We start from the raw sequence: 72,089 nt of genomic DNA on the forward strand, positions 1-72,089 counted from the left end.
GTCTTTCAGAAACATTGGAATATACTAGCAAGTGATAATGAAATTGCAAGAGCAGTAGGAACAAACCTCAAATAATATACTGAAAAGTCCGCTCCCTCAAAGATCGATTAGTAAGAAGCCACTTTACAAACCAACAAACAGAAAATTGGTTACAACAACAAAGTAAGGGTTTCACCAAATGCAATAACTGCAAGGCATGTAGGGAAAAACATGAGAAACTTCAAAGATCTAAAGGGAAAAGAATTCTTAATTGAACATAAAATAACATGTAACACACAATTTGTGGTATGCGTCATCCAGTGTTTGTGTGGCTTAAAATATGTGGGAAGCACAATTTTCCCATTGAAAAAGAGAATATAAGAACAAATACGGGCTGTTCAACATAAAGACATAAGCTATGCAATTGCAAAACATCATGTCCAACATTATGACTGCAATTAGAAAACCTTAAGATACTATACAGTTGCATGTGGTCCCAAAAATGAGAGAGGTGGGGACAGAACATTACAACTGCACAGATTTGAAAGTAAATACATTATAAGACTATGAACTAAAATACCATTCAGTCTCAATGCGAATGAAGAACTTTATGTACATTTATAGTGTATATAACATTTATCATAATCATGCAAGAATGGACAATGATAACAATGTTGTTGCCCCAGTATGGATCAGAAATATAAGGAGTGGTGTGTATACTAGCAAGAAAGTAGGGTCATAGGAATAGAATATAGTATGATCAAACCTACAATAGAATGAAGAGCACTTGCATTCTATTTAAACAGACAAATTAGGATTGTAAACAACATTAGCATTTAAAATATAGGACCACCTAGGCTGTAATATAGGTCAAACATGAGAATCAACAACCACTAGATTCCAACAACTCATAATATACAACTTTATTGGTAGCAAATGTATATATAACATAGGCACAGATCATCAGGCACCCTATGAGAACCCAATAATATGTGGAACCTAGACATACCATTTTTAGGTTTAACTATCGGTTAGATGGACTTGTGAGGAAAAGGGGTAAATACACACATCTTCAAAAGATTATAATATCGTTAAATAGGACAGACTAGAATGAAGCGGAGTACTATGAGACTAATGGGGAAGAGTATACTGAAAATCAAGGCACTCAGCCATCTATTTTGCATTTGGTTTTGAGAAATCAATTATTTACCTGAGCTTCATAAGAGAAATCGCTAAATCTCTAAATCCCTACATAATTGAATCTGTCCACTAGGGGCACTAAGCCCACTAGCTGTAACTGGAACTATGAACTTGTATAACATCATACAATAATATAATAAGTTACAAATGGTGTATGTATTTGTCAAATCACCATAACATAGCAATGATACCAATGAAATGGGAATTGTGTATTCTTATGCTTGTTTGTGATGTAACAAAGTCTAATAGTGAACTTTTGTTAAGCAACCAAATGCACATGAAAACTACATTTCCCAGAATACCCCATAATAGGCAGTATAGATTATATGTATACAAACTGACATAGATAGAGGACTCACTCACCGTGAGCAAGAATTGGAGGAGTTGAAATGCGTAGGTGTTTGCTACTTGTAATAAAAGTGGAAATTCCTACTGGAAACTGGAATGCAGCTTTCTTTCCCTTTTCATGAAAGCTGATGTGCAATAAATAAATATATATATATATATATATATATATATATATATATATATATATATATTTATATATATATATATATATTACCTACTGGCGGTCGCCAGTAGGTAGTTATAGTTAGGACCACGTTTCCATAGGAAAACCTCAACATTCTATTTTGAATAACTTTGGCGCCGGTCGACGAATCCTCGCGAATTTCTCAAAATAGGTGGGGCGCTACGCTCCGCTCCTACCCTGAAAGTCTCGGGGGGATCCGTCAAGCGGGGGCTGAGATAAAAGGGGGGTCCCAAAACGCGTTTTTCCCATGCATTTTTCCATAGGACCTTTAGACAGGGCTACAGCCCGAACGGCTGAACAGAATTACTAGAAATTTGGCAGAGAGGTAGTCCGTAGGTCAAGGAAGTGCCTTTTGTAGGTTTGGTGTAAATCAGTTCAGTTGATTTTGAGAAAATAGCCTTTAAATCAATATATATATCTGAGCCAGCTTACGGTACGCTTACCGTACGCTTACGGTAAGCGTACGGTGGCGTGCGCGAGCGCGATTCTGATTGGCTCTTAGATCTTAGTAAACATTCGAATCGGCCGAAACCAGGAAGCGGCGGCCGCCATTTTGTGTATTTCACTCTGAAAAAAAAGAGTGAAAACAAGGAAAGGGGGCAATGAGGAGAGTTACAGACCCCCTAACAATTGTAAGGGGGTCAAAGAAGGACAGAAAAGTACAAAAAAAACATTTATTGATTTTAAAAAAAATCACGGGGTACGCGTACGGTAAGCTCACGGTAAGCGTACGGTAAAAAAAATAAAAATAAATAAATGAAAATCAGATTTAAGAGTTTAGAAATTAGGGAGCTCTAAAAAGAGCTGTTGTGTTTATGGAGTCATTTTTTTAGTGGTACCTACAAGTAAGTACCGATGCAGAGTCTAAGGTTCAAGAGGAAGACTCTGTTCCCTTCATCATTGAAGTGCACACCATCTCCTCTATAAATGTCTTGCATGTCGTAACGCAAGTTGTTGTGGTAAATGGCACCCATACCATAGTCACGGAGGAAAGCAGAAACAGATTTGTTGACGTGCTTTCTTGCTTTGTCAATCTGTGGACAGAAATGATTGGACCAGTTCCATTTTTGCCTTTGGCATATGTTGGAAAACACAAAGGCAGTTTTAGGGAAAAGTGTAAACAGTTGTGCAAAGGTGTCCTTCATAAGCATTTCCAGACCTACCCCAGTCAAAGTGCCTAGGTCATTGCCACCACAGTGCACTATTATGAGGTCAGGGTGTTGGATTTGCATGAAGGATTTCACCAATGGCATCAATTGGTGCCACTTTAACCCTCTCTGACCAATCCATTTAATGTCTACATTTGGCAAAGCAAGGTCTCTCACCATATCTGTTTTCTCTGCAAACTTTTCACTCCAGAAGACATAGCTGTGCCCTACAATCCACACTGTGAACATCTTCAAAGGAGAACTGGATGCACTCAGGAGGTGTCTTTCAGTAGAATGGCAATATGAAAAGAAACACAGTTTGGAAATGGAGGCATACATATTTTTTACAAAACAAAAAGAACTGATTGGCTGTTTCATACCATTCTAGAAAAAAAACTAGGCTGTATGTGAAAATTAATAGAAGCATGTTTTGTATTGGTACAAAAAAATGTGTAACCAAAGAACAGTACTATGGATTTGCAGTTAGGTTTGAAAAGTCAAGCACTCTTGCTCTGTGGAATTGAAACATTGTGTGTCGAACTTCTGACCTAACTGCACACAGCAGTGTTCCATGAGCTGTTGCTATGGTAGCAGGCAGAAGTCAAGTTGGGGGAAGGGTACTAGGCAGAAGTCAAGTTGGGGGCAGGGTACTTTTGGAAAAGGGTTGGTTTTCAACCAATAGAAATGTGTCATTACATTTGAAAAAAAGGGGGAAGCACTGAGATTTGAAACTTACATGTATATGTGTGGAAAAATAGAGGGAAAGTTTGCCATTATCTGGTTCTGCTGAGAGGAGAGAGGTGTACAGAACAGAGATCCTGGCTCTGATAATCTGCTGTTTGAGTGACACATTTCTTTCACAACTAACTAATTTTAAAGGTGAGTTTACAGTTTGAGAGGGGATGTATGTGGTAACTTAAGAAATGAATAATAGAAATGGGAATTGTTTTTGTTGTAGTTACACATGGTGGATTCATAATGTGTCAGTCTGTAAAAGAGATTTTCACTTGGCCCGAAAAAAAAAGAGCAGTAAGTGTGCTTTCAAATTGGCAAAGAAATTTCGTTTTGGCACTAATGTGAAAACATGACTGTGTGTGCATAGAAGAATTATAGGCAGAAATGTATTGCGTCTTGCTCTGGTGATTTCACAGTTGCAGTAGATGGAAAAGAGGAGCGAATTTTTGGGGGAAGAAGCAGAGGTTTAGCACACACCCATGTGCTTGCCATGTATAGTCATGCACAGTAATTAGAAGCGAGTGGGGTTTTCAGGTTTAAGTCTGTAATGCAAATACATTCAGCATCACTAAGGCTGGTTGCCCCTGCTGGAGTGTAGGCAGTCACAGAGAATGCACACGGTGGTGGTCTGAAAAAAAAACAGCTTGGACATGTGCATTTAAATAAATTTAAAAAAAAAGGTTTCAGAATGTGTCAGTCTGTAAAAGTGATTTCAAAGTGTAAAAAGAGATTTTCACTTGGCCCGAAAAAAAAAGAGCAGTAAGTGTGCTTTCAAATTGGCAAAGAAATTTCGTTTTGGCACTAATGTGAAAACATGACTCTGTGTGCATAGAAGAATTATAGGCAGAAATGTATTGCGTCTTGCTCTGGTGATTTCACAGTTGCAGTAGATGGAAAAGAGGAGCGAATTTTTGGGGGAAGAAGCAGAGGTTTAGCACACACCCATGTGCTTGCCATGTATAGTCATGCACAGTAATTAGAAGCGAGTGGGGTTTTCAGGTTTAAGTCTGTAATGCAAATACATTCAGCATCACTAAGGCTGGTTGCCCCTGCTGGAGTGTAGGCAGTCACAGAGAATACACACGGTGGTGGTCTGAAAAAAAAACAGCTTGGACATGTGCATTTAAATAAATTTAAAAAAAAAGGTTTCAGAATGTGTCAGTCTGTAAAAGTGATTTCAAAGTGTAAAAAGAGATTTTCACTTGGCCCGAAAAAAAAAGAGCAGTAAGTGTGCTTTCAAATTGGCAAAGAAATTTCGTTTTGGCACTAATGTGAAAACATGACTCTGTGTGCATAGAAGAATTATAGGCAGAAATGTATTGCGTCTTGCTCTGGTGATTTCACAGTTGCAGTAGATGGAAAAGTGGAGCGAATTTTTGGGGGAAGAAGCAGAGGTTTAGCACACACCCATGTGCTTGCCATGTATAGTCATGCACAGTAATTAGAAGCGAGTGGGGTTTTCAGGTTTAAGTCTGTAATGCAAATACATTCAGCATCACTAAGGCTGGTTGCCCCTGCTGGAGTGTAGGCAGTCACAGAGAATACACACGGTGGTGGTCTGAAAAAAAAACAGCTTGGACATGTGCATTTAAATAAATTTAAAAAAAAGGTTTCAGAATGTGTCAGTCTGTAAAAGTGATTTCAAAGTGTAAAAAGAGATTTTCACTTGGCCCGAAAAAAAAAGAGCAGTAAGTGTGCTTTCAAATTGGCAAAGAAATTTCGTTTTGGCACTAATGTGAAAACATGACTCTGTGTGCATAGAAGAATTATAGGCAGAAATGTATTGCGTCTTGCTCTGGTGATTTCACAGTTGCAGTAGATGGAAAAGAGGAGCGAATTTTTGGGGGAAGAAGCAGAGGTTTAGCACACACCCATGTGCTTGCCATGTATAGTCATGCACAGTAATTAGAAGCGAGTGGGGTTTTCAGGTTTAAGTCTGTAATGCAAATACATTCAGCATCACTAAGGCTGGTTGCCCCTGCTGGAGTGTAGGCAGTCACAGAGAATACACACGGTGGTGGTCTGAAAAAAAAACAGCTTGGACATGTGCATTTAAATAAATTTAAAAAAAAGGTTTCAGAATGTGTCAGTCTGTAAAAGTGATTTCAAAGTGTAAAAAGAGATTTTCACTTGGCCCGAAAAAAAAAGAGCAGTAAGTGTGCTTTCAAATTGGCAAAGAAATTTCGTTTTGGCACTAATGTGAAAACATGACTCTGTGTGCATAGAAGAATTATAGGCAGAAATGTATTGCGTCTTGCTCTGGTGATTTCACAGTTGCAGTAGATGGAAAAGAGGAGCGAATTTTTGGGGGAAGAAGCAGAGGTTTAGCACACACCCATGTGCTTGCCATGTATAGTCATGCACAGTAATTAGAAGCGAGTGGGGTTTTCAGGTTTAAGTCTGTAATGCAAATACATTCAGCATCACTAAGGCTGGTTGCCCCTGCTGGAGTGTAGGCAGTCACAGAGAATACACACGGTGGTGGTCTGAAAAAAAAACAGCTTGGACATGTGCATTTAAATAAATTTAAAAAAAAAGGTTTCAGAATGTGTCAGTCTGTAAAAGTGATTTCAAATTGAAAAAAGAGATATACACTTGCCCCCGAAAAAAAAAGAGCAGTAAGTGTGCTTTCAAATTGGCAAAGAAATTTCGTTTTGGGACTAATGTGAAAACATGACTCTGTGTGCATAGAAGAATTATAGGCAGAAATGTATTGCGTCTTGCTCTGGTGATTTCACAGTTGCAGTAGATGGAAAAGAGGAGCGAATTTTTGGGGGAAGAAGCAGAGGTTTAGCACACACCCATGTGCTTGCCATGTATAGTCATGCACAGTAATTAGAAGCGAGTGGGGTTTTCAGGTTTAAGTCTGTAATGCAAATACATTCAGCATCACTAAGGCTGTTTGCCCCTGCTGGAGTGTAGGCAGTCACAGAGAATGCACACGGTGGTGGTCTGAAAAAAAAACTGCTTGGACATGTGCATTTAAATAAATTAAAAAAAAAGGTTTCAGAATGTGTCAGTCTGTAAAAGTGATTTCAAAGTGTAAAAAGAGATTTTCACTTGGCCCCGAAAAAAAAAGAGCAGTAAGTGTGCTTTCAAATTGGCAAAGAAATTTCGTTTTGGCACTAATGTGAAAACATGACTCTGTGTGCATAGAAGAATTATAGGCAGAAATGTATTGCGTCTTGCTCTGGTGATTTCACAGTTGCAGTAGATGGAAAAGAGGAGCGAATTTTTGGGGGAAGAAGCAGAGGTTTAGCACACACCCATGTGCTTGCCATGTATAGTCATGCACAGTAATTAGAAGCGAGTGGGGTTTTCAGGTTTAAGTCTGTAATGCAAATACATTCAGCATCACTAAGGCTGGTTGCCCCTGCTGGAGTGTAGGCAGTCACAGAGAATGCACACGGTGGTGGTCTGAAAAAAAAACTGCTTGGACATGTGCATTTAAATAAATTAAAAAAAAAGGTTTCAGAATGTGTCAGTCTGTAAAAGTGATTTCAAATTGAAAAAAGAGATATACACTTGCCCCCGAAAAAAAAAGAGCAGTAAGTGTGCTTTCAAATTGGCAAAGAAATTTCGTTTTGGCACTAATGTGAAAACATGACTCTGTGTGCATAGAAGAATTATAGGCAGAAATGTATTGCGTCTTGCTCTGGTGATTTCACAGTTGCAGTAGATGGAAAAGAGGAGCGAATTTTTGGGGGAAGAAGCAGAGGTTTAGCACACACCCATGTGCTTGCCATGTATAGTCATGCACAGTAATTAGAAGCGAGTGGGGTTTTCAGGTTTAAGTCTGTAATGCAAATACATTCAGCATCACTAAGGCTGGTTGCCCCTGCTGGAGTGTAGGCAGTCACAGAGAATACACACGGTGGTGGTCTGAAAAAAAAACAGCTTGGACATGTGCATTTAAATAAATTTTAAAAAAAAGGTTTCAGAATGTGTCAGTCTGTAAAAGTGATTTCAAAGTGTAAAAAGAGATTTTCACTTGGCCCGAAAAAAAAAGAGCAGTAAGTGTGCTTTCAAATTGGCAAAGAAATTTCGTTTTGGCACTAATGTGAAAACATGACTCTGTGTGCATAGAAGAATTATAGGCAGAAATGTATTGCGTCTTGCTCTGGTGATTTCACAGTTGCAGTAGATGGAAAAGAGGAGCGAATTTTTGGGGGAAGAAGCAGAGGTTTAGCACACACCCATGTGCTTGCCATGTATAGTCATGCACAGTAATTAGAAGCGAGTGGGGTTTTCAGGTTTAAGTCTGTAATGCAAATACATTCAGCATCACTAAGGCTGGTTGCCCCTGCTGGAGTGTAGGCAGTCACAGAGAATACACACGGTGGTGGTCTGAAAAAAAAACAGCTTGGTTTCATAATGTGACAGTTTGTTATACAGATTTTCACTTGCCCAAAAAAAAAGAGGAGTTTGTGTGCATTCAAATTGGCAAAGAAATTTCGTTTTGTGACTATTGTGAAAAGAAATGTAGTAATATATTTAAATTCAATAAAGAATTTTTTTTTTAGTTTTTTTGCAGGTATTGCTGAAGAACAGTGAACAAAATTTAAGATGCCTACAAAATCTCGAGTTCAAAAAACGCTAAAAAAAAAACTATATTTGAGGACAACTGGAGGACCAAAGTTAGTAGAAGATGCTGATGTTGGGAAAAAGAAAAAATCTTCTGGTAAGCAAAAAAGACAATTCCTAAACAAAATATTGAAAACAAACAAAAATGTACAAAATGTCTGTTCTCGGAAAAATGTAACAAAACCTACAGAACAGCAAAAAATTGAGGATTTAGTTAATGCAAATATACCTTCTGCAATTGAAAAGTTTAACATAAACAGAAAAACAGCATTTAAAGAGATACGTAGAAAAATGTTTCAGAGAAGAGTTATGTCCAATTTGATAAAGGATATAAAGAAATATAAGCAAAAGGCTAAATATTATAAGAGAAAAAAAGAAATTGAAGCCATTGCAGCAAAGGCATTAGAATTAAAAAGGAAACTATTCATATTAATTTTGAATAGGATGCGTACATTAGATAAAATGGTTAATGTACTGAAATCACAAAGCAAAAGCAAAAGAGTAGTGAACAGAACAAATTTTTGTAAAGTGTTTTTAGGAAAGTGGATGCATAGCTCAAGTAGTGAACCTTTTTTTAATGAAGAGAGCTATTTTCAAAGTAATAGTTTGCTGCATGCAGTTGACACCAGAGGTCGTTCATACGAAGTAAAAAATGGTTGCATAATGGAGAAGGAGATAATGGTTCCAAGAGATGAGGTACAAGTGATGGCAGATGAGGCAATGGGGAGACGTCCTAAAGCCCCAGTGTACACTTGGAATTGTAGTAGTATTTGCACTGTGCGTCAGGAATCTATTGACAGATTTCGAGAGTTTCTAAGAGAATATAGTAAAAAAAGTGTAAAACAAAAGATTAAGGTGCTTCAAAGTCTGGATCCATGCAGAGTGAGAGAGAATACTGGTTTGCAGGGTCATTCTCTTGCTTGTCTATCTAGAAAAGTGTGCAATAGTGTTTTCCATCATTTTAGGATGCTGGCTGTTCATCATACTGAAATGAGAAAGTTTGTGAGACGGTTGTATTTTGCCAAAAGTCCAGCAATAAAGTTAAATGAATTGAATAGGGCTCTGTTCCGAGGAACGGTATCAGATGTAGAGAAGGTTGTTGATGAAATTCAGTTTTGTTACTTTGGTCCTGAACAAAACAGTGCAGAGAAGGACACAGTAAATGAGGCAGAAGTGGAAGAGAATGTAGAACCTTGTGTAAGTAAGACATTTAATGATCACATAACAAAATTTGCAATAGTCTCTAATGAAAGACCAAATGTTACTTGTATTTGTTGCCGCAGAACTCATTATAGAAAACAAACTAGGAATGTTGATCTCTACAGAAAGAGTGAAAATGAAGATAATTATAAGTGGATGGATTTTGCAACATATATATTTCTTGAAAATTGTTTTGAATTGGGTGAAGATCAGCGTATTTGTAAATACTGCTACAACAAGTTAGAGGAAAATAGAATGCCGACCAGAGCTGTACATAATAATTTAGAATTGGATGCTATTCCTGCTGAACTTTCTGAATTAAATACATATGAGTCTATACTCATTCAATGTGTTCATCCGTTCCAGACCATAGTACGTATGGAGCCCAAAACTGGTAAATTACCTCCTTCAGATTTAGTGAGAGGTTTAAAAGGTAGAGTGGTGTATTTGCCCTTGGATTTGAAAAAAAATATGGAAACTATTGATGCGGATACTTTGGAAACTGAACCATTAATTATTCTGGTTAATGGTGTACCTACAAAGAATAAGAAGATTTGGCAGGAGCTGGTAGATGTGCGGAAAGTACAAAGAGCAAATTTGTATTTGAAAAAAAATAACAAATGGTATGAATCAATTTATATAGTAGAAGAAGAAGAAGAAGAAGATTTACAAGGAGATACAGAAACACCAAGTGGACAAATTGAAAAAGTGGACAAGTCAAAGGAAGAAGAAATTTATGAACATTTTAGCATACATCCTCTCCATTCGAAAGAAGTTATGGGAGACAATATTGATCTCTTTCAGATGAAGAAAGCAAAAGGAAATCCCGTGAGTGTATGGGAGGAGAGCTTGGAAGCTCGATGTTTTCCCCAGCTGTTTCCTAAAGGAAAAGGAGGACGATACGATGAACGTCCGGAACAGATTCCAGCTTCTGAGTATCGGACTACAAGACTATATGCTGAAGATCCCAGATTTCGACAAAGTATCCCTTATTTGTTCCATCTTTTATTTGAAAGCGACTTGTCTGCACTGTCTTATGCAGTAAATCACATTTTAAAAAGTGGAGTACATTTACAAAATGTGTCTGCTAAGGATTTTATGGAGAAAGTGCAGCACCGAGATGATCATTTGGAAACACAACTGATCAATCTGATGGCTTGTCAGCGTGGGACAAATGAATATTGGTACCGACGCCATGGTGAACTAAAATGCATGTTACGCAATTTAGGAACACCAACATGGTTCCTTACCCTAAGCTGCGCCGAGTACGCTTGGGATGATTTACTGGATTTTCTACGAGAGGCCAATTCAAACATTGAAAACATCGAATACAAGACAGCAGGAGAACTGTGCTCATTGGATCCGGTTAATGTTTGCAGATATTTCAATCATAGATTTGAGGCTATGATGTCCTTCATCTGCAATAAAAAAAATCCACCCCTTGGAGAAGTAGTGGATTTCTTTTGGAGAAAAGAGTACCAGGCAAGAGGTGCTCCTCATATTCATATGCTGCTGTGGATCAAGGATGCCCCAAAGTTTGGAACAGATACTGATGAAGCAGTGTTATCTTACATTGAAGAATATGCAACATGTGCTATACCTAAAAGCACAGAAGAGTACAAGTTAAAGGAGCAAGTTCTACGTTTCCAAAGTCATCGGTGTGGAAAATACTGTCGACGGAAATACAAGAGCAAAGAAAAATACTACACTAAATGTCGATTTGGATTTCCTAGACCTGTTCTTACAAATGGAAGAGTCAACAGTTTTATGTCAGCTGTGAGACATACTATCACAAGAAAATCACCTAAGAATACCTACAACCTTAAAAGAAAAGAAGAATCAAAAAATATAAATGACTACAACCCAGTCATTTTATCCATGTGGAACGCTAACATGGATATACAGTATGTTGCTGACAATTCCATTGCTGTTGCTCGATATGTAACGTCTTACATTACGAAATCAGAAAAAACAGAATTGAAGGAAATGTGGGAAGAGATTTCTCACGAGAAGACTGTCAGTAAGAAGCTGTACAGTTTCAGTTTGAAGATGTTATCGCATCGAGAAATTGGATCCTACGAATGTTCAGATAGATTATCTTCTGCAAGTCTCTACTCGAAGTCAAGAAGAATAATTTGGGCAAGTTTAGGCCTTGCAGCAATGAGAAATCGGGTACTGAAATCTGTTGGAGAAATTGAATATTTGGCACAGTTCGAACCTGAAAGTACAGATATATTGAAAACAAACATGTTGGACACATATTATCCCAAGAGAAGTCATCATCTGGAGAACATGTGTCTCTATGAAGTGCTGCAGAACTACATTTATTCACGGAAAGCTGCAGAAGACATCAATAATGGAAAATATAAAGTCGTTGGTGAAGAAGGATGTTTGGTGAAGCAAACCAAAGGAAGTTTGATAAATCACCGGAAGCTGAGTTGCGACACTACTGACAAGAAGGAATTTTACTACTTGGCTCTTTTACAGTTGTTTAAACCATGGCGTACAGAGGATGAACTACTGGGAGAATTTCAAAGCTATGAAGATTCTTTTAATGCTTGCAAAGACAGCATACAATGCAGTACATTCTCAACTTATCTGCAAATGTTAAATGAAGAAATTGAACAGGAAACTACAATTGCAGCAGAAATTGCTAGAGACAGTTCTCAGGACAGCCAAAGTTCAGGAACATACAGTCAAGATCCCCTAGGACAACCAATCGTTGAAAATGAAGCATCAATAGCCATGAATGAAGTGGAAACGGCTATGAATCAAGCTCAAGAAGAATTTATAGACTTAGAAAATTTGGAAAGACAACTGAATCAAGAGCAGCAACAAATTTATGAAGAGATCAAAAACAAAATTGAACACGGATTTCTACATGAAAAAAAAGAGTGCTCATGCACATCATTTCATCCAATCAGGATGTATGTAAGCGGACAAGCTGGCACTGGAAAAAGTTTCCTAATTAAAGTCATCAGAAGCTACCTAAAGCAAAAAACAGATTCTACTTTGTCTTGTGTGGTTACTGCTCCAACTGGGTTAGCAGCATATAACATAAAAGGAATCACCTTACATCGTTTGCTAATGTTACCAGTGGAGCATGAGAACAAAATACAATTCAACAAGCTAACTGGAGAAGCATGCTTGGAAGTTTCAAGAGTATTGAAGAAGATGCAAGTTCTCATTATTGATGAGGTGAGCATGGTATCAAACTTAATGCTTGCCTTTGTGCATTTAAGAATGCAGCAAATTTTGAAGACAGACTATGACGTGTTATTTGGTGGAAAACACGTCATCGTTTTTGGGGATCTTTTGCAACTTACTCCGGTTAAAGGACAACCAGTGTTTAATACTGTGACACATGAAGACACGAAGAAGTCATTGGGAAGCATCGGTAATACAAATATTTGGTCCTTCTTTGAGTACAAGGAACTTACAACTAATATGAGGCAAGCAAACGATGAAGAATATGGAAGTATTCTGAAAGATATCAGGATTGGACTACTCACAGAAGCTGGCAAAAAAGCATTACAGACTCGGCTGCTACATAATTTATTTCCAAAGGAAGAAATAGTTGCAGAGAAGATATACAAGAACATTGCAGAAAACAAAAGTGTCATCTGCTTAATGCCAACTCTACGTGAATGCTCAATATTCAATGAGGAGCTTTTGAAATTGGAAAAGGAAGAGATCATGAAATTGGAAGCAGTGGACAAAATTGAGGATGGAAGAATTACTGTCACAGTAACAGGCAAACTGAAAAATAAATTGGACTCACTAGAGAAGAACATCTCCAAAACAGCAGGATTAGAAAAAAATCTATATGTTTGCATGAACTGTAGAGTGTTTTTAAGGAGAAATTTGGATGTTGAAAAAGGCTTAGTAAATGGAGCGATGGGAAGAGTTGTGGGTTTTATTAATTATCAGAAAAAAGATGGAATTGAATGGTTAAAAATAAAATTTGATCAGATAGAGGAAGTTAAAGACATTTGTCGTTGTTCAGTTCGTTTCATGCTTGTGAAAGACTTATATGTACGTAGGAAGCAGTTTCCGTTTTCTCTAGCATATGCTGTAACTATTCACAAGTCTCAAGGATTGACTGTAGATTGTGCATTTGTGAACATTGGATCTAGTGTGTTCAAAGAAGGTATGGCATATGTTGCTTTGTCACGAGTCAAAACATTATCAGGTTTATTCATGATAGACTTCGATGACTCAAAAGTTAGTGCTGATACAAACTGTGTAAAGGAGTATAATAGATTAAGAAGAAGCTATGCTCCTCATTTAGGTCAGTATCCTGTGTTGGAGAAACGTGTAGTTTCTCGTAAAAGGAGAAATGAGAATATCTGTAATGAAGATGTAGAGAAGAGGAAAAAAAAGAGGAGTGATGTAATTGCAAGCAAAAAGAATAAGGAAAATGAAGAACAGGTTGTAGGATGTCATTTTGAAAATAGCTCTGGTGTCAACTGCTACGCAAATGTAGTGCTGAATGTTGCTTTTTATCTGGAAAGTTTGCAAGAGCAGATAATAATAAATCAGGGAAAAAGATTCTGTTCAGAGCTCAGTCTCCTTTTTCAAAAGCTGAGTAAAGATAAAACTCAAATAGAAAGTGCTACTGATATTAGAAAACTTTTAGATGTATGTTCAGGACGAACACAGTTTTCTCAAAATGAACAGCAAGATGCTCACGAATTTTTGATGTATTTTCTTCAGGTAGTGGAAGAAGAAGGAGTTCCCATTGACATTTTTTTTGGTCTCTCTTATAAATGGGAACATAGTTGTGATAATTGTTATAATATAAGTGGTTCTATTGTTGATAATGAAAGGTTTATTTATTTGACATTGCCAGAGAGTAAAACAGTCACTTTTGCAAACTTAGTTAAAGATGCTAATCATAGCATGAAATGTGGTGAGTGTAATTCTGACATGTTATCAACATTAATTTTAAGGGAATACGGACAGTATGTAATTTTAATGATGCAACGATGTAGAGCTGATGGATCAAAATTGGATACTTTAATAAAGAAGTTTACAGGACAGCAATTATCAATTTCAGGAAAAACTTTTGTAACTGTTGCAATAATTTTCCATGATGGACCTACTGTTACTTCTGGACATTACACAGTTTATCTAAAATGTGAAAAAGGATGGACACTGTGTAATGATTCCCAATTGATTTTCAAACAACGTTTGCCTTTTGATTTAGCAAATTCCTATCTAATCTTCCTGAAACCTAAATTTTAGAGAGACTTGGCAAGATCTGGACAAAATAATTTTACCATTTTACAGGATTACCATTGCAATTTTGTAGAAAAAAGATTTTTAAAATTATCATTTGGCCTAAAGGAAAGATAACCAATTGTAATGTGGACTTTTTAAATTTTTAATGCAATTTTGAAAAACCAATAATTTAGAGATTATCGGTAACTTCTGCACATTTTAAATTTTGGAATGTTATTGGACTGCCACTGGAAATTTTTTCAAAAATAATTTCAAAAATTACTATTTGGCCATGTGGAAAAGTAAGCAATTCTATTGTGGACTAAATAAATTATTCGAAAAATTTTCGTGAACCAAAATGTTACAGAGAATCGGTGAGATCTGGACAGATTAAACTTTAGAATTTTAATGGTTTTCCCTTGGAAATTTATTCCAGGGAAAGAATAAAAAATACTATTTGGCCTAAAGGAAATAAAATCAGATGTATTTTGGAGTTATTTGAGATATATTATTGTGAATGTACTTCTGAAACAAAAATATCAGACGGTATTTTAAAGAAAAAAGTATTGTTTTTAGATGACATTTTTTAAGAATAATATGCATTTCTGTAATGATAAGTTTAAGTGAGAAGAGATTCTGGGCTTTTTTAATACAATCTTTGAGATTGTTATTTTTTTTTGCCCGCTGTAAAATGATGAATGCAATTGCTTTCACAATTTATAGTGAAATGCAATATATTCTGAAAACAGCAAAAATAAGGCAAAAATATTTTTGGGGAAAAAATGTAAATATGTGTACTGTATTATAAAATGTTTTAAAAATATTAATACTTTTTTCTTTTTTTTCAGATCGATATAGAAAATTTTCGTAAACTACAACCATTTTAAAAACTATTTTTTAAAAAAACAAATGAATAAATATTTTTTTCAGTGAGTATGGTAAGTCAATAGTAATAATTGTAGTCTTTCAAGGACCTTGTAATGTGAAAAATGATTTTTAGTGTTTTTTTTAAAAAATAAAAAAAAAGGTACGCTTACCGTACGCGTACGGTAAAAAAAAAAAGTTTTTTAAAAAAAATGTAAAAAAAAGATGAAAGATAAGGTTGGCTCTTAAAAGAACCGTTGTGTTCATGCAGGGACAGAGGAAAGGAACCATGGGAAAATCATTCAAAGCTACAAATGTGCTGATCTATTTTGTTATTCACTAGGGAAACACTGGTCTCCCTATAACAAATTAGAGCTTTACAAAATGTGCAATGAATATCAACCTTCCGAAATCGAGGGTTCATTTCCAGAGGGCCAGCAAAAGGAGATTCTCCCCCCACAGATGAAGGGCTCACCTGAGCTGCAGAAGAAGGAGTAAGCTCTGCAGGTGATGGTCCAGGCTGAGCTGCTGTGGATGTACTGGCTCGTCTTTCTGAAGAGTTACCTCCAAAAAGTTGAGCATGTGTCCTTTTGTGTACATCCTTGAGGTGCCTCATCATGGTGTGATTCCCAAAGGAATACTTCCTGTCAGGATTACCTCTAGAAAGTACACGCTGACACAGCTTGCAAGTAACTAAGGGTGCATTCACCTTTTGCTGGCCTTCTGGAAAAGTAAAATAATCCCAAACATAAGAAGGTTTTACTTTCCTCGCTCTCTGCCTCAAGACAGTGCTGCTGGTGCTAGCCTCACTCTCAGAAGAGCTCTGCTGTTCTGCCATCGTATCCCAAAGACAAACCAGCTCCTTCTCCCAAGGGATCACAAGCAGAAATGAGGGGAATGGGTGTGGTGTAGGAGAGTTCTAGAACTGAAAGTAGTTTCAACCAATCAAAAGTTGTGTTTCAAGATCACATGACCTACCGTACGCTTACGGTACGCTTACGGTGCGCTTACGGCAAAAAGTACGCGTGCGCGTAAAAAAGACACGCGCTTGCGCACATGCGCATAACAGTCATTTCCCGGCACTTCCGCGTAACGTGCGCGTGTTGCGTAAGCGCGCACGCGTCCCACGCGCAGTACGCGCGGCTACGCAAAGTGCGTAACTATACGCAAGCAGCGTAGATAGATTACGGACGTTGCGTAAACCGTACGCTTACCGTGAGCTTACGGTACGCGTACTATAAAAAAAAAAAAAAAAAAATCTGGAAATAAATTTTACATGTTTATTTTAAAAAATATATATAAAAAAAATATTTAAGGATTTTAAAAATTAAAGCATAGTCTTTATAAAAGATAAGAAAATTAAAATAAAAATATGTTTGAAAAAAATGAAGAATATAAAAAAAAAATAGCATTTAAAAAACCTTGCAAATTCACTGAAAAAACCATGGGTTTCACACACGTTATAGTTAGGAATTAGCATTTAAAAAACCTTGCAAATTCAATGAAAAAACCATGGGTTTCACACACGTTATAGTTAGGAATTAGCATTTAAAAAACCTTAGAAATTCACTGAAAAAACCATAGGTTTCACACACGTTATAGTTAGGAATTAGCATTTAAAAAACCTTAGAAATTCAGTGAAAAAACCATAGGTTTCACACATGTTATAGTTAGCTGGACATTTTACTCGTAAAAAACCAATGAAATTGCCCCGTTATAGTTAGTTCAGCTAACTATAACTCGCGCGCCCGCAATGCACTGCTGATGACGTCACATATTACATCACTCATGACATGGTCAGTGACATCACTCATGACATCACTGATGACATCTCAAATGACATCACTGATGACATCACTGATGACATCATCTAGTGAATGTGTGTTATTCTGAAAATTAAATATGTTTTATATATGTATATCTCATGGTCGATGGAAGAATAAATGGGTATATAAGTGTCTAAATGGATGATTTGTTTTTGAAAAATTGATTGTGTAACTGACTGATTAAGTGTATCATAGTGAATACATGGCTTAGTGAATAATGTTTAAATATGTAAATATCTGTATCAGTCTCTCACTTTGTGTATAAGTGGCTGCATGGGTTGGTGAGTAGCTACATGGGTGCCTATTTAGGTTATTAGTTGTTTTTTTGAGTATCAGTCTGAGTGTCTGCATGGTTCGGTGGGGGGTATTACGTAGTGCATCGGTGCATGAATGAGTGACTCACTGTTTGTATGTGTTGAACACAGCATGTGTGCAGGACTGTATGGGTGGATGAGTGTGTGTATGGGTGTGTTAGTGAGTGAATGACTGTCTCAATAGTGTCTTCAGGAGTAACTACATACGTTTTAAACTAGTATATGTGACTATTGGTGTATATATGTGAGTATATGTGAAAGTGAGAGATTGAAAGAGTTCCTGTATGAATAAGTATGTGTTTCTATAAGTGATTGTTTAAAAGACTAAGTATGTGTAAGTTTCCGTAGAAGTAAGTGTGGTGGTGTGTGTATAACTGTATATGCAAGTAAATGTATGTTTGATTCTTTATTAGCATGAGTGACTATGTGTGTGAGTAACTCTATGGATGAGTGGCATTGTGTAACAGGATGTATAGATGTATGAGTACATATGATGAGTGAGTACATGTATGAGTGACTGTATAGGACTGTTGGTGAATGAGTGGATGTGTATGTGGATCTTAGAATTACTGAAGAGGTTGTTGTAACTGGTATTGGTATGTCCATTGTTTTGAAATTTTTAGTCTCTATTTTTGAATGTGTGTATCAAAGCTTATATTAAGGTGAGAGGAGGTCTGCCACTCTATCACAAGGATGATGTCATCAGTGATGTCATCAGTGATGTCATTTGAGATGTCATCAGTGATGTCATGAGTGATGTCACTGACCATGTCATGAGTGATGTAATATGTGACGTCATCAGCAGTGCATTGCGGGCGCGCGAGTTATAGTTAGCTGAACTAACTATAACGGGGCAATTTCATTGGTTTTTTACGAGTAAAATGTCCAGCTAACTATAACATGTGTGAAACCTATGGTTTTTTCACTGAATTTCTAAGGTTTTTTAAATGCTAATTCCTAACTATAACGTGTGTGAAACCTATGGTTTTTTCAGTGAATTTCTAAGGTTTTTTAAATGCTAATTCCTAACTATAACGTGTGTGAAACCCATGGTTTTTTCATTGAATATATATATATATATATATATATATATATATATATATATATATATATATATATATATATTATATATATGCATCACAAAAAAGAGGTCCCAACATGGAGAGCCACATACAGGTGTGTGAATCTTTAATCGGATGGGCAGCTAAGTACAGTCATCGTGCCATCAAGTCCTGACGCGTTTCGGGCATCGCGCCCTTGGTCACAGGTGCTGGCTGTATGAACGAAGGCATGGCTTTGTGGGCTTCAGTGATTGCTGTACTGAGCTGCCCATCCGATTAAAGATGCACACACCTGTATGTGGCTCTCCATGTTGGGGCCTCTTTTTTGTGATGCAAATGAAATGCGGCCCTCCCAGGTCGCGGAGAAGCCCTCCCACGGATGAGCGGGACCTCTGAAGTCATTCATACTTTGGATAGGAACGATGTGTGTTCGGCTGGGATATACCAGTCTTGCGGCATTCATACAAGCCACACAGCCCCACTTGGGAGATTATTTGTATTTGAGACTTTGGCAGCCGTACTTACCAGTGATTATCATTTGAAGGAACTCCATTCACCAGCATGCACTTGCGGACACGCCCAGTGGGCGGAACTTCACTGCTGATGAAAAAGAGCGGCGGGATTCTGCCTTCGTTCATACAGCCAGCACCTGTGACCAAGGGCGCGATGCCCGAAATGCGTCAGGACTTGATGGCACGATGACTTTGTGGGCTTCAGTGATTGCTGTACTGAGCTGCCCATCCGATTAAAGATTCACACACCTGTATGTGGCTCTCCATGTTGGGACCTCTTTTTTGTGATGCAAATGAAATGCGGCCCTCCCAGGTCGCGGAGAAGCCCTCCCGCGGATGAGCGGGTCCTCTGAAGTCATTCATACTTTGGATAGGAACGATGTGTGTTCGGCTGGGATATACCAGTCCTGCGGCATTCATACAAGCCACACAGCCCCACTTGGGAGATTATTTGTATTTGAGACTTAGGCAGCCGTACTTACCAGTGATTATCATTTGAAGGAACTCCATTCACCAGCATGCACTTGCGGACACGCCCAGTGGGCGGAACTTCACTGCTGATGAAAAAGAGCGGCGGGATTCTGCCTTCGTTCATACAGCCAGCACCTGTGACCAAGGGCGCGATGCCCGAAACGCGTCAGGACTTGATGGCACGATGACTTTGTGGGCTTCAGTGATTGCTGTACTGAGCTGCCCATCCGATTAAAGATTCACACACCTGTATGTGGCTCTCCATGTTGGGACCTCTTTTTTGTGATATATATATATATATATATATATATATATATATATATATATATATATATATATATATATATATATATATATATATATATATATATATATATATATATATATATATATATATTACCTACTGGCGGTCGCCAGTAGGTAGTTATAGTTAGGACCACGTTTCCATAGGAAAACCTCAACATTCTATTTTGAATAACTTTGGCGCCGGTCGACGAATCCTCGCGAATTTCTCAAAATAGGTGGGGCGCTACGCTCCGCTCCTACCCTGAAAGTCTCGGGGGGATTCGTCAAGCGGGGGCTGAGATAAAAGGGGGGTCCCAAAACGCGTTTTTCCCATGCATTTTTCCATAGGACCTTTAGAACGAGCTACAGCCCGAACGGCTGAACAGAATTACTAGAAATTTGGCAGAGAGGTAGTCCCTAGGTCAAGGAAGTGCCTTTTGTAGGTTTGGTGTAAATCTGTTCAGTAGATTCTGAGAAAATAGCCTTTAAATCAATATATATATCTGAGCCCGCTTACGGTACGCTTACCGTACGCTTACGGTAAGCGTACGGTGGCGTGCGCGAGCGCGATTCTGATTGGCTCTTAGATCTTAGTAAACATTCGAATCGGCAGAAACCAGGAAGCGGCGTCCGCCATTTTGTCTACCGCACTGAGTGTTATGTATCAAACATGATGGCCAAAAACATGTTACGGGGATGTTTTGACAACTCCCTCTCACATAGTCATGTTGAGGGAGTCCCCAAACATCCCCCAAGAGCAAAAACGGCATTATTTTTTTTTCGGCAATTTCGCGGGGTACGCTTACCGTACGCTTACCGTAAGCGTACGGTAAAAAAATAAAAATAAAAAAAACACTATCCACACTTTCTCCACCCCTTGTGCAAATGGTGGCCGAAGACCACCATTTGTGCATGGCTTATCAAAGCACAGAAATTTCCCAAAAAATTTCAACAGATTACCTATCACAAGGAAGCGCATAATATGTCCTCCATGTGCGCACGGTGCGCGAAGCGCATCGTGCGTACATGGCCCATCTAGCGTAACGTGGGCACGGCACTAACTGCGTAAAGTGGGTGCGCGGTGCGCGAAGCGCACCGCGTGCTCACTGTGCGCGCACGGTGCGCGAAGCGCACCGTGCGCGCACGGAACGAACTGCGTTAAGTGGGCGCGCACGCCACGAATGGCGTAAAGTCACTTAGCATTTAAAAAACCGTACAAATTCACTGAAAAAACCATAGGTTTCACACACGTTATAGTTAGGAATTAGCATTTAAAAAACCTTGCAAATTCACTGAAAAAACCATAGGTTTCACACATGTTATAGTTAGCGGAAATTTTACTGATAAAAAACCAATGAAATTGCCCCGTTATAGTTAGTGCTGGCAACTATAACTCACGCGACCGCAATCTTCTGCTGATGACATATGTGTCTTTATGAAAAAAAAATATTTGTAATATATGTATAGCTAAAAATGTATGGAAGAAGACATGGGCAAATAAGTGTCTAAATACAGTATTAGCATCAGCAGAGGATTGCGGTCGCGTGAGTTATAGTTGCCAGCACTAACTATAACGGGGCAATTTCATTGGTTTTTTATCAGTAAAATTTCCGCTAACTATAACATGTGTGAAACCTATGGTTTTTTCAGTGAATTTGCAAGGTTTTTTAAATGCTAATTCCTAACTATAACGTGTGTGAAACCTATGGTTTTTTCAGTGAATTATATATATATATATGAAAGATCACCACTTGGCTCCCTTCGTCGGCCGGCAATGGCGCTGCACACCAGTGCGGGATCCTGACGGTCGAGCCAGACCGTTACAATATATCCACAACTCCCAAAAAGGAAAATCAGGATCGCACTCCGTAGTTCTGATGCAATGCTTTCATTTTAAATTCGCCCAAAAGCAGAAAAATTCACAAAAATCAAGATCCCCCACTTTGTTCCAATTAAAGTGAAATAAACCAATTATATTATCTAAATTCATTTGCACAAATTTAATATGGCACCTTCATGCGGATAATTTGCCCGCTAGCTCATTTTGGAGACTGTGTTATCAATTTTGAATTTTAACACGATCCCTATGCAATTATATTCAAAGTTGGTGCAGAAGTTAACCAATCACCTTCGCAGATTACTAACCTCTTCACAATATACATGTTTTTATGTGTTTTCATGTGAAATGAGACCCCTCCAGTGGGGTGTGAGCGCATAGTACTCGGACCAGGCTTAAAATTGATTATATTGTGTGATGCCACTTTGGCTAACCTGTTGTATTGCGCAAGAAAGAATTTAAGAATACGTAAACATACCAATTTTCACAAATTGGAATTAGAGCAAACATAAGAATACGAATCAGACCACCAATCCTCATGATCAGACCAATCCATTCATCAAGGATATGTCCCTCCAAACTTATGTCACGGCAACAGCAAAACAGCAACATCATTCAAAAAACAAAAATCAATCATGGTTCCAATCACAGGTGGCTGTACAGTTCCTCACTTTGATTCAGGCCATAAGGTGTTAATGTCCTCATTTTGATGATATAGCGGGATTCCTTCTGCCGTAAGATTCTCTCTCTATTGCCACCTCTGATGGACAATGGAATTGATTCAATGCCGTAGAATTTTAAAAGCTTCCAATTGTTTGTGTGAAACTGTCCCATATGTTTAGCAACAGCGTTCGTAGTGTCATTGTTCGTTACAGCCCGTGTGTGTTCCAAAATTCGTTTTTTTAATTCACAAGTAGTGCTGCCCACATATTTCAATTTACACGGGCACTCAATAACATAAATTGTGAATTGGCTTCTGCATGAAATGAGCTGTTTAATACGCCAGGTTTTCCCATTTGCTAGACTGAACTCCGTAGTGGGTTTAGCAATTTCACAAACTTTGCACTTCCGGCATTTGATAAACCCATTGATTTTCAACCAACTTGCATTCTTTTTGCCTTGGAAATGGCTGTTGATCAACCTGTCTTTGAGGTTCCGAGCTCTGCGATATGTAATTAAGGGATGATTGCCTATGATTTTGCTGACAGTTTCATCCATTTGTAGCAATTTCCAATTTTTTCTGATGATTTTACTTATTTTTTTAGCATCATTCGAAAAATCCATAATCATTCTTATGGGCTCAGCCTCAGGTTTGATCTCTTGTTTGGGCTTCAAGCATTCCTCTCTTGATTTCTCATTCGCCCGTTGCCAACACCTTTTGACCAATGCCTTATTGTATTTGCGCAGCTCAAATCTCCTTGCTGTCTGTAAACTCTGGTTAATCCACTCCTCTTGTTCCGTGCAGATCCGCCGGATCCTCAAGAATTCACCGTATGGTATACTCGCAATGAGTGATGGTTGGTGGAAGCTAGTTGCCAACAGTGTCGCATTTGTGGCTGTAGCTTTACGATGCAAAGTTGTCTTAATTTGACCATTCTTAATGTATATTTCCATGTCCAGAAATATCACTTTCTCTTTGCTTATATCACTAGTGAATTTCAATTTTGCCATACTTGAGTTCAAAATAAGGAAATATTTATCAAATTCCGCTTTGGTCCCGTCCCAGATTAAAAACAGGTCATCAATAAAGCGGTTCCACAGGACAATTTTGTTGACATATTGATCATGCTGAGGGTGCCAGGCTACTTCTTTCTCCCACCAACCCATCACTAGGCAAGCATAGTTAGGGCTGAAGGAAAAACCCATAGCCGTACCCATGTTCTGGCGGTAGATCTCCTCCCCAAATACAAATATATTTTTCGTGAGACACAATGATATCATTTGCAGCAGCATTTTGTTATGATCACTATAGTGAATGTTTCTTTCTTTTAGAAAAGATTCTACTGCTTTCATTCCTATCTCATTCTCAATGTTAGTGTACAGGGAGATGACATCCATGGTAATGAGGAGATAACTATCCTGCCAAGGGGTATCCTGTAAGTTTCTCAAAAAATTGGTGGTATCCTTTATATATGAACTCAAATTGCAAACAAAAGGTGCCAGAAAAAAGTTAATATAATTAGATATTGGTTCCAAAAGAGTTCCTTTGGTGGATAAAATAGGTCTCCCTGGTGGCCTCTTTGAATCCTTATGAAGTTTGGGAAGGAAATAAATAGTCGCAATTATAGGAAATTGTACTGTCAAATATTTCACCTCATTCTCATCCAACAATTTCTTCTGAGCCCATGTTGATAATTTTTGATCTACATGTCTTTTTATTTCATCTGTTGGGTTTGATTTCAATTTTTCATAGTACACTTCGTTCCTCAACTGGCGATGCGCTTCTGTGGCATAAGCACTGCGGTCCCAAATGACAATGTTGCCACCTTTATCCGCAATTTTTATTTCAATTTGATTATCCTCAGTTAAACTAGAAAGCGCTTTCCTTTCAGATTCAGATAAGTTGTCCTTATATTTAGAAAATTTCATTTTATGAATATCCTGCACCACTGCTTCCTGAAATAGATCCACTTTGTTTCCCAGTGTTAGTTGGGGATAGTATTTAGATTTAGGGTTTTTCATGCTCAAACCAGCACCCATCTGGGTGCAAGCCGCCTGTAGCGTAATGTTCTCATCTTCATTTTCCACATCCAGATTTAGCAGGGTTACATAACTTTCTGAATCCTTTGCCAATAAGTCCGAAACTGTAACGGCCTCAACGTGTTCCTTTTTATTCCATGTATCTTGATTCTCATGGAAAAGTTTTGCCAGTTTAATTTTTCTGACGTATTTATAAAAGTCAATTCTCAGTTGAGCAATGTCTGTTGGTTGGATGGGACAAAAATGTATACCTCTTTTTAGTAAAGACAACTCTGCTTCACTCATTTGTCTTTGCGATAGGTTGACAATTTGTAGTTCATCCATGGGGGTTATTGAGTTTAAAAGTTCTTCCTCTGTCGCATGCTTCTCGTCTGGGTTCCTGTTTTTTCTGGAAATTCGCTTGCTTCATTTGGTTCTTCTCTTTGGTTTCTGGGTTTCCAGTAGAGTCCTCTGCCTCTGCCCCTGTAACTCTGTTGACTTGTCCGGTTTTGCTCCCATTGCCTCTGTTGAAGAACGAGGCGCATGTCCCCTAAAAAAGACAATCTAGAGGGATCCGTTGCTTCCAACGATTCTACATCACTTGCCTCTGTTGATGTAAGAGAGGATAAACTGCTTGTTGCACCCATCGTTTCTGAAAAATGTTTTTGTTGTTTAAAAAAATCATATTTTCGGCCAAATGTAAAAATATGCCCATCTGTATAATCGTTTTTATCTCTAATGAATTTGGTTTGTTTCCTTTTCCTAATAATTTCTTCATGCTTCTCAATTTGGCTCTCCAGTTCCTCCTTGAATTTCATCATGTCGGGCGTGAGCTTTAATGTCTGTATTTCCTTTTCCATGTCTTGTAGTTCCTCCTTAATTTTAGTCAGACTAATTTCAAGGTGTTTGATTAGAATCTTCATTAGACCTAATGATGAATCCAGGATGAATTCGCCCCATTCATGCAATAATTCATTTGTTGCATCCTGATTACTTGGCATTAATAATATTCTTAGGCCACGAGGCACCCGCCGAACTTCCATATATTTTCTTCGCGAAATTAGTTCCCAAGATTTATTTATTTCCTTCCGACTTGTCTTTTCCCACATTCGTAGTTTACTTTTGGTATCCGTTTTGCCCGTTAGTTTTGTTTGGGCTTCAGGTATCAGTTCAATGTCTGTTTCAAACATCGTATTCATAAATTCATTCAGTTTAGCTTCTCGTTTTTCCATGGTTCCAGGAATGTCCCAGCCAATGAAATAATGAACTGCTGTGTTGTAGGGCTGAAAAATATTTAGTTTCAAGAAACGTGCCGAACTGTTTGCTTACACGTCTCAAACTAATGTTTCAAGCGGAGACCTTCTCCATTCATGCATGTACAGATTTACGGACAAGTATGCTGAATAAACAAAGTATCCAATTAGCCGCTCGTTTACATTGAAACCTGTAGTGCGGTTATTTGAAGATTGATACGTCTCAAACAGGACTTGTGGTAAAGCCAGCTTTTTCGCTTCATGCGTGCGTATTACTTCAACTCATTGCACATTGACTCGCGCTGTTGCAGGTATATTCACGCTTACCTCGACCCTCCGGTTGTAGGTAGATGCGTTTCACTGCTTCAGCTTCCAAAAATGTAACGTTGCAATCCGCCAGCGAGCACCGACTTGATTAGAAAGATCACCACTTGGCTCCCTTCGTCGGCCGGCAATGGCGCTGCACACCAGTGCGGGATCCTGACGGTCGAGCCAGACCGTTACAATATATCCACAACTCCCAAAAAGGAAAATCAGGATCGCACTCCGTAGTTCTGATGCAATGCTTTCATTTTAAATTCGCCCAAAAGCAGAAAAATTCACAAAAATCAAGATCCCCCACTTTGTTCCAATTAAAGTGAAATAAACCAATTATATTATCTAAATTCATTTGCACAAATTTAATATGGCACCTTCATGCGGATAATTTGCCCGCTAGCTCATTTTGGAGACTGTGTTATCAATTTTGAATTTTAACACGATCCCTATGCAATTATATTCAAAGTTGGTGCAGAAGTTAACCAATCACCTTCGCAGATTACTAACCTCTTCACAATATACATGTTTTTATGTGTTTTCATGTGAAATGAGACCCCTCCAGTGGGGTGTGAGCGCATAGTACTCGGACCAGGCTTAAAATTGATTATATTGTGTGATGCCACTTTGGCTAACCTGTTGTATTGCGCAAGAAAGAATTTAAGAATACGTAAACATACCAATTTTCACAAATTGGAATTAGAGCAAACATAAGAATACGAATCAGACCACCAATCCTCATGATCAGACCAATCCATTCATCAAGGATATGTCCCTCCAAACTTATGTCACGGCAACAGCAAAACAGCAACATCATTCAAAAAACAAAAATCAATCATGGTTCCAATCACAGGTGGCTGTACAGTTCCTCACTTTGATTCAGGCCATAAGGTGTTAATGTCCTCATTTTGATGATATAGCGGGATTCCTTCTGCCGTAAGATTCTCTCTCTATTGCCACCTCTGATGGACAATGGAATTGATTCAATGCCGTAGAATTTTAAAAGCTTCCAATTGTTTGTGTGAAACTGTCCCATATGTTTAGCAACGGCGTTCGTAGTGTCATTGTTCGTTACAGCCCGTGTGTGTTCCAAAATTCGTTTTTTTAATTCACAAGTAGTGCTGCCCACATATTTCAATTTACACGGGCACTCAATAACATAAATTGTGAATTGGCTTCTGCACGAAATGAGCTGTTTAACCCCTTGCATGCCCGCCCCTTTCCCCGCCCAGTGCCGCGCTTTGTATTAGCGGGCGGAGTTCATGACGAGCTGGACTCGTCATGGGCACAGCGCCACCGCAGCCCATGACGAGTCCAGCTCGTCATGGGCACTGAAGGGGTTAATACGCCAGGTTTTCCCATTTGCTAGACTGAACTCCGTAGTGGGTTTAGCAATTTCACAAACTTTGCACTTCCGGCATTTGATAAACCCATTGATTTTCAACCAACTTGCATTCTTTTTGCCTTGGAAATGGCTGTTGATCAACCTGTCTTTGAGGTTCCGAGCTCTGCGATATGTAATTAAGGGATGATTGCCTATGATTTTGCTGACAGTTTCATCCATTTGTAGCAATTTCCAATTTTTTCTGATGATTTTACTTATTTTTTTAGCATCATTCGAAAAATCCATAATCATTCTTGTTTGGGCTTCAAGCATTCCTCTCTTGATTTCTCATTCGCCCGTTGCCCGTTATATATATATAACCTACTGGAGGTCGTCAGTAGACAGTTATAGTTAGACCTAGTTTCCATTGGAAAATCATTTTTTGACTTGCCTATAACTTTGGCGTCGTTTGACCAATCTTCATGAAATTTCCTCCCAAAAAGTGTCAAAGTAGGTTCTGTGTGTCATGAAAAGTTTGGGTGTGATCCGTGCAGTAGGGACCGAGAAATTGGGGCATATAAAAAGGGTGCGTTTGTTATGTTAATTCTCATAGGAATGCATTGTCAAAACTACAGCCCAAACTGCTGGATGGAATTGCACCAAATTTGGCAGAAAGGTAAATGTTGTTACGCAGATTGTGCTTTTTGTTATTTGGTGCAAATCCATCCAGTAGTTTTTGAGAATATAAAGCTGAAAATCATAAATATATCCATGGCCGCTATTTTGTGATGGTTTCGAGTGTAAACGCGAAGGCATGTGCCCACGAGAATGCTCTGATTGGCTGGATGCAACCTGAACAGAAAGTAGCGGCTGACATTTTTTATTCCAGAATGGTTCTGGGGGCTGAAAATGAGTGTGAAAGCTAACATAAGGGGTCAGGGTGGAGATATGCTGATCCCATGTTTGAGAAATGGGTATGTTAGTGACACAAGGTATGTGTCCAAAATGGTTTTTTTTTAATCACGTGCAATATTTGCAATGATGCCACAATCGCCAGCACGGCCTCCGTGTACCGTCGTGGGAACGTCGCGACTATCATGAAGGCATCATGAACATTAGTGAAAATATATTTAAAAAACTTATACATTTATACACACTCACCTGTCACACACTCATGTACGCAATCCAAACTCAACCAGACACTCAGAGACTCATGCACCTACTTAGAAACTCAGTCATAAACTCATGCTTACAGTCTCATACCTACATAGACTCTTACAACCACTCACAGATCCACCTAGGCACTCATGCACCCACTCATAGACTCACTAAGATTCTCATGCACCCAGTTACAGACTCACTCGGAGAGTCATGCACCCATGTACAGACCCACTCAGACACTCATGCACCTACTTAGAGATACAGTCATAGACTCATGCGTACCATCTCATACCAACTTAAAGACTCTTACACCTACTCACGGACCCATGTGGGCACTCATGCACCCACTCACAGACCCATTCAGATACTCATGCACCCACTTACAGACTTACTTGGAGAGTCACACACTCATGTACAGACCCACTCAGAGAAGCATGCACCCACTTACAGACCCACTCACACACTCATGTATGTTCTCACAGACCCACTGAGATTCTCATATAACCACTTACAGATCCACTCAGACACTCATACACCCACTCACACACACCCATACAGTCACTCCCACACTCAGTCACAGACTCTCTCAGAGACTTATGGATTCGGTCAGTCACTCATACACTCAGAAACTCACACACCCACTCACAAACTCAGTCAGATATGCACACACCCATTCACTCACCCACTCTGAGACAAATGCTTTCACTCACAGACCCATTGAGACCCTCATACACCTACTCACAGAGCCACTCAAACACTCATACATCTATTCACAGACCCACTCAGACACTCACACACCAATACAGTCACTCACACAACCACTCATAGACCCACTCAGAGACTTATGCACCTAGTCAGTCATGCACTCAGATACTCATTTAGCCACTCGCAGTCACACTCAAAGACCCACGCACCCACTGACAGAACCACTCAGACACTGATGCTGCCAGTCGTTTGACCCACTAAGAGACTCATGCACTCACTCACAGATCCACTCAGACACTCATGCACCACTCACTCACCCACTCAATCACTTTGATTTGCAATTTTGTGACGTGATTGCGATCATCACAATTTTGTTGCAAAAGAATTTTTTTTTTAACAAGAAAATTAACAACATTTTGGGTTCTTGGGTGGCTCTAAGTGAATTTTTCAGTATGTGAAATACATTTGCTGATCACAGATTCTCCATAGAAAATGCGACAATTCAAACAAAGCCCTGTGCACACGTTCAACGAAGTGTTTGCAATTGTCGAGTAGCAAGATATATATTACAGATGAAATAATAACAACGGTCAACACCAGTAGGTTCTTTTGTGTGTGGTTTTTATGTATTTTTGTTCAGACAGTATCATGAGTTGAAAAACCAGCTGACATGTGTTTCGTCACTGGGGCTTTCACCCGTAACTCTTCAGGGCTGAAGGGATAATTGAAACGTATTATCGCTGAGCCGGTGATAATTCCAACCCTTTTCGAATGGGTAAGCTGCAAGAGTAAGCAGCTGGTGGTTTGCTGGTGAAGTTGTTGGGGGGGAAGAACGGGTAAGTCTCTTCCCCGTGATTTCTTATCAACAGTAAAGAACAGGCGGGTACATCCGTCCTACATGCGTCCTGCGAGTAGCTTGGTGATGTGTTGCGGGAATCTGCATCTGTATCGCTCTCTTTCCGCATTTCATACACCCACTCCAAGTTCCACACTACCATTCCCAAAACCATTGACACACCCATACTAGTACTTACACACCCACTCACCGATTCATAGGTCTACACACACATCCACTCAGATACTCATACATCCACTCATACACCAATTCACTCACTAATGGAGCCAATGATATATCCACTCATACACCCATACAGCCACTTACACACTGACAGCCACTCATAGAGCTACTCACACATCTACTCACTGAACTATAGAATCAATCACACAGATATTTACTCGCCTATACAGTTATACACACACCCACTCACTTATTCATACAGAAACCAACACATACTCACTCACCTCTACAGTCACTCAAATAAGCACACACTCACCCATACAGCCACTATCATGATCACTCACTCACAGATAGTCTCTCATGTACTCCAACACTCACCTGTACTGCCTTTCACATATCCAATTAATCACCCATATATCATTGACACATCCATTCACTCACTGACACAATCATACACACACTCAGTCACCTCTACAGCCCCTCACTTAGGCGCTCACTAACTCATACTGCCACTGACTTACCCACTCACTCATTCATGTAGGCAGTCACACACCCTCTCACCCACCCACCCAGATACTCATTACACCCATACAGGTACTGAGAAAACCAATCAATCACCCATACAGCCACCCCCCTACCCACTCACCAACCCATACAGCCACTTAGAGACCATCTGAGAGACTGATACAGACATTCAGACAACACAGTCAGTCACCCATACATTCACTGAGACACCTAATCACTCACTTATACAGTCAGTCACATACCCACTATATCATCCATACAGGCACTCATACACCCACTAATTCATCAATACACCTTGGTATATATATTTGACACTCGTAAACATTTTAAAACACTCACAGTCACTCGATGATATCATAAGTAATGTCACTGACCATGTCATGAGTGATGTAATATGTGACGTCATAAGTAGTGCATTGCGTGGGCATCAATTATAGTTAGATTCACGTTTTACCCACGTAAAAGCATAGAAATTCAGCTTTTATAGTAGTGATTGTAGTGATACTTATCTGAAGAAACTATAACTCATGCTATTAAATAACTTTAGGCCACGAGTTTTACTTTCTTAACATAACTATAAGTATAACTATAACTGCTGAGTTTCTATTCTTCTGTTTGGATATATATATATATATATTCACTGAAAAAACCATAGGTTTCACACATGTTATAGTTAGCTGGACATTTTACTGATAAAAAACTAATGAAATTCCCCCGTTATAGTTACTGTAGGCAACTATAACTCACGCGACCGTAATCCTCTGCTGATGCTAATACTGTATTTAGACACTTATTTGCCCATGTCTTCTTCCATTAAATTTTAGCTATACATATATTACAAATATTTTTTTTTCATAAAGACACATATGTCATCAGCAGAGGATTACGGTCGCGTGAGTTATAGTTGCCTACAGTAACTATAACGGGGGAATTTCATTGGTTTTTTATCAGTAAAATGTCCAGCTAACTATAACATGTGTGAAACTTATGGTTTTTTCAGTGAATTTGCAAGGTTTTTTAAATGCTAATTCCTAACTATAACGTGTGTGAAACCTATGGTTTTTTCAGTGAATTTGTACGTTTTTTTAAATGCTAAGTTACTTTACGCCATTTGTGGCGTGCGCGCCCACTTAACGCAGTTCGTTCCGTGCGTGCATGGTGCGCTTCGCGCACCGTGCGCGCACAGTGAGCACGCGGTGCGCGAAGCGCACCGCGTGCCCACGTTACGCTAGATGGGCCATGAACGCACGATGCGCTTCGCGCACCGTGCGCACATGGAGGACATATGATGAGCATCGTTGTGACAGGTAAAATATATGTTTTGTTTATGCTGTAATAAGCCATGCGCAAATGGTGCCCTTCGGGCACCATTTGCACACGGGGTGGGGAGAATGTGGATATTTTTTTTTTTTTATTATTTATTACCGTACGCGTACGGTAAGCGTAATCGGCGAAATTTTCGAAAAAAATAAAATTGCCTTTTTTCACTTGGGGGATCGTTGGGGACTCCCTCGACATGGCTAGGTGCTTGGGAGCTGTCTAAACAGCCCCTTTACATGTTTTTGCACTTTGTTTTTCAACCCCCTGTCAGAGTGCGAGAGAGAAAATGGCGGCCGCCGCTTCCTGGTTTCGACCGATTCGAATGTTTACTAAGATCTAACGGCCAATCAGAATCGCGCTCGCACACGTCACCGTACGCGTACGGTAAGCGCACCGTAAGCGCACCGTAAGCTGGCTCAGATATATATATTGATTTAAAGGCTATTTTCTCACAATCTACTGAACAGATTTACACCAAAACTACAAAAGGCACTTCCTTGACCTGAGGACTACCTCTCTGCCAAATTTCATTAAATTCTGTTCAGCCGTTCGGGCTGTAGCTCTGTCTAAAGGTCCTATGGAAAAATGCATGGGAAAAACGCGTTTTGGGACCCCCCTTTTATCTCAGCCCCCGCTTGACGAATCCCCCCGAGACTTTCAGGGTAGGAGCGGAGCTCAACGCCCCACCTATTTTGAAAATTGTGTGAGGATTCGTCGACCGGCGCCAAAGTTATTCAAAATAGAATGTTGCGGATTTCCTATGGTAAGAGGGTCCTAACTATAACTATCTACTGGCGACCGCCAGTAGATAATATATATATATATATATATGGGAAAGGATTTTCCTGTGTTGAACCCCCAAGGAGTGTCCACCAAATTTCAGAGGGTCACAGAAAGGCAGCATACCAACAAGCGAATCCAAGTCATTGCTGAGGTTTGCTCAATTCATTTTTATTTTCTTCTTTTCTTTAGTTGTAAAAAGCAAAGTGCATAGTGCATCAGGTGCAAATAGAACGACCTACGCGTTTCGGCCAAAGGCCTTCGTCCGGGTCACGTGATAAGCAGTGAAGGGTGTTTAAGAAGGGGTTGGTTGGACCCACCCCCAATTATCCACACACCCAAATTGGTTTAAAAGAAAAAGGTGCAAAAAAGGTGCAAAAAACCGGGATAGTAACAAACGTAATTGTACATTCAAAGCATTCTTGAATCTTGAAATTTATAAACATGTAAAGTACTTAGTTACCATTGCATTACGTGTCAAATATATAAATGCTTTTCATTACTATGTAAAATGCGACATAAATGCAAAAAGAGTATAAACATGTAAAGTAATTCATTACCATTGCATTGTGTGTCAAGTGTATAGATGCTTTTCATTGCAACGTAAAACAGGAAGATGGGGATGGAAAGAGGAGAAGGCAGCACAAGATGTTAAAAACTGCAGACATTGTATGTGTGTAGGTATTCGGACTAAGGATGTTTGTTGATTGTAATCTAGTATATGTTTGAAAGGCACTTAATTGTAACTTTAAGACTGATGTATTCATTTGATGATTCAGCCAGATATAGAAATATGATTTAGCAAAATTTGAGGTATCACGCAGGTCTTATGATGAATATTATATTTCATATTTTATGTTTAATATTATAAACTTAATCAGGGTCAGATTTTGATAAAGTACCAATACCTAACAATAAATCATTTGGTGATATCTCCATACATATATATATATATATATATATATATATATCGGTTTAACTCTAACCCTGGGCGTAGTTTGCGTAGTAGCGCTACGCGTAGCTACGCGTAGTGCACTTTGCACTACACGAGATACGCGTAGCGCTACGCGAACTGCACTGTTCGGGATTATTGCACAGTGCCGGATGCTTGTCCGCACTGTGCAATCATTGAAAACGGCATTTCGCACAGTGCGAGCTGTCGTTTTCTATCGCTCGAGTAGATTTTTACTCGAGCAGCTGCTTTCTCAACGCGGACTGGTAGTTTCTCATCGCGAGCGGTCGCGCGCATACGCGACCACTCGCAATTAGAAACATGACCTTCTCGCGTTGAGAATCTCGCCGGGAGGTTTATTTTGCACGCTTGTGATCGCCAACTTGATGTTGCTGATCGCGAATGAGGAAAAAGTCTTGCCGGGATATCATTTTGCTCGCTCGCGGTTGCCAACTTGACGTTGAGGACCGCGAGCGAGCAAAAAATGCCAACTACGCTATGCGTTTTTGCACTGTGCTACGTGCAATTCGCGTAGCGCGATGTAACACAAACTACGTAAACTACGCGAGCGTAGCGTAGTTGGCCGCCCAGGGTTATTTAACTCACCCTATATATTCTTACCTTTTGTTATAGAGGCATGCGGGTAAAGGCATATTCGTGATAAAGGTATGCGTAAAGGCTTTGCATGGTAAAGGATGCGTGGTAAAGGCAGATGTAAAGTTATGAGTCAAAAGCTCCTCCTTAGTTAGTTTGAAGTAAGAATAGTCAGAGTACTTTGATAAGTACAGGTTTTTGTTTTATTTGTTCAAACATGAGAAGTTCTTTTTCAAGTATTCCAACATTCAGGTTATATCCTTTATTTTTTTTTATTACATTGTTTCTTTCATCACACTAAAACAAAGCGAACAGCCGACACGTGTTTCACCCAGTGGCTAAAATTGGGCCAGGGCTTTTTCAAGGTTTAAAATTCGAAGTAGTGGCACATCATGTTAGCATTGACGTTTTGTATTAAAAAATACTTCACAATAGAGCAGGGCGAATATTTTAATCTGTTCAAAAAAGTCGTAGTCTCGGGATAATCCCAACACGATTCTTCCCACTGAGGTAAAGGCATATTTTGTAAATGAAAGGTAGAAGCATGTATCATAGAGCTAATAACATAACAGAAGTGTGTAAGACTTGTGACAGAAGTGGGGTGCCAGTGCTAATGGTGCCATGATGCTTCAGGACCAAGAGGAGTGAAAGAATGTGTGCGAGAGGGGCACTGAAGATGGAGCATTTCAGGGAATATAGCATAGGATACAAGCACCAGCGAGCATCTATACCCCTACTGCCAAGAGGATCGTATGTTCTGTACAGGTATGGAGCAGTTGACTGTTTATTAAAGCTAGCATTATCTCAAAATAATACAGAATGGTATTGCTATGAGCCATGTGGAGTAAAAGATGTGCAAATCATTCTGTGTTATGTAGTGGAGCAAAATCTGTTTTCCCAACTGTACCAGTGATGAAAAATTATTTGCTATATAATTGCAACAGTTCAGAATTTATGCAATACTGCTAATTCATTCTCTTTGAATGTTCTAATTTTTAATCAATGCCATTTGTATCGTTTGACAGTTGGATAAAGTACGATACTGAATATTCCTTTTTGCAGTCAATTACCAAAAATAGTTAAAATCTGTCAGGGAGCTGTGTTAAACAGCATGAAGGGATGCACTAGCTTTGAGTTGCAGCAATTCTGCTCTGTTTCTTTAGATTACAATGTTAAACTAGTGTAGCCCACGCTATTTGCAATCACATTAAGACTTTCACCTTAGGTATGGGTCAGGATACACTGAGGGAAAACTTTGTGACCTCTCGTCGCAATGTTTGCTTAGTTTCCAAACATAAATGGTAGGTTACAAGGACTTAATGTACTCTCTGGGTTTCAGGAGAAGCAGCAGTCAGAGGGTCAGATCCACCTTATCAAATCAAACATTCTTTTGATCAGGAAAACAGTGAGTGAACTCAAAGTCTTCGAGGTCAAACTGATATGTCTTGAATGCTAGAGTGCATTACTATTTAATCATTAGTGACTGTGGGGGTTTGTGCATTGCACCAAAGAGCATGTGTGTGTGAATCTGGACACTTGCACAGAACTACATTGTATAAGAGCAAATGTCTAAGATGAAATCCAGATGTTAGGAAACTGACTTTACTCTAGATATAAAGGCAAGGGGAACCTTGCCTGTGTGATATTTTAAAGGTATCCTAAAGGTTGTTAAAACATTTGAAAATAATTGCAACTACAAGTGAACAGCAAATGTTAATACTCTAACAATTAAAAAACCTGATTATTAAATGTAATCAGCATGGTATAGGTGAGCCTTTGTACTCTGAAATATTTATATAATTTTGTGTGTTAATATCAGGAAGTTCTCGTAGTGGTTTTGAAGAAAATTGCTGAAGTACATTGCTTGATACTGGTACAATTGCTATAGGTTGAAAGCAACCTAGGTCCTCGTGGGTCTAATAGAGACTTTTTAAGCAGCGAGCTTGTAACAGAAGTCTTGAACTTCAGGAGGGGAAAAGTGAAAGCCCCCCCTGTGGAAAAAGCAGTAAAAACACACTGGACACCAGCTGCAAATTTGGGAAGGTAGAAAGGACTAACAGCCTGATACACTTCTATTTCATTTTTTAAAAAGTGGTCACAAATTCACCCCACCTTTTACAAATGGAATTGTATTTTGTGACTGACATAAGTATTAATAGGTCGGAACCGCGGGGCATGGGGTACATAATTACCTGTCTAATTAATGTTCATAAGGCAGTTAGCAATTTGTAATCCCCGTGATTGTCTGCAACCACAACCATGATGGCCTCCAAGAGACAGCAGATTGCCATTCCTATGATTGCATTCGATTTTTTTTTAAAATAAAGAAACCACAGTTGCTTTAAAAAACAAAAGTTTTTCCATTTTGGAAATCTTCAGTGAGAGCCGGGAGTCGTTCATGGCTTGCTCCCCCTGAGGCCAGGCCTTACTTAATACTCGCCCTCCGACATCGGAACGTATAATACGGTGTTGTAGCCACTGATAACAGCGCATTAATCCCCACGCTGCCACTAAAAGCGGCATGAACTGAGTCTACAGACGCACACGAGTGTGTAAATAAATCAACACGCGTTTACCGAAATCTTCAATGCCCACGGCTGCACTCTCTATATTAAGCGCTCAACGATAAGGGACCAGACTGGTTGTATTACTCTCTGTTTAAGCAACCAACACGCCACTATAAACAATTTAGAAAACGTCTAGCTTTGTCTACGACCAATGAATATGCAAGTCAGCTGGTCAGCAACGTGTGTAAACTGGACTATTCACAATCACGAAGTGATTTGCAAACTCAACAAGAGAATCCAGTCACAGCTCTGAAGAGAATCCCTTTAAATAAATTGTGATGTGAAGCGCATCGGTACGCTTGATCATCAGGGGAAGAGCTTCTCATAAAAACATGAATAGCAACAGGAAATAATGTGTCCAAAATGTACAATTCCTTTGTTGTGTCAAATGTTTTACCCCCGTTGGTTCGTAACCGTAGCCTGTTTCAATGAAATTGTCATTGTTTGAAATGTGGGTTACCTTGTTTTTCTCTTGACTGGTTACATTGATTGTTATTTGAAATTTGTTTTGATGTTTCTTTTCCCTCAGTTTGTTTTGATGTTATGTAATTGTGAAATGTAGTCCATATCTGTCTTGTGAACTCAAACAAAAGAAAAATAATTGAAAACATTGAATAATTATGTGATGTGGACCATCATACTCAAAGATTTTGGTCTGAGTATGTCTAAATAGTTGGCAGCCTAACATACGGTCAGCTAGATACTTATTTTTTTATTGAACTTTCTAAAAGAGGCATTTTCATAATTGTGATTAAAATCGGACTTGACCAATAATGAGGGCTTTTAGTTACAATTCTATAGACACCAAATCCAATCTGTAGACCTGCTCCCAATTTTAAAGTTAGCACTTAATAAATGTAATAAGGTAACCCAATGTTATCCCATGGGAGAGGGAAGCCTAGCAGCAGTGAAAATCAAATTTAAGAGTTTTTTTACTACCAGGACATGTAAAACGTAAAAGTACATGTCCCACTTTTTTTAAACACACTGCACCCTGCCCTCTGGGCTGTGCATGGCCTACCCTAGGGTAACTTATAAGTATTAAAAAGGAAGGTTTGGGCCTAGCAAAAGGTTTATTTTGCCACTGCAAAAAGGTCATTTGAAAACTGCACACATATGCTGCATTTAATTTACAGGCCCTGGGCAAATGTACCATTTTACTAGGGACTTACACCTAAATTAAATGCATAAATTGGGTATAAGTAAATTTTACCTAGTTAGAAGAGGGAGCACAGCATTTAGGTGTTACCCTGCAGAGAGGGTCAGGTCCAAAAGCAGAACTTTTATACTAAAACATATCCGAGATGGGAATTTCTGACATAACCTGTGTGCATCAACATGCTAGTCTTAGATGCAGTCTTATAAACAAATAAGTTAAAAACACATTAACTGCACTGTTTATGTTATTGTTATTATCTGACCTTGAGATAAAGATAACAAGGCACTTGTCATGGACTGATGTCTTATCAAGGTCATTGTCTGAATGACTTGTCGCTTTGGCAGGTTCTTGAAAGATAAGGACAGACAACATCCTTATCAAAGGCAGCCATGCCAATAATTAGGCACAAATGGAGAAAATGGGGTCTCAACCTGGACAAGATGGAGGCTGGTCTTTGGGAATTTACATCAATATTTTCCTTAAAAGAGGGGTATGCCCCCTTCATACCTCCTCCCATTTGCTCTTTGGAAAGAATCACAACATTTCTTTTACCAGTTAGAATGTATTTTTTGCAAAAGTGCATAAACGAAAGCCCTTTTGTAGTCACAAGTCTTTGATTTTGTGAAGCTCTGGGTTTGTGATCACAAAAGGGATTTGTACTTGAGGACCTAAATCCCGAGGGTTGCACCGATAGTGCACTAGGTGGATTTCACATCTTGGAGGAAGAGTGACCCTTCAATTGATATTGCTGTAAAATTATATAAGAGTAGCCTTTGGTTTTTCAGACCCAACACTGTTACACCATATAGGAAAGTCTGACTGAGTGGTGACAAATCTGTGATTTGAGTGCATAAACAACCTCTGATCATATACTTGTGCTTACACTGTTTGAGGAGTTTGAAATGTTTGATCAGATGAGTTAAAAAAATGACTCTCTTGGACTTGGATCCCATACTTAGGTCCACAGTCATTAAAGTTTGTATGGGAACTTTTGTGATGAGCTAAACACATGCCTCTTTAAAATGTAAAGCAAAATGATAGTATTATAGTATTATTTTCGTTGCCTTACAATGTAAAACTTCAGTAGATGTGGCCCTTAGTGATTTTAGGGTTTTGGACCCCACAGACAAGTAAGTCTCAGTAGACATCATAACACTTGTCCAGTGCCAACAGAGATGTACCAATTTTCTGCTCCTCTTGTATCAGCTAGAAACAGGTGTGTGAGGACACAAACGTAATCTTGAAATTGACACATCTTGCCATTTATTTATTTATTTATTTATAAAGTTTTATATAGCGCGAACAAGATCCTGAGGGATAACAGAGCGCTTTACAATATGATGGGAGGAAGGACAAAAGCAATATCTATAACAATATCCATAAGAGGAAGGTAGAGAAAAAAAATACAGTGCAAAATACAACTAGGAGGGTAATACAATAAAACAGGTGTAGGCGGGCAGCAAGGGTGAAACAAAGTGTACAAGGGGGAGCTGTATCAAAAATAAGAACAAAGTCAGCAGGAGCAATGTCAACAGGCCCGTGAGTCTAACCCTATTTGGGTATGAATTTGTTCATTAGGAATCTTGTGGCTTCCACTTTGAACGCCGTCAATGAGGAGATTCTACAAACTTCCGGTGGGAGAGACTTCCAAATCTTAGGGCCAGCTCCGGAGAAAGCTTGGTGACAACTTCTCTTTTTCTTAAGGATGAGTGGTTTCAGGAGGAGGGTAGAGGCGCTTCTTGAAGCTCTTATGCCACAGGATAGTATAAGTATTTGCGCAAGGTACGTAGCAGTATTAGGGTGAAGGGCAGCAATCTTTAATTGAATTTGTGCTTCGAAGGGCAACCAATTAAGGGATTTTAGGACTGGGGATATATGATCTCTTTGCTTGGTATCTGTAACCAGTCTAGCAGCCGAGTTAAGTGCAGCCCTTAGTGGAGCCAGAGCGTATTTGGGAAGGCTACAGAGGGTAGCACTGCCGTAATCTAACCTCCGCAAGACAAGCGCTTGGACCACCTGCTTGAAATCATTTAGAGGAAGGAAAGGTTTGAGAGATCTCCTCAAGTGGCTAGCTCCTTTGCATACATTGCTGATATGACCTTTCATGTTCAGGCGCTTGTCCATGGTGATACCGAGAGACTTGGCTGCATCTACGATGAGAGGCGTACAGTTGAAAGCAGTGAGGTGACTCAGCCAGAGGTCTAGCTTGGGGATGAGATTCGGAGGGGAGATGATTCTCTGTTAACCAGTTTTGAGTACACATTAGGGTAGTATTGAGTGAGATGATGTTTTCCGAGGATGAGATTTTCAGATATAGTTGTGTGTCGTCCGCATACATGTGGAAGAGAATGTCCATGGAATTTAGAGAATGTGCAAGAGGTTCCAAGAAAAGATTGAAGAGGATAGGAGATAGAGCGGATCCTTGGGGGACCCCCATGAGAACGGGAGAGGGCTGGGAGAGAGAGTGGTTTGCCTTGACTCTTTGAGTTCTGTTATGAAGGAAGGATGAGAACCATTATAACACCTGATCAGAAAAACCCATTCTATTTTGCAGGATGGATAGGAGGTTGTCATGATTAACCATGTCAAATGCGGAGGAAAAGTCGAGGAGGAACAGGAGACAGGATTCATTTTGGTCGAGCATAATTAAAATGTCATCAAAAACGTGAGAGAGAGTCGATTCGGTGCTGTGCCACTTCCTAAAGCCCGATTGATGCTGGTCTAGGAGTTGGTAATGCTCTATGTGGGCACAGAGTTTGGATTGCACACATTTTTCTAGTAGTTTGGCTAAAGTGGGCATGTTGGAAATGGGGCGGAAGTTATTGAGATCAGATTTGTCAGCGTTAGGTTTTTTAGTATGGGTGTTACCTGAGCTGCTTTTAGGCATTCTGGGATCATGCCTTGTGCTAGGGAAGCATTAACAATCCTAGTCCATGTGGGGATCAGTGTATTCTTGATTTCTTTGGAGGTAGAAGGGGGCAGCGGGTCGCTGAAATGGTTGGAAGGGTTGATATTCTGAAGAATCTTGAAGATATCATATTCACTAAATGTGGTAAAGGTGCCCCATGATGCATTGTTCTTTGAATTTGTGGAGGTCGATTTACGCATTACAGAGGAGTCAATAGGTGAGGCAGCAATGGAAGAAGGTAATAGAGCTTTCTTAGAGGCGAGGTCACTGGAAATGATTCTTGATTTCTCCGTGAAGAAGGTGGCAAGATCATCGCAAGAGGGTGGGTTGCCACCAGGATCAGATTGGTTAGACCCAACGACTGATTGTTGTTTGACCAATTCGAAGAGTTTCTTGGGGAGGTTTGCCGCTTGATCCAGTTGGTGTCTGAAGTAAGTTTCCTTAACACTCTTGATTTGTTTGTTGTACCGGCTCCTGGCATCTCTAAGGAGTTTTAGTTGGTCCGAGGAGGGATTGACTCGCCATGACCGTTCAAATGCCCTAAGGTTGCGGCGTTCTGAGTTTTTTTTATTATACCAAGGTTTGGATATTTTTGTTGAGGCATTTTTTAGTTGGAGTGAAGCAATATTCTCCATTATGTTGGAGATGGTTGAATTGTAGGCTTCGGTGAGTGATTGTACCTCAACTATGTCAGCTTGGAAGGAGAGGGCAGATTTACAATGGGCAGCTAGTTCATCAGAGTTTATAGCTCTTATGTTCCTTTTCCAAATCTTAGATTTTAGTGGTTGAGCCTTCATCATCAATACCTCCCTGTTGATATAAAAGAGGATGCAGTGGTGGTCTGACCAGTCACAAGGGGTGATGGAATCTATGGAGATAGACTGCTCTTTAGAAATAATGAGGTCTAACGTTTCTCCTTTGTTATGAGTTGGTTGGACACAGTGCTGAGTCAGATCTTGATCAAATCCAGCGCTTTGACTAGGTCTGTCCATCTGTACCACACAGTTACCTGCTTATCACCCAGAGTTCTTAGCACATTATGTTCCAAATATGCTAGGCATGCAGGCTGACATCAGTAGACATGGGATTCCACTGTACCTGAGCATAAAGCAGGAAACTAGGCCTCAAATCAGTGGAAGATATTCTGCAGTTCTCACACTAATAGACAGGAAAGTCAGAACTGTGCCTCTACATCTTTCGCATTAAACATTATTATTTCACAGACACTTCCACACGATTTGGTTGGCATTTTGATAGGCAAATCCTTTACGATTACTGGTGCAGTTTTTAAGTCTTCTTGTCAAAGGTTATAGTCTTTCACTAAGCTACCCCACTCAACAGTCTCATAGTCCTATATCTTAGAACGGCTTATTTAGGGCTGTTCTAGCTTGCATGACATATGTGTTTTAAGTTCTGAAATGGATCCCATCTTCACTTCCCAGGAAGGCTCTCCTGAGACCAGACGAAGGAGGACAGAGCCCCTCCTCCTGCCATCGCTAGGCTGGTGCTAGAGATCTGCTGAGGGACTTCAGAGAACAAAAGTCTCCTTCATCTATTGACATTAGCTTTTTTATCAGCCATCACTTTGGGATCTCAGGGAGCGAGGATACCCCAGATCCTCCTTTAGCTTATGAATAGCCCCAACATTACTTCAGTAACCAATGTGTTAAGCAGTGGCTCGAAAGAAGTTTGGAAAAAACTTTTTACTCATCAATATTTGCCTTAATCATTTTTTGTAAGTTTATCAACAGCACCAATTGAAGTTTAGGGCATTTTTATTCATATATTTCTATAAGCTGAAATAATGATGTGAATGCAAGATGAAGGAACAAAGATATTAAGATATGTATTTTATTCTTTTACAGAGGTTAAATATGTCAAGACCTATATTCCTTATATTGCCTGTTGGGTCCCTGAGCTCAGAGAAATATCAAGGTACCTGAGGGACAAGTTACAGATGACTGCAGTGCTGCTGTAAGTCCTTTCTAAATACTGCTGAATCGCAGTATTTAGAAAGGACTAATTTCACGTGCTCACTTTCTTTGTGTGCTTTTAATAAAAATATAAGTTGGAGTTATGCAAAAGTTGAACTGCGAAAGCCAGGCCTAACGTATCTCAGTGTGATACAGAATATAGTAACCATAATATCATCTGGCAGGGAAATAGGGTGCCAGACAGCGTTACAAAAATATTTACTAATTTAAGTAAAACTATTTCAATCTCACCCCACTGGAGTGATATTTTTGTAAACGTTATTAAGGACACAATACTTTTAGCAGACAATATTTCTGCTAATAATATTCTGATATTCAATCCATCACCTGAGGCCTTTTTGGGAGTTAACATCAACAGTAGTTTTAAGCAAAGGATTTCGAGATCACAGATCGCAAATCCAAATACCTTCCCGCTGGACCCTCTGAATACTTTTTTACATGACGTGCGTGCTCACTTAAAAAAGATATGTAAAATCCTCTAGTGCGAAATTTCAAGAAATTTCAAAAATTTTTGTGTAGCGTAAATTTCAGGAAATGTTGCCTAATTATTTTAAATTTCACCCAGACCTTGCATTTATGCCTATTTTAATCAGATGTAACTTAAATATGCTGAATGTGTAGGTAATGGATTATCTTGTTTGTGAAGGCTGAAATCATATCAGCTCATTTGCCTGGTGTACACCAACCGGGTAATTCTGAGTAAAGAAGTTTTTGCTCAGAGAAACAGAAGCAGTGCAAAAACTGTTACTGCATGGCAAAAAAGACTGCTTCCCTTGTGGTTCTTACTTTTTAGTGCATCACGCAGTCGGGATTTAGCACTTGCAAAACTACTGCTCAGTTGTTGAGCATAGAAAAGCTATTCAGTAAATTGAGGAATCAAAAAGCATAATTTATTGGTCATTGCAAAGCTGACACTTATTAAGGTGGAGTTTTAGAGCTCGCAGGGGACCATTTGAGGTTGGCAGTGTTTTCCTGTGTCATAGTAATCCTACAATTGCAAGGATTTCCAATGAATGAAAAGGAAGTGATTGTTGCAGAAGGGGTGCATGCGATACAGTGCTGTCCTCCATGTCTAGTGAACAAGGTAATAAGGAGTCCTTTGACATCTTCCACTGACACACCTTGGATCTTTGATGAAGAACTTGCTAGGCTTACATATGAGGCTGGAGAAGAAGGACACCTACCTCTTTGGTCACCTCAGGATGAAAACATATCTCACATAAAGACAAACATCTGGAAAAACATCACTGAACAATGTATTGCTCTTTTCCAGGGTGTACGGATTCCAAAATGTGGAGTTCAACAGGGAAGTCGGGGAGGGTCCTCGCAGTGATTCATGCTCTAACCTGGGAAGAACACTCCTGAACCTGTAAGCCCTGAGGGTAGGCTAACATCTTAGCCCACAAGCGGTAGGTGCAATGTTATCTTTAAGGGCCATTGCATCTATATGTTGAATTGTATGAGGGCATAGGAAACAGACATTTATCACACCATCCATCCACAGGTCACACACTGGCTACAAAAGCCCTCACCACAGATGCAGCAGAGGACCATAGGCTAAGATTCCAGTGGACACCATGATCACCATCGCCAAGCTCACCCGCCACATTGGAACCCTGGAACCCATTGGAACCCTGTCAGCTCCAATTCTGCCTGTTGTAATTCATGTCACATAGAGTGCAAACCAATTGGACACAAAAGAAGTGCTCCGACCGACACAACCTCAGCATATTTCTTCAGCTCAAACTACCTCTATACTGGTGGACAGAAAATAACTCGCTGGGCTACCATTACCCTTGACCAGTTAAACCAGAGGTGGAACATTCAGGATATTTGCCATTAGGCATTACTGGACAGCGCATGTGCGAATGTAAAGTCTATTTGTGTCTTTTCAAAGATGTAAACAAACATCAAAACATGGAAAGTGGTAAAATATGCACATTTACACAGAGTACAATTTAGACGGGAATGAACATCTTTAGAAGATAGGTAGCAAAAAGCAATCAAAATAGAATCTGCATTTGAGACCTCTGCAAAACTGCTGGAAAGGCAGGAAATGACCCTTTATCGCAGAAAAAGCTTTACCTGCGAGGACACACCATTTAATAAACATCTCCACCAATCAATTCAACTTCTAACTGATTCATTCGACTATTCTTCATCCTTAAGTTTCACTAAAAACAGAGACTCCAGTCCAATCACCCCTGATGAATTACGTGCATTAGGACCGAAATGCACAGGGAGTCTGCTGATATATGATGAACATAAAGACACTGTACAATGCAAACTACATGATGTATGGACAATAAAATTATGTTTTCATTAAAAGAAGACATGATTTCATCATAGGATTTTTGGGATTGATACTCAAAAGGAAGAAGATAGGAAGGGAAGAAGGAAAAGGGGAATAAAGTAATTTATGTTTGTGTACTGGGTTGTTTGGTTTTGAAGGGGAATAGCATGGATAGTTATTGAACTTAAAATATGTATTTAATTATTTTTATTATATTTAATTAATTAATTATGGCTATTTTATTGGTTCACTTATTATGTAAATTAGTTGTTTCATTTGAATTATTTATTAATTTAGTGATACGTGTTTTAATCATCATGTTTGTATAATGTATTCTTTATTTTTTTATTGTTTTTCTGTAAGTAATATTTTAGCTAATGTTGAATTTATTATATTATTTCTATTTTTGGTGTTTGTTTTCTTTTGTTTGTAGTTAGGAAAGTTAATTTTATTTTAATTTATTTAAAGTTATCTTTTTTAATTTTACTATGTATATCTAATTATTTTGTCTTTTTTTTAATGATACTGTATGCATTTTTTAATATATAATGTGATACAATAGTTTTTTGCTATTAGGTTTTAAAAAATTTTTTAATGAGTTTGAATGTTTTATGTAATCCATCTGAAGTCCAACATTTTTCTACTGGTGCTTACACTGGAGAGTGAATAGTAAATCTAATCTCTCTATAGTCCAACACTTCCACAATTTTTGCCTAGACTGGAGTGGGAATATTAAATCTGACTTCTCAGAAGCCCAACAATTTCCCTACTGTTGTGTTGACTGCAGTGTAAATAGTAAATCTAACCTCTCCAAAGTTAAATACTTTCCCTAATGTTGGTTAAACTGTATTTATATCAATTACGTTTTGGAAAGGTATTGCCATGGCCATCTCTGGCATATGGTTTTCCCCCTAAGCTACTGATAGGCATTTTGCTAGGGTGAGATCCTTGCCATATGTTACCACTAACCTATGATGGGCATCCCTGGTATATGTTTGTAATACAAGGGCATGGGAGCAGATTTTGTCCATACTGGGCAATAGTATAAACACGGCAGACTGGTATTTGTAGGTACTATTTCTAGAATTTAGAAAAACAAAAACCTAGTGCTTTGGGGACTAAAAAGATACCTTGATAAACATACAAGCTTTTGATTCAAGGCATGGAGGTTATTTAAACAAAACTGAAAGGCCGGTGCTTGGTAACAAATTTAGTTTTCAGGAAATACCAAGGTGGATATTTTGTGAACAAATTATTTCATTTTCACAATCTATTTAAGAAGAGTTCATGCAGAGTCAGATTAAACATTCTCAAGAGTACTGATGTTTGAGATCAGAAACTAACCAATTGGTGTAATCCTACTGACATGTCTGCTGTCAGAACTTCTAAGGGCTTTGGAGTAGTTTTAATGTTTGTGCCTGTGTGAACTGTCTAATCTGAGGGAGTGCCTTTCTTATTCTGAACAGGAATATGATATCTGTCTAACGTCGGTGTCCTGATTTATCCTCAGCAACATGATTCTCAGTTACAATACATCACTGAGAATATATTTAGAGAAAGCATGACTGGAAAATGAAAAGAGCTTTGATATATACTTGAAGAAAGATGCTAAATGCAATTTAGAAAATGTAGGCAATGTCAGTTTGCATACCTACATTATTTGAAATGCCTGTAAAACAATTTGTTTACACAGTGATGGCACTTGCACACCAAAGCGTCTTTGCTCACTGATTGCGTTTCAATGGAAGTGTAGCAAGGAAGAAGAGGTTTACATAAACGAACGGCTCTTGCAGAAAGGAAGAGGGTGATCTTACTCCACAGGCAAGGTGAGTTGTGTCTGCGATATACTTATTGAGTGTTTTTAGGTTTCACCTTGACAGCGCTTACGCTGTGCTCGTGAAATCTCTTATCTTTAATATATTTTAAAAGGGGGCTCTTGTCAGTTCCTATGGCAGAATTACTGTGTTCATTCGCTTTGTGTGGAACTTTTATTTTATTAAGTTCCCCTGGCTGCACGCATTTATGATACTTTACTAAAGCTGTTCACACTGTTTAAGCCCCATTCACTGTCAAGATAAGATCTCTTCCCACAGAAAAGGCATTCAGCTTTTAACAGTATGCTGGAATGCTTGCTTTTTATTACTTACTTGTGTAAAGCAGGTACATTAGCCTCAGAACGCTTGTGGCATTTCCTATTCGTGCCTCAGTACATTTCTTTGCACTTTGTAGGCATTCTGGGATTGGTTTTTTCAACTTAATATATTTGGTCATTAAAATCAAATTCTAAATGTTGGAATAAACATTGCATGTTAAAAATAAAGTTAGTATGCAAGAGCTATGCTATATTTTACTACTAAGCTACCGCTCACAACTGCAGTTACCTTGTAGACAACAGGGTCATGATTTGAATGGTGCAGCAGGTGCAGTAGCACCAGGCCCAAATGTTGTCAGAACTCCTCTAAGCACATAATTTTGTTATATTTAACTACTAAACAGGCAATCACAATTGCAGTTACCTGGCAGCTAAAAGGGACTTGATTTGAATGGTGCACCAGGTCCAGTGGCACGGGCCAAAAGTTTTTTTTATTTTTTATTTTTTATTTTTTTGCCAGAACTCCTCAAGGCCAAAAGCTCCCGGGCACCCCACCAAACACCTAATATTGCTAAATTTCACTACTAAACAAGACAGTCACAAGCGCATTTATCTAGCAGGCAATAGGGTCATGATTTGAATGGCACAGCAAGTGCAGTAGCACCGGGACCAAAAGCTCCAGGCTCCCCACCAAACACCTAATATTGCTATATTTTGTTCCTAAACAGGCAACCATAAGTGCATTTATCTTGCAGACACCATGGTCATGATTTGAATGGTGCAGCAGGTGCAGTAGCACCGGGCCCAAAAGGTGTCAGAACTCCTCTAAACACCTAACATTGCTATACTTTACTACCAATCAATCAATCAGGCTTTTGTTAAGCGCGACTACTCACCCTTAAGGGTCTCAAGGTGCTAGGGGTAGGGGGGTGCAGGTTCCAGTCCATCAATGAGGGGGTCTATCGAAGAGCCAGGTTTTGAGGTTTCTTGAGAAGTTGGGGAGCGATGTCTGTCTGAGGTGGAGCAGAAGGGCGTTCCAAGCTTTGGCCGCGAGGAAGGAGAAGGAGCGGCCTCCTGATCTGGTCTTTCTGGTGCGGGGGACCACGGTGTAGGAGAGCTGGGCTGATCGTAGGGTCCTTTGGGTTGCGTGGAATTTGAGTCGGCTGTTCAGGTATGCTGGTCCGGTGTCGTGGAGGGCCTTGTGTGCATGGGTGAGTATCTTGAAGGTGATTCTAGCCTCGACAGGGAGCCAGTGGAGTGTGCACAGGTGCTGGGAGATGTGGCAGTGTTTTGGCAGGTTGAGGACCAGTCTTGCGGCGGCGTTCTGGATGTTCTGTAGCTTGCGGGTGAGGTGTTTGTTGATACCGGCGTAGAGTGCGTTGCCGTAGTCGAGTCTGCTGGTGACCAGGGCGTGTGTGAAGGTCTGTCTGTGCTCGAGGTGGGTCCATTTGAAGGTCTTACGAAGGAGGCAGAGGGTGTGGAAGCAGGAAGACGAGATGGAGTTGATCTGGCGGTCCATTTTGAGCTCGGAGTCCAGGATGATCCCCAGGTTGCGTACGTGGTCCGTGGGGGTTGGTGGGTTTCTGAGGGCATGGGGTCATGGGTGTCGCTCCAGGCATCGGGGTTAGGGCCCATGATGAGTACTTCTGTTTTGTTTGTGTTTAGTTGTAGGCAGCTGTTTTCCATCCATTTGGCGACGGCTTCCATGCTTTCTCGAAAGTTGTGTCTGGCGGTGTTGGGTTAGTTGGATAGGGAGAGGACAAGTCGGGTGTCGTCTGCGTATGACACAATGTTGAGTCCGTAGGTTCTGATGATGGGGGCGAGTGGAGCCATGTAGACGTTGAAGAGCGTCGGGCTGAGGGAGAAGCCCTGGGGGACGCCGCAGGTGGTAGGTGTAGGGTCCGAGAGGAAAGGGGGGAGTCTGACCCGCTGCGTTCTGCCAGAGAGGAAGGAGCAGATCCAGTTGAGGGCCTTGTCCTGGATTCCTGCGTTGTGGAATCTGTATATTAGAGTGCGGTGAGAGACTGTGTTGAACGCCACTGAGAGGTCGAGGAGGATGAGGGCTACCGTTTCACCTTTGTCCAGTAGGGTGTGAATGTCGTCTGTTGCGGCGAGGAGGGCGGTTTCCGTACTGTGGTTTTTTCAGAAGCCGGATTGGGAGGAGTCGAGGATGTTGTGCTCTTTGATGAATGTGGCGAGTTGGCTGTTGATGGCTTTCTCAATGACTTTCGCTGGGAACAGGAGCAGGGAGATGGGTCTGTAGTTTTTGAGGTCGGTGGGGTCTGCCGAGGGTTTCTTCAGGAGGGGGTTCACCTTGGCGTGTTTCCAGTCGCCGGGGAGCGGTTGATGGTGTTGCGGAGCATGGGTGCTATGGTGTCGGCGGTTCTGTTGAAGATGTGGTGGGGGAAGAGGTCAGTGGGGGCCCCTGAGTGGATTGACTTCATTGTCTTCATTGTGTCTTCGGTGGTGAGGGCTGTCCAGTTGTCAAGCGCTGGTTTCCGGGTGTCCGGGGTGGTTGATGAGGGTTCAGTGTGTTGGTTGTCTTCGCCGAAGTTGTCGTAGATGCTCTTGATTTTGTGGTGGAAAAATGTGTTGAGTTTGTTGCAGAGGTCTTGTTAGGGGGAATGTCAGTAGACTCGCTGGTCAGTTGGGCGAACTCCTTGATGATGTTGAAGAGTTCTTTGATATGGTGCGCGTGGGTGGAGATTCTGTCTTCAATTGCTTTTTTCCTCGTTTCTCTGATGAGTTTGTGGTGGGTGTTGGTTGCGGCTTTGAAGTTGTTGTGGGATTCTGTGGATTTGGTGTTCCTCCAGGCCTTTTCGAGGCGGTGGCAAGTGCATCTGGACTCTCGAAGTTCAGTGGTAAACCATCTGGCTTTCTTGGCATGGGTATTGTTGTTTTTCTTGAGGGGGGCTATGTTGTTGGTGCTGTCAGAGATCCATCTATGCAGGGTTCGGGCTGCGGTGTTGGAGTCGTCGTTATCCGCGATGGTTGGAGTGGAATTGTTGAGTGAGGAGGTGAGCTGGTCGTCAGTGATTTTGGTCCAGCTTCTTCGTGGTAGCAGGTGCTGGTGTCTGTGGATGGTGGGTGTTCTGAAGGTGAAGTGGACGCAACGATGGTCAGTCCATGGAGTTCGGTGGTGTGGCTGAAGGTGATGGAGTTTCCTGTAGTGAAGAGGGGGTTGAGGGTGTGTCCTGCTGAGTGCGTGGGCTCGGTCACAATCTGGCAGAGTCCAATGTTGTGGAGATTGTCCAGGAGGGATGTGGTGTTGGGGTCCTGTTGGTTGTCGAGGTGGAAGTTGAGGTCTCCCAACAGGATGTAGTTGGTGGATGCGATGGCCTGCGGGCAGATGATGTCCGTGATGGAGTTGGCGAAGGGTCCGCGGGGTCCAGGGGGTCGGTAGATGAGAGTTGCTCGGATGGTGGCGGTGGGGCTGGCCAGTATCTTGAAGTTAAGGTGTTCCATCAGGTCTGTGGGCTCATCGGGGAGTGTGCTCAGGCGGAGGGTGGATTTGTAGACGATGGCAATTCCTCCTCCCAGCCAGGTGGGGTGGTCCTTCCTGGAGATCATGTATCTTTGGTTGATGGTGATGTCCATTCCCGAGGTAGTGTTGGTCCAGGTTTCAGTGAAGAACGCTACGTCCGGGGTGGTGCTGTCGAGGAGGTCCCAGATTTCGGTGGCGTGTTTGTGGAGGGATCAGACGTTGAGGAGGATGCATTGCACGGTCTTTTGGTTCGGTTGTGTTCTTGTGGGTGGGTTGAGCTAGGTCCATGTTCTTGGCGGTTCTGCAGGTGTGCCGGCAGCGGTGACAGCTGAAGGGTACGTGGGTGTCAGCTGGTGATGCTAGCTTGCAGTTGTTGTTGCGACCTGGGTTTAGTGCGTGGAGTGCTGCTGGGTCGTATCGTTGGCAGGGTGGAGGTCCAGGGTTCCTGGCGCTGGTCGCGGTTGGGTCGCGGACGGGCGCAGACGGGCGCAGACGGGCTTGCCTTTGGCGTGCCTTCAGCGTGTCCACTGCGCAGCGACCATTAAGTAGGGGTCAGGGAGGGCTGGACAGCTGGGAGGCGGGATGGGAACTCGATCAGGCTGGTCGCGCTAATGGGGGAGGGGCCGCAAGGGCAGCAGCAGCGGGAAAACGGGTGAAAAGGAGGCCAACAGAGCGAGAAAAAGAGAGAAAAGTGAAATACAGAGAAAAAGAAGAATAAAGGGTGAAACGGAGCAGAAGGCAGAGAAAAAGAGAAAAGAGTGAAGGGTCAAGAGACGGAAGGGTGAAAACGGAGCAGAAAGGAGAAGAAGAAGGGGGCAGAAAGCAGAGTGAGAGAAGGGGTCAGTGGTCCACAGGACCACCAGGGATGAGGCGCAGGTGTAACCTGCGGGTGGAGGATGGCCTCGAACACCAGCACTACGTGAGTGCAGGGGCTCACAGAGGGCCTCACTTAGTGGTGGAGCTGCAAGGGTGGGAGAGCAGTCTTACTGACAGTGAGTCAGTGGTCTTGCTCGCCTGTCCCGCAGTGGCTGCCATTAAGTAGGGGTCGGGAAGTGCTGGACAGCTGGGACATGGGAGTGGGGAGGGGAACTGGAACGAGCTGGTCGCATGGGGGAGGGGCCGCGGGGGCAGCAACGACAGGAAAACTATTGAAAAGGAGGCCAAAAGAGTGAGAAAAAGTGAAAAACAGAAAAAGTGAAAAAAAGAATAAAGGGTGAAATGGAGCAGAAGGCAGAGAAAAAGAGGAGAAAAGAGTGAAGGGTCAAGAGGCTGAAGGGTGAAAACGAAGCAGAAAGGAGAAGAAGAAGGGGGCAGAAAGCAGAGTGAGAGAAGGGGTCAGGGGTCCACTGGACCACCAGGGATGAGGTGCAAGTGTAACCTGCGGGTGGAGGAGGGCCTTGAACACCAGCACTACGGGAGTGCAGGGGCTCACAGAGGGCCTCACTTAGTGGTGGAGCTACGAGGGTGGGAGAGCAGTCTTACTGACAGTGAGTCAGTGGTCTTGCTCGCCTGCCCCCTCAGTGGCCGCCATTAAGTAGGGGTCGGGGAGGGTTGGACAGCTGGAAGGCGGGAGCGGGGAGGGGAACTGGATCGGGCTAGTCACGCTGGGGGTAGGGGCTGCGGGGGGCTGCAGTGGTGGGAATGCGGGTGAAAAGGAGGCTAAAAGAGCGAGAAAAAGAGAGAAAAAGTGAAAAATAGAATAAAGGGTGAAACGGAGCAGAAGGCAGAGAAAAAGAGGAGAAAAGAGTCAAGAGGCTGAAGGCTGAAAACGGAGCAGAAAGGAGAAAAAGAAGGGGACAGAAAGCAGAGTGAGAGAAGGGGTCAGGGGTCCACTGGACCACCAGGTTGAGGCACAGGTGTAACCTGCGGGTGGAGGAGGTCCTCGAACACAAGCACTACGGGAGTGCAGGGGTCTACAGAGGGCCTCACTTAGTGGTGGAGCTGCAAGGGTGGGAGAGCAGTCTTACTGACAGTGAGTCAGTGGTCTACCATACAGGCAGTGACAATTGCTGTTACCTTGCAGTTAAAAGGGGCTTGATTTAAATGGTGCAGCAGGTGCAGTAGCACCAGGACTAAAATCTCTAGGCACCCCATTGAACACCTAATATTGCTATATTTTACTACTAATTAGGCAGCCACAATTGCAGTTGCCTTGCAGACAACAGGTTCACGATTTGAATGGTGCAGCAGGTGCAGTGGCACCGGGCACAAACGTTGCCAGAACTCCTCCAGGCCAAAAGCTCTCTGCACCCCACTAAACACCTAATATTATTATATTTTACTACTATACAGGCAGACACAATTTCAGTTATCTTGCAGTTAAAAGGGGCTAGAATTGAATGGTGTAGCAGGTGCAGTGACACTGGGACCAAAAGCTCTAGGGACCCGACTAAACGCAGACTATTGCAAAATGTTACTACTAAACAGGCAGTTACAAGTGGAGTTATCTAGCAGGAACTAGGGGCATGAATTCAATGGTGCTACAGGTGCAGTGGCACCGGGGACAAAAGTTTTCAGAACTCCTCTAAACATCAAATATTGCTATACTTAACTACTAAATAGCCAGTCACACGTGCAGTTACCTTGCAGGCATTAGGGTCATGATTTCAATGGTGCAGCAGGTGCAGTGACTCCAGGGCCAAAAGTTGTCATAACTCCTCTAAACACCAACTATTGCTATATTTTACTACTAAACAGGCAGTCACAAATGCCGTTATCTTGCAGGCACTAGGCGCATGGTTTGAAGGGTGCAGCAAGGGCAGTGGCACCTGGCCTAAAAAATGTCAGAACTCCTCTTAACACATAATATTGCTATTACATCAATGTATTCTATTATTTCTCTCTTTAATTTCATTGTTCAAAATCTTGTTATGACTTACCTGAACTATACCACTAGTAACAGCACAATATATTTCCTTTTTGCACATAAACAAGTCATAACACTTTAACAGACTTTCTGTAACTTATATTGTACAACTACTCAACAAGCTACAACTTACAAAAAAAACCAGTTTATTATTAATCACATAGGCGAAACCTAATGCATTTACCAATGCTTGTTTAAGTTAGTGTGCCCACTATGTGTGACAGGAGAATTTAAAAGGGCAGAGGCCATATTTTCGTTTCTTAAGGACATCAGCCCTGTGGCAGTGCTTTAAACCTTCCTCAGTTTTATTTTCTGTTAAACTAGGAGGTTAATGACTGAGTGAACTTTGGCGGGGAACAACCTTTACAACGCAACTTTTACAACGCACTACACTTACAACGCATTTTTTACAACGCACAATCCATTACAACGCATGACATTACAACGCATGACATAACAACGCATTTTTAAAAACTACCTTTACAACGCATTCCATTACAACGCATACTACCATTACAACGCATAACATTACAACGCATAATATTACACTACACTATCCAACACTTACCCTACTGTTGCACCCCCTGGAGTTAGAATAGTAATTTTTACCCCTATACTATCCAACACTTACCCTACTGTTGCACCCCCTGGAGTTAGAATAGTAATTTTTACCCCTATACTATCCAACACTTACCCTACTGTTGCACCCCCTGGAGTTAGAATAGTAATTTTAACCCCTATACTATCCAACACTTACCCTACTGTTGCACCCCCTGGAGTTAGAATAGTAATTTTAACCCCTATACTATCCAACACTTTCCCTACTGTTGCACCCCCTGGAGTTAGAATAGTAATTTTTACCCCTATACTATCCAACACTTTCCCTACTGTTGCACCCCCTGGAGTTAGAATAGTAATGTTTACCCCTATACTATCCAACACTTTCCCTACTGTTGCACCCCCTGGAGTTAGAATAGTAATTTTTACCCCTATACTATCCAACACTTTCCCTACTGTTGCACCCCCTGGAGTTAGAATAGTAATGTTTACCCCTATACTATCCAACACTTTCCCTACTGTTGCACCCCCTGGAGTTAGAATAGTAATTTTTACCCCTATACTATCCAACACTTTCCCTACTGTTGCACCCCTGGAGTTAGAATAGTAATTTTTACCCCTATACTATCCAACACTTACCCTACTGTTGCACCCCCTGGAGTTAGAATAGTAATTGTTACCCCTATACTATCCAACACTTACCCTACTGTTGCACCCCCTGGAGTTAGAATAGTAATTATTACCCCTATACTATCCAACACTTACCCTACTGTTGCACCCCCTGGAGTTAGAATAGTAATTTTTACCCCTATACTATCCAACACTTACCCTACTGTTGCACCCCCTGGAGTTAGAAAAGTAATTTTTACCCCTATACTATCTAATACTTACCTTAAATGCAATTTAATATTATGCGTTGTAATGGTATGCGTTGTAATGGTAGTATGCGTTGTAATGGAATGCGTTGTAAAGGTAGTTTTTAAAAATGCGTTGTAGTGTCATGCGTTGTAATGTCATGCGTTGTAATGGATTGTGCGTTGTAAAAAATGTGTTGTAAGTGCATGCGTTGTAAAAGTGTGCGTTGTAACGACATACATCCAACTTTGGCATATCCAGCTCTGAAATTGACCACGTTATGAAGGGCATAAAGTTCTAGAGCTACATAAGAGAGGGTTTATTCAGTGGCGTAACATATGCCCCGCAGCCCCTGTGGTGCGGGGGGCCCGCAAGCTCCAGCGGGCACCCTCAGCACAGTACCCTGGCCAGAGAGCTCCTGATTGAGTTCGGAAAGGGAAGGCTTGAAGGCTTCAACAAATTCTAGAGTGGCGCATTGTCTCAAGGTACACTCAGACTCAGCAGTCAACACCATAGAAACTAAAGTCACCAAACCATTTAGTGAAGTCATTGCTGAGCTCATCCATCATGGCACATGGGTTATATACCATACCATGATATTACGATATCATGACTGTAAGAGAACTGGGTTCAGGTTGCAAAACCCCTTAACAAACACACTTCAGTAGCATTTGCATTTCAAAGTAAAACGTATTTTAGGATTATTTTTTATTAATATAAATACGATTTAAAGATAAATATTAAAAGGTAGACCAAGAAATGCGATATTTAAAGTATATTTGATCCATATATGTTACTAGTATTTTTTCAAATTGTACCTACCCAATTAGTTATTTGATTGCTGAACCATATTTGTAGTTTATTATTGAAAATATGTACTGTAAATACATTCATATGTTTTTCAATATGAGCACTACTCGATGTAATTATTAATTGCTGAAAAAATCTGCTAGAGTAATTTGTGTGTGTCATTATAGAAATGTGCTTTGAGAATATATGCCATATTGCTTAGCAGCTGTTTACGTATTCAAAAGACACATTAACTTGAAGAAACATTACAAGCAAAATGTATTCTTCTTTTTAATTATCAAACCTTATTCAAATATGAACAATAAGTAATTTCGCTCTAAGTTTATGTAAATGAGTCCTTTTTTCTTCGTTGTGTTTGATGTCAGAACCATGCTGTAGAATATTGTACTGTTCTATACATCTTTGGTTGTACATGATTCACAATGGCTTATAATTGCTTGCTTTTAATTAAATTGTATGCAACGAAGTACTTTAGGTTTACAGGAGTCACAATTATAAAAAAAATAATAAGTTATATAAAATCATGAAATGTACACCACTGTATCCCTCTCATTGTGTTCCTGTGCTATTTTCCTTAAGTTGATGGTTGGTTTTCTGTAAAAGTGTGTAGTAAATGCAACTAGAGCAGAGGTGGGAGACGTTCCAAACGTTCCCCTCTCAGTTGAACATAAACAACAACCGTGATTCTTCGCGCATGGTGTTATGTTTGCTGAGTTATCCTAATCTTGCTTCAACTTGGGTTTTAAAAAAAAAAAAAGGGGGGGGCAAGAGTTTGCTGCGTTATTCTCTCAAAATCTAATTTTACTGCAGTTCCCTTTATCTATTTAGGTTCTAACTTTGCAACTAAAAAATGCACGATTTACTGATACGTTTTTCAAACTTAAGACTTTAGTAAGATTGTCTGATTTACGATGGATTTTGCACTGGTTTAATACAGACTTAAAACTGTTAGATCGTATTTACAATGGACTTTGCTTATTTGCACACAATTAGGCATCTCTGACATTTTTCATACTACTGGGATAGCTAGAGCCGCAATTTTGTGGTGAGTGCGCGCTCTAGCATCCACGGCCCTGATGTATTTAAGGAAGGATGCAGCGCGGACGCGACTGCAGTAGGTAGAATCAAGGGTAGTTTTCGCTAGCACTGAGCTTGCTTTTATGTTTGTTTAAAAATGTTTTTAAATTGAATCTGACCTACACCAGTTTTAACGCTGTCCACAAATTCCGATATGGCAGGAGGAGGGAGCAGCTAAAAATCAACTTGCTTATTTGCACAAAGGTAGGCATCTCTACCGTTTTTCCTACTACTGGGACAGATAGAGCAGACATTTTGTGGTGAGTGCGCGCTCTAGCATCCCCACCCTGATGTATTTAAGGAAGGACGCAGTGCAGAGGCGCCAAAGGCAAGCCCCTCTGCGCCCGTCAGCGTCCAGGAAGCATCTTGCGCAAGCCACTATGCCTGTACAAAATTTGTAGGTAAACTAATCTATTCTTATAGTTCCTCTCAATTACACAGACTTGTCCTAACACAAACCTGCATACCTCTCAGACTAGACACTCTGGTCTGTGCAGAGGTTAAATGCACTCTATGTAGGTTTCACACAAACTTAAGGGACCATGGTAAATTGGAACAATCATGCTGTAGGGTCCCAAGTTTCGTGACAGTCTTGATTAATGCACGTTCTTTCCCTAACCATGCAGAAAATATCTATGTCCTGTTATGCGAGGAGGCCTTAGACGTATTATGTATTACTGAATTGTGGTTAACAGACTCCTTTGGCCCGGCTATTTGTTCTGCAGTTCCCAACGGGTATAACATTTGCAGAGAGGATCGAGGGATCAGCAGAGGAGGGGGGGGGTAGCTATGATCTATTGGGAAAATTTCCCCTTGACCTGTAATAGGCTTGGAAGGAGCAGAAGCTATGGGCTTCTGCCTTACCCTATCCCCTAGCCAATCAATAGGTGGAGCCGTAATCTATAGACCCACGTGTCCAACTGGAGCTTTTCTCACCTCTCTGTACAATGCTCTTGCTCCCTTAGTTCTTAGATACTCCCACATCTTCCTTCTTGGGGACTTTAACCTGTGCATGGAGCTAGATCAAGAAAAAGAAATAACTTCATTGTGGGAGAGGATCTTGGCTATGGACTTGACCCAGACTGTATTTATGCCCACACATCTGACTGGACATACCCTTGATCAGATTTTCTCTAACCTACCCTTAGAAGCAGATGTCCTGATCCCCTTAGTCTGGTCAGATCAGTACATGATTAGGTTCAGATGGGCTAGGTTGAAGAGGCCTATAGCCAAAAAAGGCTACTTATCCAGAACGGTAAAAGCCTTTCACATAGTCCAATCAGAGGTTTTCTGTAGGGTGCTGGAAGAGGAAACGCCCCCTGTCACAGGTGATGTGGACTTGGATGTTGGTCTTATAGACGACTGGATTAAGGCCACTACTCGAGCTCTAGCCCCAGAAAGGATACAACGGTCATGTGGCACTAAGCCTTTCAACCAGTGGTATACTAACTCCCTTAAAGAGATGAAATTGCAAGCACCTAGAGAGATAATGAAGGATGGCATACTGTCCTATCGCTAAAACATGATACAATGCATCCTGAAGATAATATCACAAAGAAATTAAGATAGCAAAAAAACTGTATTTTGAGGCCAGAATTTTAAAAGCTAGAAATCAATGAAAAGAGATTTTCAAAATAGTGAAGTAATTTACCTCCCCAGGAGCCTGAACTGGCCATCAGCTACCGCCCATGGAATAGTGTGAATAACTTGCCTGTTACTTTTAGGACAAAATCTTGACTATTCAAGACAGTCTCCTCTCCCCATGCTGGAGTAAGGAGAGTCCCGGTGTTAGTGGTGGAGAGGCAAATCCCGGCATTAGTGGAGGTGAGGAAAATCCCGGTGTTAGTCAGCAGGACACCTATACTCATGACAATACCACTTTCTTAGAGACTTTTGCTCCGATCTCCCTTGAAGAATCACTATATGCTATAGAGAGTCTTAAATGAGACTCGACATCTGATCCGTGCCCGACTAACCTTCTTTCCTGGGGTGCAGAGGCCATCAATTCTTTTGTGAATAATCTTCTCAATACTTCACTCTCGTCGTCTACTGTTCCCAAAGCATGGAAGCAGGCTAAAATTGTGCAACTACTAAAAAGAAATTAGGCTGATTCTATGGACCCGACTAATTATAGGCCCATCTCTCTTCACCCGGTCCTCTCAAAAGTTCTTGAAAACACGTTAATCAGCAGCTATCCCTATACTTGGAAAGTAATGACCTGCTGGACACAAGCCAAGCCAGTTGTAATACTGAAACAGTGCTGGTGGAGGTGGTAGATTTCACCAGACTTAGACTCGATGCAGGAGGCAAGGCATTGCTGATTATGCTGGATCTGTCAGAAGCATTTGATACGATCAATAATCACACCCTTTTGGCGTGACTCCAGTCTGTAGGGATTCGAGAACGGACATGGAAATGGTTGGCCTTTTTCCTCGACGATAGAGGTCAAGAGGTATGGTGTCCTACTTTCTCTGCAGGACCTTGTGCGTTCAAGGTGGAAGTGCCACAGGGCCCTACACTGTTTAATGTGTATCTGGCACCCCTGGCAGGCTTGGCAGAGGCTTTAAGTGCTAAAGTAGATTTGTATGCCAATGACACCCAACTGCTCTTCTCATGGGGAAAAATGAAACATTTACAATTGAGGAAATCAGAAATTGTCTGATGAAAGTTTTCCAATGGTTCTCCTTCCTTCAACTGAAATGTAATGCTGGGAAAACTCAGCTCCTCTTCTCTAGCCTGAGAGTGGAAGAACCATGGCTGACCTTTTAGCCAAAGGATGCTCCTCCTCCACTAACCCACACCAAATAGGTTAAAAATGTAGATATGAAGTTTGATTAACAACTTTCGTTTCGCTTACAAGTCAGTGGTAGGAACCTGTTTTGTCATATTATATATGCGGAGAAAGTTCCTTCACTTCCTGTCCATGGCAGCTAGACAACAGGTGGTCCAAGCTCTGATTACATCAAGACTGGACTATGGCAATTCACTGTATTTAGGCCTGCCTGATCACCTGTTTGGTTCAGAATGCAGCCGCTCGTACGATATTTTGCCTTCCTGGGAGAACTCATGTGTCTCTACTTCTTAGAGACCTGTATTAGCTTCCTATTGGGAAGAGGATCACCTGTAAGATCCGAATATATGATGTTATCCTGCAAACAAACACTCTGCTATAGTATTCGTTATAAAAATTTGTTGTAAAGGATATTTACAGTAAGATCCTACTGCTTATCCACAAAGCATTGCATGAGACAGGCCCAGGGAACTTGAGAGGGAGAATCGGGTTTTACACTCCCCTCAGAAGTCTGCGCTCAGCAAATCTCAGTTTGGACAAAATCACTCGGATCTGCAAAGCAAGGACAGAGGCCAGATCATTTTCCTACCTGGGTTCGTCTCTATGGAACAAACTCCCCCTGGAACTAAGACGCATTAAAGCAACCCCTATGTCCTGAAAAATGTAAAAACATGGCTCTTTATTAACAAATGATATTGATCCCAGCCTTCCCTCGATAGGTCCACTACGGTATTAGCACCAGGACACTCCTTGGAGTAACAGTTGCACTTTAGAAATGCCGCTACATTTACATTTACAATGGACAGATTTAAATATGTCTTCCAAGGCTTAAGACTGTCCTATGAATCTATTAAGCCAAGACAAAACATCGGAAATCTTTCCATCTTTCATGACTTACAAATTTCTCAAGACTGTCTTAAGTCTGAAAAATCCCTTCATATAATGTGTCCTTAGTTTAATTTTAACAGAAGCCCCATAGAGTTGCAGCTGACACCCTCTTCACACACCCTTACACAATGTCATTTGCTATAGCTTCCTGAGGAGTTCAAGAATAGGTTGATTCATAACATTTTAATTACATTTCCTTGGTTCTCCAAAGAGGGAAAGATGAGCAAGTAGTTAATATAGAAAAGTGTAACAAAGTTGGGAGCCATGGTGATTCTCTAGATGTGTATATATCTATGACAGGTACATAGGTAGCGTAAAGTTAGCTCTACTGCTGCTACATTCTGTGCTTGCAAGAAGGGATAGGCATTTACGGAAGGGATCAGGAAGAGGGGTCCCTTGTTAATTGGCATACTGTGCTGGAATGTAAGTCTTACAAAAGACAGAGTGAGAAATAGGAGGGAAAGTGAAGTACAAAGAAGACGAGCACCAGACACTGTAAGCATGTCATTGTAGAATGCATATCTTTAACAGGTCCACAACAACTTTACACAAAATTTCATGAGGCATATTATGGAAGTGCCTTGGGGGCACAACGGGTGTTTGCGTCCGCTTTGGGCATCCCCGGGGCACTTTGGTATTACATAAGCGGCCGCAGACACTTGTGCGTCCCCTTCTGTAATACCGAAAGCGCGGGCGCACATACAGCGCCAGAGCTTCCTCCAGAGGGTGTTCCCTCATTTGCATGGTGGTGTGGTCCCATGAAAATGAGGGAATCCCTTTGCCTCTATGCCCACGCAGTATTACAGACGCTGGCGCAGAGGGAAAGAAGCTCTCAGGAAGCACACTAACAGGCCGCCACCTAAAAGGTGGCGCACTATCAGTGTGCCCCCTCATTGCAGCCCTCTGGCGGGGGTAAGGGTGTCCCATGGACCACCCAGACATCCACTTCGCTGACTACAGCCGCTTGTAAGGCGATCTCTAATCTCCTTTAAAAGTACAGATGGGTTGCTGTCTGCACTATGAAAACACAGAGCAGCTTTAAAGCAGAAGCAGCCACCATAGTGCGGCATATTTTCCTGGATTGCGCTGGGCGTATTTCGAAAAGGTGTGAACAGAGCAATCCAGGAAAATGCGTTGCATCCTATGGTCCCAAGTTGGACAACCCAGAGAAGTAACAAGCTAAAGTAGATTCTGAAAATAAAAAGATACCCTAAATGGACCTCAATGGCTGCTTAAAGCTGTCAGCTTCCTAAAAACCATAAGGTGTGTGAATATCCCTTACAACTCTTCATCCAGTACTCTAGTAAGCACTACATCTCATAACAAGATAACAGGACCTCGGTGGTCATCACGCACAGCATGGAAACTGTTAGACCTGTCCGCCTTATGGTGGTCATCCCCCAAACCTTTTCCCTCTCGACCATTTTGCTGAACTTATTTTGTTGGCCTTAGGACTTTGTGCACTTTATCATTACTAACCACTCCTAAATTGCTTGTGCTCACTCCATTACAACATAGTTATATTGGTTTATAAACAACTGGTGTATTTAATTTACTTACAAGTCCCTGATAGAGTGGTATACTCTACCAGGTCTGTTGTGTGCAGATTTGGATTCCCTATATAGGTTTCCTGATTTATGCCCTTATATAGGTACAATTCATATTGCCCTTATTTAGGCATAGAAAATCCAGCCCTTATTTAGGCATTGTCCATGCTAACTAAATACAGGCATGGTCTCCTACATCCGTCCATCCACGTCACAACGAGTTCTTGGAAAACCGGACTCATTAAGCCTTGAGGAATTTCCCTTGCTTGGATATTGATTTCTCTGAGAACTTATTTAGTATGCATGAACATCTATTCCTTAGGGGTTCATTCATGACGTTCCGATGCCCGACTTTTACGTCAATACAGGCATTCCTAAACACCTTCAAGGTATAAATATACCTGCACTTGCCCTGGCAAACCACAGTTCCGGCACAATCCAGCTCGACTGCCTACTTGCGGTTCGCCACGGCAAGTTCATAAGGAAATCGAGTTCCAGCCTGACGCACTGACCAGACACTGTCATCCTCTTCGCAGAGAATCCAGCTACAGTGTTTCTGACTGCCCTTGCGGGGTGTTAGATATCGAGTCCCGGAAAAGAGATTCCAACCTCGCACATTCTAAGGTATGGAGCAGACTAGAACTTAGAGACACTTTTGGCAACTCTTGGGAAAACTAAAACTATAGCTATAGTTAGCTATACTTTAGAAAACAGGACCTACTTCTTACCTCGTACTACACTTAGGTTAGGTACACTGGGATAGAAATATTTAGAAGCATCAGATGAGTATTCACCTTTTAGCCTCTGTTATTTATGTATGTATTTTAATTAATATATGTCATAGCTACAAACCATGCTATTGCAGTATTATTTTATCTTACTGCTAACTCTGTACCTATTGTACTTCGCAGCCTGTCTTACGATTGTAGCAGTTCATATCTCTTGTATGAGAAATAAGACTGTTCAATAAACCCTTTTTATTGAAACGCCCGTCTCTCTATTTCTGTGCAACTCTGTAGAAACGAAGCATGCACGATTGACTGAGTGAAACTATTATCCATTGTTTCCATGGTTCTGAGATTGTTCCGACTCTAAGGGAAACAAAGTTGTCATTTTTTATGCGGTTGTCAGAAACTAATCCCTTCTTGTGTATTCGAGAAGTTTCTAGTGACCTCTGAGTTAGCTGGTACACACAAGTAATTAAGTTTAATGTACTCGATAGAGACAAACTGACCTCAGTCCTATGTCAAATCTATAGTGTATATTATTCCAATGCGCAGAGCCTATCAGGGATATAGGAACTTCACTACATGGCGTCCAACATTTGGTAAGGCACTAATTTAACGCTAGATGCTAAAGTAACTCAGTCGTGCTTTTCTCAGAGACCCCTACTCATAATACTCCATAAGACGTCTGGAGTGGGTAGGGATAATATCCGCCAATGCTGAGTAGGACAAAAATCCTATGTATTAGCTGTTTGGTTTGTTCAACGTTGAAGGATACAGTGTTCCAAAATATTGTGCACTTTATCTTTGTTCCCTTGAAACTTGCTCTGAAACTTTCATTAAACAATGACTGAAAACGGCACAAACACCGATACTGGTGGAGCTGCGGCTGACCAAGTCACAGCAGCTTTTAATCGTACTGGTTTTCAAGAAACCGACGAGGATGCTATAATCATCCATCCAAATTTAAGGAGAGCCATCACTCTAAAACTTATAAAACATGGCCTAACACCAAGAGGTGGTAGAGCAGTTTTTGTGATAGAGGCACATGAATCTCACCAGACAGAGGTATTCTGTTCATGGATAGTATTCCCAAAATCAAATCCAGTAACACACTTGTTTCACTTCTATAAAGAAGATGATCCACTTGAGGAATATATTCCTTTCGAGGATATTGAAATTCCACTCACATCCCAGGAGCGAGGAGCTCTGGTTTAAAGGCGCCCTAAAACATTACAATATCATTACCAGGCTCGGTCCACTAGGTAGACCAGGAGCAACATGGACGATTTTAGCCGGCTACACCCTCATCCTGACATTGAAGAAATGACAGATGTAGAATTACTTGCTCAACTGAAAGAAATGATCAAAATTTATAGACAATTGGTTCAATATGTTATGCGGACTTTCACAGTCCAACCACTATTAACCATTCAAAATCCAGCCCCTCATCAGGGGAATACATTAAAAATCACTCCACAGACTTTACACGCAGTCATGGGTAAAATGCCCACAAAACGTGAACAAATTCCGTTCTGGATAGCTCAAAAAATTACTCAAATCGAAGCAGTATTTCCTAATACTAGCCCTTATAAGAATCACAGAATTCTAACAATCTGTTTACCGATGGGGATCACACCACATCTGGAAGACTGCACCACTTGGGGCACAGCCTTTGCTGCAATCTACACAAAAACACATGGTGTACCGTCCATGGCGGTAATACCTGATGTCCTGAATCAAATTCAAAACGAATACGGGGCAGAGCCTGCTCTGAATTTAGGTATGAAGTTACTACAAAATTTCGACCAGGTCTCAACAATAATATTGTCGAATATTAAAGGAGAAGCAGCATCAGTGGCAATCCACCAGAAATGAAGGGAATTTGATGTAACAGAACAACAACAAGAACTAGCCAGAATAATTGAAAAATCCTATGAAGAATTAGGCAGAGACAGTTTGGGGGGGGAAACCAGTTAAACCACAACTGTCTGAAAGTCCTGATAAGGTCTTTTCTAAAAACACTCCTACCTCTTCTAAAAAGAAGTGGGAAACTAGCAAACCGCATTCCAAAGAGAAGCGTTCTCAATCTCGAGGTAGGTCTCCTCAAAAGGGGCCTTCTGAAAGGAGGTACAACCTCAGGAATAGGGATAATTTGAGAAAACCTGACAGATATCAAGGTACTGATACACATTCCTCTCATACCATTCCGATATCATCACAGACATCCGAATAAAGATGATGGTCAGAGAACAAAGAAGAATGTGTGAAGTCCAAAGACGATCAATACGTTCAGAAAAACAAACAAAAACCTCAATTCTCCAAGAAGAAGGTAGCAGGTCTTAAGATCAGACATGCCGAGGATTCTGAGGTCGCAACTAAAGAACGGAGAATGGGCCTAGACAATGTTGGACAGTGCAGCAGAAGTTACAGTAGCTCGCCAGAACCTGAAGGGGCTTCTGGAGACAGTGGACATGAATGAGGACATTCAAGTTGAAACTGCAGACACCAGGGTTAGTTCTCCTCATAGGTTAAATGAAATAACACTCCGGATGGAGGGAGACATACCAAGAAAAATGAAAGCACTCTTTTGGGAGCATCTTTCAAGGGGTTTTGATATACTTCTAGCAGAACGAGACTGGCCACCAGAATTTGTCAGGGAGTGCCCACAAGGCGAAGACATCATTATGCCAGCCTTCTCTAACCATGTTCCAATGCATTTAAAATATACTTATGCCAGGAAATGGGCAGTGGCCCAAGCCCCAGCATTGTACAAGAATCATGTAGGATGGGATGAGGACTCACCTCATCACAAAATCCAGTTAAAAAAGTCAACCAGCTGCACAAAGGCAGTACCCAGTTAAGCAAGAAGCTAAAAAACAGGTCAGGGAGATCTTAGATCAACTTGAATACCATGGGGTGATTGAAACGTGCACCTCATCAATGAACAATCCTTTGTTTCCTGTTTCCAAACCATTTCGTCTAGTTTTGGATTACAGACACCTAAACTCATGTTGTAAAACATTTGCAGTGCAAAATGCACACTGTACAGCATTAATGAATAACATTGTGCGTAAAAAGTACAAAACCACATTAGACATTTCAAATGGCTTCTTTTGTCAAAATATTGCACCTGAAAGTAGATATTTGACCTCTTTCTCAATAATGGGAACTCAGCGTCAACGTTGTCAACTCTCACAGGGGTTCAAGAACAGCCCGGGGTTATTCTCAGCAAGGGTAACAGAGTTACTGCAAATTTATGATGACGAGGCATTGTCATATGTCGATGATATATATCTGACAGACGATGACCAGGACAGGCACTTGAACAGGGTGAACACCATTATATTGGGCTTCACCTCTGAGGGTTACAAATTCAACTTTAAAAAGTCCAGAATTGGCCATCTCAACGTCCTTTTCCTAAGATATGAGCTTTCAAGTGAAGGCAAAAGCCTGGCAGTCAACTTATTAGAAAAGTGTGCACTGCTCCAACCTCCAAAAATGCTGAAGAATTTACAGTCGATTCTAGGTTTTCTGAATTTTGGAAGAACCTACATTCTAAACTACGTAGAGAGGGTTAAACCTCTCTACAAATTCATCAAACCTGATTTTAAAGCCACAACTTGGACACAAGAACAAACAGAATTTCTGCGTTCACTTTAAACAGACATGTTAGCAACTAAACACTTGCAAACACGCATAAATGTACACAACTTAGTGATCCGAATCATTCTGGTTCAATGCGGATTCACCTACTTAACTTTTAACGAAGGTGAGAAAGTACCCATTGCATACAAATCACACTTGTATACACAAGCAGAAATGAAATTTACTTCTACAGAAAAGATTCTGACAGCAGTTCAAACCGCTGTAGCAAAAGAAAGAGCCCTAGCACAGGGGAAACGAATAATGGTCGTGACTCCAGTACCAGCCTTAGAGGCAGTTACTAAAGCGAGCATTCCAGATACAAAAGCTTTACATCCAAGATGGATACAATGGGTTAATTCTCTTGCTGCAACTGATGTTGAATATGTTTTTGATCCTTATTTGAAAACACAAGCATTCCTGCAATACGAACACGAACGTCCTCTGCTTATTGAAATACTCCCTCTTGATCAGTACGAATTTATAATTTAAACTGACGGATCTGCACAACCCGCTACGGAGAGTAAACAAGCTTATAGTGCAGCTTGCGCGATCGTTAAAGGTCGTATGTGCGATGGCAAATTCAGACCAATGGTCACAAAAACGCAATCTCTAGGAGATTGTACAGCTCAGCGAGCTGAACTACAAGCATTCAAGATGGCACTTGAAAACACGGATTGCGAATTCCCCACACTCATAGTGTGCGATTCTTTTTACTGTGTTCAATCTTGCAATGATTATTTACAGAATTGGCTTCAAAATGGTTTCAAGGATGCAAAAGGTGGCACAATCAAGCATAAAATGCTTTGGGAACAGATAGTTCAATTGCGAAACGGACTACAAAACACTCATGTTAATACACACGCTGAGTCATCAACGTGATGACGTTGAAGGGAATTCATTGGCAGATGAAGCCGCGAAAGGGGCTGTGCAAACGGCTTCCGTAGCTGCAATCACTCATTCAAAAACGAAAATAGACAGTGAAATAATGCTGGCTGTCAATGCTTCAAGCAAAGGCAGCGGGGCAGCGTTACCTAAAAAATGTCCACTCAACTACTCATATATACTTGATGTGAACAATGTTCCATTTGCTCGAATCCCTAGAGTGGGGGATAGGGTAATACCAAACATGGAAGGAAGAGCAGCTTTGATTTGCGAAGCACATCTGGGGGAGGGTCTGACACATCAGGGGATCTCTAAAACAATTTTAGAACTAAAAGAGATGTACCGGTGGCCAGGAATGAATACACTGATTCATATCTTCATCAATAACTGCATAGACTGCAATAGAGATCGCAGTACAGAATGCCGCCAGATACCTGACTACAACATAGCAGCCCAGTTCAGACACCATTATTGGACAGCATTAGTCTATCTACATGCAGGCATCCTCTTGGACAAATGCAGTTCCACAAACACTAAATCATGGTGCCTATGGATGTGGCCTCAGTGCTCGGCTGACGCTCGAACTGTTATACAAGATTTGCGAGTCTTTATCGGCACATACGCAATTGGCACACTACATTCTGACAAGAGTCCTGCGTTTAGCTCTCGAGCTTACAAAGAAGCCATGGCCAGTTTGGGCATAGCATTGCGGAATTATTCTCCATTCCATCCTGAGGGAAATTCTGTTGTGGAGAGAAAAACCGGGACATAAAGCAGTCTATAACAGCTACGGTATTAGGTTTGGGTGATGGGTGGGTCAAACACCTTTATGGGGTCCAACACGCACTTAACAACTTGCCAAGAAGTTCTTTAGGGGGAGTCACTCCGTGTGAAGTCCTGTATGGAATTAGAATGTTGGTACCGGACCTTGATATGCGAGGCACAGTGATGGAAAATAAGAAATTTGATATTAAAAATCGTTTGACTGTTTTACAAGACTAAAATGAACTGAGAAGAAAACAGAGCAACGTGCTCCTGAAGCCAACCATCACTGAGGAAAAACCAGCCATCCAAGCAAGGCCTGTCTGGATCCCAAAGCTTGGTGATCTAGTCAGAGAAAAGATCGTGGACAAGAAGGAATTTGGGCCTTCTTACAGACAACCAGTACCTGTCCTAGCAATCCTTAGATCAAGAATAGTACTTTTGCCGCCCCTTGCTGGTAAAAAGGAGAAAAGATTTGTGTCCATCGACCTGATCAAACCACACTATGTGGCCGATACTAAGCAGTAGGCCAAGTGGACTCCGCCAATGTAGCAGACGCACTCCACTGGCTACAATCCAAGAGGTTCAAAGTGAGAGACTCATCACCTTTGAAGATTCTGCAGTGAGAAATGAAGGACTAAGCAACAAAGCTATGGGACTTGTCCCTCTTGAAACCCAAAGAACAGTTCGTCCTGATACACATGTATACAACGAAGTAACAAGTGATCAACTGGTTCAAAAAATCCTGATGCAATTCCAACCATTGACAGAACTGCCTCTGGCTATTTCATGAACTTTGATACGTTTTCTGAAGGGCCAAGCAAACCAGAAACGACGCCAGCAAAAAGAACTTTCAAAAAACAAGCAACAGACTTTTTTCATCTCCTGAAAAAGACTTATCTGGTTTCACCATGGATTGAACTATGGATTGTTTAGGGACTATTCTTCTTTCTACTATGGTTAGCTCTGGTAATAACTCTGAGTATGCTGATCAATGGAAGATATATTCAAATGGACACAGCAAGTAAAAGAGTGAACCTACTTCTCCAGCCTCACAAATCATCCAATCGTGAAGCAAGCGACTTGTCAGCAGTGAATATCACAGCCGTTCTCATACATGATGGTATAGTTTGGGACCAAACTCAATATGACATTTTTGGCCCGTCTGAGCTTTTGAAGATTCCACATTTATTTAAGATTTCATTAAGTGACTTTATTACCTCTAGTACCTTTTCTGATGTTTGGGACTTCGAGACTGTTAATAACATGATGTCTGATCTAGAGATGTCTACTGTATTCACAAATCATGAATATTTAGAGGGTTCATCAGACTATGAACAAATGTATTGTTATAACCACTATGGTCATCATTTCTTGCATAATTCTGCAACGCCTAGATATGTATTTTTGTATAACCAATGGGAACATTGTCCTACACCTCCAAAGGGTAGCTCAAAAACGTTTGCAATGAAGGTTCCATATTTTTCAGGCTACAATTTGGACAGGAACGAAAAATATGTTAACCAATACGAAACAGATTTATTCTGCAGCGTTTATTGCCCAACTGTCTAGACAAGGTTTCGTATTTTGGAAAGACAACATTGAGACAAAGACTGTCTGGGGTACAAAAGATTGGCAAGTACAGGGGGTAGAAGCTTTATTTAGAGCCTGTATTATCCCTGAGCAAATTATGTTTTTGAATGACACTGTCCAGCAAACGTCTTGCCTTGGATTAGCCAGGATCATAGACATGAACACACCAACCGTACCCATATCTGCAAACAATAGCACTACACGGGGGGAGGTCGACGTACATAATATTTTCCATCACAACAGATTAGATCCAGAATGGAAAAAATGGTTGATCTGGCCGACAGACACGAATAACTGTCAAGATTGATTCCTGAACAAAACACAGGGTTTCACTATCAATAGGCCAGACCCACGCTATGTTCAAAGACAGCATCCAGGGGTAATAACAACATACAGTGTAGGGAAACTCTGCCTTGGCTGGCTACAGAAAGCTACACTGAAGGATGTTAAACAACCCTTAACTTTACTTCAAGAAGGGGCAGACCTTAGGGAATTCTTGCTAGGACCAAGAAAACCACGTCAAAAACGTTTCATATATGCCAGTATCTACGCTGCTCATAATGAAGCATGGAAGGTTACCCAAGCAGAGACTGCAGAACGAATATGAGAAATTGATCGTATTAATTTAGAGAAAACTCTTTCTGTAGTAGACAATGGGTTAACGACTCTGTCGTCCAGAATATATTCATTGGACAGCATTGTCTTCTGTCATAGACATCATGGAACAAGACTTGGTCATGTTGCAACATGGTCAGTCTCGACTACGTTCTATCATGCTATTAGGCTGGACGCTACAAAACTTGCGTGCAGGCTATGCGCCTTGGCGTTTAATCAACACTACGTCACTGTTTTCAGAATTCAATCTCACTGATAAACAGATCAGACTGGCACAAAGGAGAGCAGACTACACAATGCTGAGCATTGAAAAACTGGAAAAATTACCATTCACGGTGGCAGAAAAACCAGATACTGAGTGGATCATACATGGTAAAATTACTCTGCCTGTTACAACTTTCCATTTTCGGTATTGCCTAAAACATATACCAGTTGGCAAATATGAAAGGTTGGGTAAAGGATACATCAAGACATCCTTGGAATTACCTTACACACATAGATGTTGGAGTGGGGAACATGAAGTGTTTCTTAGCGGTGCAAACTGTGAGCACACTCTAAGCGGTTCTCTCCTTTGTCAGGGTATTAACTTACACGGGGCCTGTGATGGTTCCACTACAAACTTATCCTGTCACCTGCAAGGTTCACCGGCTGCAGTGATTAATCCAATTTTCGGCCAACTTTCTATTGGGAGTTACATTATGTTGAATGATCACAGCTGCTGTGGCATGTTGCCAGGTATTCGATATCTAGTTACGGTTACATCCAGGGTCACTTGCTGTATGCAAGTTTTGTTTCCACAAATAGATACAGTCAGGGAGTCGCCTTTATGGCCTTCACTGAATATCTCTTCTATGCAAATTGATACTCTAAGAAGAATGAAAGCCATTCTTTTACAAAAAACAGTGCCACTGACCTCGGCCAGAGAAACCTATGATCTCCAAGTCGCAAGGACTTCTGCGGAGATACATACCCTTTTGTATACAAACTGCCCTGTACATTTCTCGGAAATGTTAGGTCATATCTTAAACATGTCTGATACGAGCGGTATTATACATGTATTTAAGAACGTGTGTGCAGGACTGTTAGCACCTTTTCAAGCAGTCCTGGGAATTTTTCCAAACTTTGTGCACTCTGTGTTTGGCGGACTGCCGCTCCTTTCAGCACTCGTTGCAGGGATCCTAATTTTGCTCCTTCTGCTACGATATGGCAAGCCTCATCACCAGTGTCACTCCAGGCACCATGGAGAGAGCTCTATTGAGATGAAGTGTCGTAAGCGCATCGTCCAAATTTTGGGTTTAGCTCGTCTATGAGAATTAAATATCACATGGTTTCTGTCATTCAGACCAATCTGGCAAGATTGCATCTTACTTGTTCTATGCTGCCTGCTCTGCGGTGAAGAATGCGTGCTAGACATCTGTCCAACACTCCCATCAGTCATGCCTAAGGATATTGATACTTTGCTGGACCCAGTAACGGCCCATGCTCTGTGTTGTCCCCAGCGGCTACCAATCCTGATGACGGCATTCATTGAGATCTCACAGACGCAAATTGCTACTGCTGAGGTACGAGAAGAGACAA

The 72,089-nt window shown here is 40.8% G+C and overlaps 1 protein-coding gene across 1 annotated transcript; it reads left to right on the forward strand.

Annotated features, from left to right (window-relative positions):
- The first annotated feature begins 3,628 nt into the window (after positions 1-3,628).
- On the forward strand, positions 3,629-19,415 carry LOC146821845 (uncharacterized). The gene is made up of 3 exons (XM_085609921.1): positions 3,629-3,738; positions 8,118-11,282; positions 19,211-19,415. Exons 2-3 carry the CDS (start codon positions 8,161-8,163, stop codon positions 19,413-19,415), a joined length of 3,327 nt encoding a protein of 1,108 aa, XP_085466047.1. The 5' UTR covers positions 3,629-3,738; positions 8,118-8,160.
- Positions 19,416-72,089: the final 52,674 nt, after the last annotated feature.

Source organism: Triturus cristatus, chromosome 6, assembly GCF_964204655.1.
Source record: "Triturus cristatus chromosome 6, aTriCri1.1, whole genome shotgun sequence".
NCBI classification, from domain to species: Eukaryota; Metazoa; Chordata; class Amphibia; order Caudata; family Salamandridae; genus Triturus; species Triturus cristatus.

Coding starts and splice junctions, on each gene's coding strand:
- LOC146821845 (XM_085609921.1), top strand. CDS start 8,161: ATGCCTACAAAATCTCGAGTTCAAAAAACGCTAAAAAAAAAACTATAT. Junction 11,283..19,210: donor AACGCTAACATGGATATACA/GTATGTTGCTGA, acceptor TATCATTTGAAG/GAACTCCATTCACCAGCATG.